General features: G+C 45.6%; 1 protein-coding gene across 1 annotated transcript; it reads right to left on the reverse strand.

Annotated features, from left to right (window-relative positions):
* Positions 1–13,215: 13,215 nt before the first annotated feature.
* On the reverse strand, positions 13,216–42,979 carry LOC149332263 (uncharacterized). The gene is made up of 2 exons (XM_089557496.1): positions 42,818–42,979; positions 13,216–15,742 (listed from the first exon to the last, which is right to left on the reverse strand). The coding sequence occupies exons 1-2, from the start codon at positions 42,977–42,979 to the stop codon at positions 14,447–14,449; spliced, it is 1,458 nt and encodes a 485-aa protein (XP_089413622.1). The 3' UTR covers positions 13,216–14,446.
* Positions 42,980–72,089: the final 29,110 nt, after the last annotated feature.

Genomic DNA, 72,089 nt, shown 5'->3' on the forward strand with positions numbered 1-72,089 from the left:
TTCCACCCGAAGGGACGAGAGTGATTCCCGGACAAGCAATATGGCGTTGCACTGACGTGACGAGCGAATAATGCTATCCGTTCAGACAAAGTTGAAACTGAAGAAGCCTTACTGGCTTGCTAATTAATTTTCACAGCACGGCGTTCACAGCATGGCGTCATTTGGAGTAGTATGGCGTCAGCTAACAGTGTGTTTAGCGCTTTGTGCAACACAGCGTGAACATCTGGCAATTTTGCTCCATAGTCACTTTTTAGAAACGGTTGTGTAAGGCATCTTACTCATTTTAAGCTGCTTTCCACTCTCGTATGTCTAAACTACGGCTTCACGTTGGTGGCGAGCCGATTTGCATAAAGAGGCGAATACAGTAAGCCCGCGGTGATTGATGAAAACAGGCTTTATTACCTTGCCAGGTTTCTGGGGTGTGCTGATGAAGAAAGGTTGCATGAAAAGAACGCATTATAAGTGAACATAAAATGAGATTAGACTTAAACTCTCGAACCTGAAACAGCAATTTGCTTGTCTGTTTTTTCTGTTCTGTTTGCCTCGAAGAGAACTTTTTGATGGATGACGGCAAGAACGAGGCCGTTGCAGTGAATGCACGCACAGGGTGACTAGCGTTACGACTTTATTTTGCTTTGAACTCGCCCGAAGTTCGACCTGCTAAAACTTTTCCTTCGGTGTCTCGTCAGTATAATTTACTGAACACGAGGCAGCTTATTCTTGCGATATGCAAAAGAGAAAGACCAAATTAGAATTTATGAGGAGGACTAAATAATGGTACAGGTTGCGAAACTATGTTGACAGGTTCACATTCGGACCCCGCACAGACACAATCTCTTGAGATTGCATACCTCCTGCGTAATATGCACGGACTGACTGATTCAGTTAGTGGACAGGGTTATGGAGATTTGAAAGGCTTGAACGAAGCACACAGACACTGGCAATACGAATAAAATTCTGGCATAAAATATAAATTCGGAACGCAAAAAGGTCATATAATGATACAATGAACAGAGAAAGAACGTGGGACGCCTTATAGCTTTCTTTTGCTTCCTGCAACCTCTCATCAGTAAAGCGACGCCTAATTATACATCCTTCCTCACAATTCACTTCGTCGACCTCACGATGGATCTTTAAGAAGCGAATTAAATCATGTTCGCCCTGGTCTCGGACGCGGTTAGAGACTGATTTCGCAGTATTGTCATTAGCACCGTTCAACAAAATAGGCAGGAGGTTTCGCTTAGCATGAAACGCCTTTAGTCGATAATTGCGAAGCTATGAGCAGGCATCGCGAGCCGCAAATAAAAATAACCAGAGTCAGGTTAGTTTCAACACTACGGCGACCTATTGGCTTCTTTGTCGTTCCTTCCTACATTGAAGAATTATCTTCTCCTTATAAGCAGAATGCTTGAGGTGAAGCGCGCTTGGGGGTGCTCAGCTGCGTCAGCATTTCTTGCTATTCCTTGTGTATCGAAAGCTACACTACTATAGCTCGGACGCATTTCGTCGTGAGTTTCCGAATGACCTTGAAGCGACCTTGAGATAATTCATGAATAGTGTTGCTATGCACAGGTACCTAACCAACCATGTGTGGTCCTCTTAGTGGACCGCCTTTGACCTTGGCAGACCTGCTCGCATGCGGGAGATGCGGGGCACCCATCGGTGATACAATTCTCCCCGGACCTAACCTTATACAAGCTTTCTCTCACCTGGCGCTCCACTTAATCAGGGTGGAATGCTTGGAAAATTGGTCTCTGCCCCCCCCCCCCTCTTTTGGCAAGCGAAAATACCTTGTGCCATGGCGCTCTTTGGCCGCAGATGCTCTTGCGCCATAAGAATTCACTATCATCATGAACTCTGACCTGCAACTTTGACCTTGACCTATGAACTTGACTGTTGATCTTGGCAACTGACCTTGAAATTTGGTGCTGAACTTTGAAATTTAATTTTGGCACTGAACTTTGACATTGAATTTTGACCTTGCACGTGGTCGGCAGAAGCAGTAAAAAAGCCACGTGGCAATCACGTTGTGTCACATGATTCAACTCACAGTTCTGACGTCACGTATGAGATATATATATATAACCAGAGCTGTGCGCTTGACATTGTCAGATGCTATGGAGGAAGGAGAGCGCGCTTAAGAATCCTTGTGCGTGTGAAACCATCCACGTTCCCTCCGTCAGGCTGTGGTAATGGCGTCAAGACCTTAGTGTTTGGCATTTGCCTGACCATCGACCACTCTTTGTCTCTATCAAGCCTATATATGCGGTCGAATAAGCGGCTGTGAAGTGAAGGGGGGGGGGGGGGGGGGAGTTAAGAAACAATAAAAGATGTGCCAAAGATAAACGATGTTCAATCACGCTTATGTATCTTTCGCTATGCTAAACTCAGTTCGGCAGAGTTGAACCGCTGCGATTTTTTGGCGCTAGTCAGTCTTGGTTTCTTTCTGTCTACGTTGTGTTTCTTCTTGCCTCATTTCCGCGCGCTTCGCTTTCGAGTGGAGTTTGAGTGGGCTGGCTAAAAGAAAAGGTTCGTTGGACATTACATATTTCTTGCTTTTTTCTCCTTTCTTGTAAGACGAAAAGAAAAAAAAAAACTCCTCAACCGGCTTCAAAGCCTGTCTGGGAACGAGTACGGGCCTTTGAGAGAGCAAAGTATCCGGCTGAGTGACGGCGTGTTCACTCTTCCTTGCTACGTAATCGCCTTAATGCATGTAGCTGTATGTATAGTGAAAGTCCTCGAGTAAGAAGCAATGAACTGCCACATAATAAGGGCAAGTAACTCAATTCCCGGGGGTAATACAAGGCGACTAAGAGCTTCTTTTAAGCCCCCAGGAAGTAGTAAGCTAGTTTTAGCGGAAGGCACTTAACGAAAGCTTTTCGGCGGCGGTAGTTTTTATTTACTTTCTTATGTTACTCAGCACAATCTCAGGTATCATTAGCACTTTCCCATTAAATATATCAGTAATAACTTCTAATCTGTATTGTTTCTTGTCGTCATAGCTTTCGAGCCAGTGGTCAGGGTTCAGCAATGATACTTAAAAATAATAGAAAAAGAAAAGCCGTGTATGTTGCTCGATATGCCCAAAAGAAAATTACTTAAAATTATCTTTCTAGGGCTCAGCAGTGCGTTCTTTCTGTTTTACTGTTAATGCTCCTACTCTCTCACACACAACGGTTCCAATGTTCATGCTTTACACATCAAACTGCAAGTCAGGGTGGCAGTGAAATGGAAAGAAATCAGTGCCACTTAATTCTGTGCAACTTTCGGACGACGAAGAAAGCGCTTTTTACATGGATGTGAACAAGTAGACGACTTGCTGAAATGTTACTGTCGAACTAATTGTAAGAAATATCTATAGACACGACCTCTCGCTAGTCACATTTTTGAACGTATTCCGCCATTTTTGCTAATTGGTTTGTTCATAGAAGGTAGCGGCCAAGCACTAAACCAGGGTGGCTAAATCCTGTTCTGGTGAGGAAGTGCGTTATCGGTTCTGGTCACCGAGATCAGGCCGCACTCCAGGCTTGTCTATACAATTCTATCGACACGCGCACTTTTTTTAACCCGGTGGAGAATTGCGCGGCACCGGGATTCGAACCCGGTCCTCTTGAATCCGAGGTGGATGCTCTACATCTACGCCATCACTGCCACGCTGGCCTCAACTGGCAAAGGACAGGGTGGATTAGAAAGACATGGGAGAGGCCTTTGCCCTGCAGTGGTAGTAGTCAGGCTGATGATGATGACGATGGCATTTTTGTGGGTGGTGGGGCATAGCAAAGGACTAAAGCTAATCAAGCGAAATATGGGCAGTAGTTGGCTATGGAAATCAAAATGTTCCTTAATCATTTGGCGTAGATCTACATCAACGCGATGCAAGTTCACGGTCTTGACAAAGGTTTTACATCTTGAACCGAGTTGTCATTGGCTCCTTCGCGTATTCATGTCCCCATTTTAACTTCGTGAATTTATTCCGTTGGTCAAGAAAAAAGTAACTAATGAAGAGGAAAAAAAGAAGGCAAGAAGGGCAGAATTGTTGAGATTATCGCCTTGTTTCGTCATTTTGTATGCGCCTGCAAATGAAAAACAAGTACCAAAATACGCATCAGCGGTTGGTGGGAGTCATAGCCTGCGGCTTCTTTGTGTTCCAAGTGAGGTCCAACCAGCATCGTCTAGCGCATGGACGATTCCCTCTTATGCACGGATTCTGAGTCCACGACGAAAATCGCAACGACCGCCTGCGAGTCTTGACATTCTTCTAATTGAAATCTTAGGCTTCGGTTATTTCTCGCATAAACTAGCTTGAAATGATAAGAAAACTAAACTCCTGTGGCATAATAGGAAATGAGAAAGACGCCGAAGAACAAGTATATCCGTATTTCTACGGAGAATAAGAAACTGCTCTTAAAACCCATTCATTGAAATATTTTAATGTAAGCGCCTGCGGAACACTAGTCAAAGCAGAACAAAAAGGTAGAGAAATGTGTTCTTGCAACTTAATTCTGCCTTCTAGCGGCACGAGCACAAAGCGAATAATTAATTAAACCGGCTTGCTACGCTGGGACAGTGGGCTGTAGGATTACTCCATTGTATTGAGCCATAGGTGCCACCTACATCAAAGAGCCTGTTTTTATCCATCTGCTGTGCATTTTTCATCAAAGCGTAAAGATGAAAATCGTACGCGTTGCTGGCTTTGTGAAGAAGAGGGCCTTAACGAGCTTAGCGGAAGGTACAACATTTCAGTAATATTAGATAACAATAGAACTAACGAAGTTAGGGCTTCTCTTTGAGGTACATGGGCTTGTAAAATGAAAGCCACACAAAAGCAAACAATATGAAACATCAGAAGAAAGTCTGAGCTCAGCTACATCACCAAACACAGTCACTGCCTGCCTAATTAGTGAACTCTATGAAATACTTTTCATAGCATGATGTCCGTTCGGGACATGGTTTAGCGTAAACTCAGCGGTGGACTGGAGGATACTACCAGACAAAGCCCGGCGGGAAGAAAAAAAAACCTTTTAGACGAGTGCAGCTGAGTGATTTAAAACTAAGTATGCCTTTAGAAATTGTCCATAACAGTAAAACTGACTTCTGCTTTTCGAGACAAGCACTGAAATCTTTCTCTTACAAAGCTTTATTTCAAATGAGAGGAAAGTGCCATGTTAAAATTCTAGTGCGTCCGAAATGAGGTGTCTAAAGAACCTTAACTCAAGGCAAGCGCGGTGAAAAGGCCAGGTTAGCGGACGGTGGTTCGCCAGTGATGGAGGAATGCTGAAGGGATTAGTTATATATTAAGGAGATTCGGGATTATCGTGGGGATTGGTTTTCGTTCTGCAGTCTTCGGACCAAAGTTTTCCACTGCCGACAGCGGATTCACAACGGAAGTAAACTTTAAACTGGCAACTTTCTGTTGCTGGAGACGACGGCTAGATTATCATCTTATTGAATGACCTGTCGTCCCCATCTGCCACTCTGATTTGTAAAAGACAACTGACGAGGTTTTCGATTTCGACGAGTTTAAAGAGGTTGACTTGGTCAAGTAGTCAGGTACAGCATACGAAGTCTTTGCGTGCTAGCATTTGGAATGGTGACGTAATCACCGAATAAAGCCACGTCGGCGTTGAGGCTTCTTTGCAGTGCACAGTGAAGGGCAGAGGCCGCAATGATGGAGTCACTTGCGACGGCGCTACGTTTCCCGCGTTGAGACGGTTGCTTCAAAGAAGAATGCGAACTGCACCGAGGGTGAAATCCACGAAGCATTGTTTGGCGGTATCGAACGACGCATGACAACATGTTGGCGAAGGCAGCGGACATAGGAAATTTAGGCAACAGTGTCGTCATAATGAATTTCTTAGCACTTCTCCAACGCAGTGAGGAGAAGGCCGAACATCGTCGTGGCTTTAATTGGCGATTGCGTAGCCATTTTAAAACTAGTTGCCATGCATTACCTCGAAGCTTCACAAGTTAGAATTCTGGAATCACCCCGAATTTCCAAAAACCTATTTCAACGTTCTTTTAAGTAGTGACTCCTCGCTGGCTTTGTGGTGGAACAACACGCCTGGTACGTTGCACACGAGCTTTACGCCGGCGCGGGGCTACGTGGTGTTATCGGTGTTCCGCCTGAATCCTTTGGTTTTAACGTCACATGGCGGGTAGTGTAGATTTCGAGTTTATATTTCCCGGTTAATGTTACTGCAGTTGTCATCTCTACTTTTTACATTCTTACTCAGTTCACTACTGCATTAATTTCTTGTTCTCCCCCTCCTTCATGGAGTGCGTGTCTTCACTCGGTCTCGGTCGGTTAACAGCGGGCCTTAGCGGAACAAAGGCTGTTTTTCATTGGGTTTTAGTGCTGGTCTCAAACAGAAATTTTCACTCCTCCTCCTCCTGTGTTTGCCGTACTATGTCTTCCTTGTCTCAATAGCCTCAATGTGCTTCTTGTTTTGTGATGTGCCGTCAGGTAAAGTGCACACTGCGTTGCTTCCTTCCGTTTTCATCCGATACGCTGCACTCTCCCTTCACTTTTTCTTCCTTCTGGAGAGGTTAAACGTTGACCACTCCACCTGGTGGCAGTTAGAGGCTCGCTCTTCTTTCTTTACCTTGTGATTCTCCGTGTTCATATACTCATAATAATTCCGGCCGATACTAAGTTGGTTCGCCAGCGACGCTGGTTTTTTTAGGACTTGTTCCCGGACTTCGTTCCGTTCTCGGTGACGAAGAAGTGTAGCAGTTGTCTTTATTCCAACTCCCTCCCTTGCTAACGTAGATTGCCCCATATGAGATGCACTGCGCAGCTACTGATAATATTCATCAGGGGACCAAACTGAGGCCCGAAGGCTACATGCGTATACAGATTTAATAGTTTTCGTTTGCCATTCTAGGAAGAGATCCGAAGACATGTAAGTCAGATGGGAAAAGGGAGGCTGCATTAACGCTCTGTCGCCACCGATTTTCTGTGTTCGAGAATTAAAAGCTGCGTTTATTTCTTGATTAATTGGTTGCATTGTGCCTTGTAGCTACAAACAGTGCTGATATGATACGGCGGTTGAAAAAGGATATAAGGAAAAAGGAAAAGCAAAGGAAAAAACGATGACAGGTTTCGATCAAAACTAGTGCTTGGGCCAGCTAGAAATTAATGACGGACGCTCCTAAAAGGAGCACTAGCGAGGGTTTTAAAAAAAAAAATGACTGTTTCGTGTTCATCGCGCTCTTTTGCGGTACATCCGTGATCGGTTCCCCGCAAGCTTCAGTACCATGGTGCGATTATTACAGAAATAAGGAAATTCTCAAAATATCGATCCCCAGTATAGCTTTCAACTCGCAAATTTGTGCCCAAGACTATTTCATGTACAGATGCCGAACAATTTTTTTGGAATCGGATGAAAGGTGGAGCCTTGAAAGAGGCGCTTTAATATTACGCTTATGCGATTCATGTATTCAGACGGGCGTTAAAAAGACACTCGGTCTTTTAGTTGATTTACAGCTTCAGCAGCCGCTAGCTGTCAGCCATGTTTTGAGGCGTAGGCGTCCGCGCCGTAAGCGGCTGGGCTGAATAGCCAACACGCAATGACGTCATGCATGACGTCACCGTGCACGCCATGGTAATGCGAAGAAAATGAAGAAAAAGGAGGAATAATTCGTCGCTTCTCCCGCGCGAGCTTGCGCTGAAAAATATTTTCTCTACTCACTCGTAACCATCTTGTAAATCTGTTTCTTATTTCAAGGCACAGCACGCTGTGAAGGCAGCGTGTTGTGCGTTGATTTGTTTTGCGCATGTCACTTATGTTTTTTTCTTCTCCCGCTCCTGCTTACAGCCTCACCTAGAGGCTAGCAGTACTGTGTCAATAAATAAATAAATAAATAAATAAATAAATAAATAAATAAATAAATAAATAAATAAATAAATAAATAAATAAATAAATAAATAAATAAATAAATAAATAAACGTGACAATCTCGTGACTGTGTCCAAAAGGGCTACGTCCTGATATTTCAGCTACTGAACGTTTTCTTTAATGTACCGTCTAGGCTAGAGTAAAAAATGAGGTACCACCTCGTGCAAAAATATTGAACCCTTGTGTTATGTGCCTCAGCTCTCTATATGCCGCTAGAGTTAACAGAGTATGTAAAATACTGTTCCTGTTTCGAAAAGGAAAAAGAAATTTCTGAAGGCAGACGGTGCCTACAATAGAGCAGTTAAAATAACACAAGCCTGTTGTGGCTTACCCTTAGCAATCGTTTTTCGTCCTCCGGAGGACATAAATATGTTCTCTCTTGAGCTGCTAATCGAATATTTATCGCTGCTAATCGAAAATCAATCTATTCTTGTTTTAGGATGCTAAAATGACATAGCAATGAACGTAGTTAGGATGCCAGCGGATTGTCAGCGACGCAGTGTGCTAGTTCACGCGTAGAAAACTTTCACCGGTTCATATTTGCTTGCGAGAGCAAAAATAGGAGTGCTTCGCGCACTTTGTCGCGCAGACTTATCGCATCTGTTTTTTCATTCCATGGGAAGTAGCAAAAAAAATGGAGGGAAGTGCGCACAGATGTTATTTGGGCGCCAAGAAATGCTACTTTTCCCTGCGCCAAAAGCCTGTCTATTGCAATCATTCTTTCCATTCTTTCGCTGTTTCACGTCTACGGTTTAGTAGCAGTGAAAATCTGCCTCATTGTTCTTCTTTCTTCGTGACCTCGTTCTTAGCTGACCCCAAGCGCGAGCTCCCGCCTAGAGAAAACTCGAGGCTCAAGCGGCAATAGGGGTAGCAAAAGGGTGACAGACGAAAACAAAAGGGCAACCGGGCTCACCCTGAACGTTACGTACGAAGCCTTCATTGGATCGGCCGACGTCGAACGAGGCTGACTTTGATTTATGGGCCTCGTCGCGGAAGTCGGAAACGCGGTTATCGCACCATCATCATTCTCTTTCACTACTGGGCCCGTCTCCTCTTCCTTCATGCCTTTACAGAACTCACGCTGTTTCCCCGCCTCCCAAACCCCTCCGCATTAGGGTTGTTTTTATCGCGTCGTTCTCTCCGAGCCGAAAGAGGCGCTGTGGTGAAGAAGCCGCAGAAAGAGAAAGAACCTGAAACGCCAACACACTGAGAAACAAATGGCGCGCGCAACAATCTACAACTGTCTCAAGGCAAAAAGTGTTTGAAAGTGCAGAACAAAGGAAATAGAGGAGCAGCGCTCTCTTTCTTGTCCAAACTGCAGTGCCGCTGCTGGGACGATTCTTCTTCCCCTTCGTCCTCCACCTCTATCCCCCTCCTCCCCCAAGCTTTGCGCACCAAGTACAGAAAGACATGGTGACCCCGTTTGCAATTGCTTATGTTTCGTGTTTCCCTCGCTGGGGTTCATCGCTCGCATTCAGTTCGCCACAAACAAACACGCTTCCAAGACACATGCCTAAAGCCCAACGTTCACAAACTTCGAAATCGGAAGTCTTACTGCAAAAGAAAGTAGGGGCAAAAGCGAAAAGTGAAATCTCGCGCAAATGCCCATTATATCAAGCAAAATTGGGGTCCTTAATAAGACTGATATTACAAGATAAACGCTCAAAATTCTCAAATTTGCTCTGTCAAACTCTACCTCGATATATCGTGAAATATAAATAGGTTGACAGTTGTCGCTGAATCTTGCATTACGCAATGGTAACCATCCTGTAACTTTCTTTTCGCACTGGGTTCGGTGTAGTGATAATGCAAGCATTTCTGCCGAGTAAATGAAACTCACAGAAGGTAGACATACTACGAATAAGCGGCGAGGAGGTTACGAGCAAAGCAAGACTGATACCCGTTTGAGTGGGCGCCTAAGTACGGCAAGGTTCGACTGGCACGAACGAATTCGCGGCACGCTTCATTCATTGGTGAACGGCACTTCCTTTAGGCAAGGGAAAAAGTGAACCACCGCCTTTTATGGCTGTCGAACGCGAAGGGAGCTCTTTGTCTACGTTTTCCCACTTTGGCCGCACGGCTCTCCAGAGTACCATACCGTCAGTGCGCACTCGCTTGGCGCGGCCAGAGTAGGAAGATTTATGAATCGACCATTCGATATTGCCTCCAGCGTTTGTCGCTGGCTGGCTGTATGAGAGGGGTTATTTTATTGCCAACCTTCTCCCTCCCAAGACACACTTTGTGTTTAAAGGGTCCGAAGGATGGAGCTCGGAAAACACGGCAATTCGCTCGGTTTGCCGTTGCGTCGGTTGATTTTAAAGGCGGAATAAAGCCGGGACGCCTGGATAGGGTAACACTAGGCCCTGAATAAATTGCGGAACGACTGTTTCTTTTTGTTGAAAGTACACGTGAAAATACTAAATAACAACAGCAATAGCGACATTCTGCGAAATTTTTTTATGAAAAAAATAAGAACTCACAGAAATCAAAAGGGAATGAACAGAAATTCTGGACAAAACTTTGCGGAATGTGGTTCAGCCTATTGATTACGCGTAGCCACAGAGGTTATTGACCTTTTTCAGAAAGGTCTCTGGGCTTACAGACACTCGGTAAACAGTCGGACTATACCAATACCTCCTAGGAGGTATTGACTATACCCCTGCTGCGCGCTTTATATTTGCTCTAAAAAGTTAGTTAGTTATATTGGTTTTAATGGCGCAAAAGCAACTGAGGCTATGATGCGCCAAACACAAGGTTGGAGGTTTTGTTAAAGGTGAAGCTTTTTATACTTAGAGTTTGTTTAAAACGCTGGCTTCCTCGAGAAACCTAAAAATACATGAGATGTCAACCAGTGCACGATCGCCTAAAAGTAGCATGGGATGTAATGGAAGTCTTTCCCTATAAAATGTTGTAAAATATTTCTTTCTTATTTCTTCTAGTTTGACACATGAAATTAAAATGTGGTTCACTGTGAGTTCAGCACCACACATTTCACAGAGAGGTGTGTTTTGTTTGGTTAGCAGAAAGTTGTGCGTGAGGTGGGTGTGTCCAATGCGGAGCCGACATAAAATAACTTCGGTAAAACGTTCTTGATGCCTACATGATTGCCATTCCCCTAAAATGGGCTTAACAGAATGTAATTTGTTGTTTGCGTGCTCTTCCCATGCTGCCTGCCACTTTTTTTGAGTTTACTGTATATAAATTTTAAACAATCCCTGTGCGGTATGTTCACTTGCTTTATTTGGCTATTCCGGGCTTGTGCAGCGCATACATCTGCTTTCTCATTACCTAAAATTCCAACATGGCTAGGAACCCAGCAGAATTTAATGTTATGCTTTTGTTTTGTGATTTTAACTATGCTATGTATGATGTTTCCTATTATAGGTTCAGCTGCATTTCTGGAGTGCAGTGCTTTAAGCATACTCAGGGAATCGGTGTAAATGATGCTATTTTTGATATTCTCTCTTACTATTTTTTCTACAGCTACAAAGATGGCATAACACTCAGCAGTAAAAACCGATGCGCATTCTGGTAGTCGCATTATCTGTTTATTTTTTCCCTGGATTACTGCACTTCCAACGTGACTTTCTGTTTTTGAGCCATCGGTATAAAATTCAATGTAGGTGTCATACTTTTCTTGTAGTGCAAAGAATTCCTGTAATATGTACTCATGTGGCGTTTGCTTTTTATCTAAATGTGTCATTGTGAAGTCACATGCTGAAGGCAGGCTGTACCATGGTGGCAAACATTCATTCCTTTGTGCAATATTTGGTAGGGCATCTAGCACTGTTAGCTCTTCGCATTTATCTTCAAAGCGCAGTAGTAATGGTCTGATAGAGTGTGGTTTGTTGATGAATAATCTTTTAGATGGGCACTTGGTGACAATTGGATGGCAGAGATGTTTCGGAAGAGAACGGATTTTTAAGACATATGAGCATGTAAGGGCAATTCTTCGATCCTCAAGAGCGGCTTCATTAGTTTCAACGTAAAGGCTAACTACTGGTGATGTTCTGTATGCTCCAGATGATAGGCGCAGACCAAGATTATGAATGGGGTCTAATCTTTTTAAGTAGGATGCTCTTGCCGAACCATATACTATGCACCCGTAGTCCAGCTTGGAGCGCACCAGAGAGCGATATATTTGTAAAAGGCTTGCTCTATCGGACCCCCACCGCTTCCGTGAGAGCACTTTTAAGATATTGAGGACTTGAGAAGCTTTCTTTTTTAGGTTGTTAATGTGTGGTAGAAATGTGAGTTTCTTGTCGAAAGTTAGGCCTAAAAATTTGTGTTCTTGTTTAATTGGTAGCGCAGTGTGATTCAGATATAGACTGGGATCGACCTGTAGGCCTCGTCGCAATGAGAAAAGAACAGCTACTGTTTTTTGAGGGGAAAATTTAAATCCATTTCTGTCTGCCCAAGAACCTAGTTTATTTAGTGTGATTTGTATTTGTCTCTCACAGGTTGATATACTGGAGGACGTGCATGCTATTTGTAGGTCATCTACATAAACTGAATACATTATGGACTTGGGTATTACTTTAGCTAAGGAATTCATTTTGACTATGAAGAGTGTCGTGCTTAGAATGCACCCCTGGGGTACGCCGTTCTCTTGGGTAAAAGTCATGGAGAGAGTTGCTCCTAGGCGGACTCGGAATGTGCGGTTAGCCAGGAAGTCGTTCAAGCAGTTCAACATCCTGCCGCGGATACCTAGCTCTGCTAGGTCACGGAGGATGCCGAACTTCCACGTAGTATCGTAGGCCTTCTCCAAGTCGAAGAAGACCCCAATACAGTGCTGCTTGTGGATGAACGCCTCCCGGATGATGTTTTCCAGGCGGACAAGGTGATCTGTGGTCGAGCATGTTTTCTTAAACCCACATTGGTGTTTATCTAGTAGTTGCCGAGATTCCAGTACGAAGGTTAGTCTAATGTTTATTACACTTTCGAAAGATTTAGCAATGCAGCTGGTGAGGGCTATTGGTCTATAACTGCTAGGACTTGTTGGTGGTTTTCCGGGTTTGAGAAAAGGTATTATGACTGCTTTTTTCCACTCGTCAGGTATATGTCCAGTTATCCAGATTTTATTAAAGAATTTTAACAGTGCCTGTACAGCAGCCTCGGAGAGATGTGCAAGCATAGCGTAATGCACGTTGTCTGGTCCTGGTGCTGTCTTTTTTCCAGAAGATAATACTATTTTTAATTCCTGTAGTGTGAGAGGCTGGTTGTAATCCTCATGTATACCTGCTCCGGATGGGAATCTTTGTTTCTCAGCTATTGCTTTGTGTTTCTGAAATGTGTTTGCGTAGTTCGATGAGCTTGAGATCTCAGCAAAATGCTCGCCCAAAATGTTGGCCTGTTCTTCTAAAGATGTTTGTGTCCCGGGTGCTGTCAAGAGAGGAAGTGTAAAAGGGGTATGGTCACCAGTAAATTTACGAAGTTTTTCCCACATTTTCTTTGATGTTGTTGAGCTGTTTATTGAGGAGACATATTTCTGCCAAGAGGTTTTCTCAGCATTCCTTCGCACATACCGCGCTCTGGCTTTTGCCTTCTTAAAGGTAAGTAAGTTCTCTGCAGTGGGATATCGACGCAGAGCGCTCCAGGCTTTGTTTTGTTGTTTTTTTGCTAATGTGCATTCTTTTGTCCACCACACTTTGTGCTTCTTTTGTGCAAGTCCTGTTGTTTGTGGTATAGCGAGTGTTGCGGCCGATATTATGCATTCAGTAAACTTCTCATTAATTTCATCTGTGCTGAGGTGGTCACAAAATTCATTTTCTAGTGTGGCACTTTTTGTAAAAAGTGACCAGTCGGCGAGGTGAATTTTCCAGCGCCGTGGTCTTGTGGGGATGATTGGAGTAGACGATGAGAGGCTGATGATGGTAGGTAAGTGATCGCTGCCCATGGGGTCATTTAAAACATCCCATTTAAAATCGTTAAAAAGTAATGGTGATGCGAAAGCTAAATCGAGAGAGCTCATTTTTGCTGAGCTTGGGCAGCAATATGTGGCTTTTCCCGTATTTAAAAGACAGACATTATTCGAAAGTATAAAATCTTCGATCGCTTGGCCTCTAGGGTCACAGCGTTCGCTTCCCCAAAACGGAGAGTGAGCGTTAAAATCGCCAACTACCAGAAATGGCTCCGGCAGTTCATCGATCAGGCCTTCTAGATCTTGGCATGTTAATGTGATGTGTGGGGGAAGATATACAGAACATATTGTTATGGTTTTGTAGCTGATGACGCTAACCGCAACCGCCTCAAGTTTTGTTTTCAGTTTGATTTCTTGAGCCGGGACGCCGCTTTGGATGACGATTGCGACGCCTCCCGAGAGTCTATTTGCATGTTCGCGATCACGCCTAAAAGTTGTATAATGTTTTAAGATATTTGAATGTTGTGGACCAAGATTGGTCTCCTGGAGACATAGAGCTAGAGGCATCACTGACCCTAGAATATGTGTTATATCACTGTAGTTCCTCAACATTCCTCTACAGTTCCATTGAACCACGAATGTCATGTTTTTTTTTGTTTTTTTTGGGGTGGGAATGGAACGGAAGAAGTTTACTGTTCTGGGCCCGTTACCGGGGTTCTATCTTTTCGTCGCTCGAGAGAGCCGGTCCGCCGCTGCAAAGCGGGCGGAGTGGGAGTTGTATCCATCACCTCACCAGAGGTGCTGGAGGACCGCGAAGCCGCGGATGTGTTGGTGTCGGGCCTACCCCGACGGGGGGAAGTCCTGCGGGGTGCCGACCAGTGAGCCGGCGCTCCCTGCTTTGGAGATGGCAGAGCAGCGTTCACCGTCTCTGCCTGGGGCGTTGATGGCACTGCCACAGGCTCCGTGAAGGTGGCCTGGGCAGATGCCGGAGTGCTGTGTGGTGCGCCGCCCCTGCGCACCACATCAGCAAAGTTTGTTTTTGTGGAAAAGTTGAAGCTGTTCTTTGCGTAAAACAGTCGTCGCGCTTCCTTAAATGTGATATTCTGTTTTGTTTTGATTGTAACAATTTCTTTTTCATTTTTCCACGATGGACATGACCTCGAATAGGCGGGATGATCGCCTTCACAGTTTGCGCAGCGAGGTGCTGCTCCTTCACAGTTGTCGGAAGCGTGTTCTTTTGATGCACATTTAGCGCAAGTTTCGCGGCCACGGCAGCTTTGAGACCCATGACCGTACCTTTGACATTTGAAGCACCTGCGTGGGTTTGGGATGTAATGTCTGACATTTATTTTGAGGTAGCCAGCTTCTATTGATTCGGGGAGTGTGCTTGAGTTGAAAGTCAGTACTAGGTGCTTTGTAGGTATCTCTTTGTTGTCTTTTCTTATTTTGATACGATACACACTTATGACATTCTGTTCTTTGAGGCCTTCAAGCATCTCTTCCTCGGTGAGGTGAATGAAATCTGCTTCGGATATCACACCACGGACGGTGTTCAGAGATCGGTGTGCTGTAACTGATACAGGGATTTCCCCGATGGACACTAGGCTGGAAAGTTTTGAGTATTGGGCAGTGTCTCTGAGTTCAAGCAGCAGGTCACCACTTGGCATTTTAGACAGTTTGTACCCGGGACCCAAGGCCTCAGTTAGACTTTTTGCAACTAAGAATGGAGACATGGTTCTTGCGGTTTTTTCAGTTTCTTCGCTATGAAGAACGTGAAATTTTGGAAATGGTTTCGGTTTTTCGAAAAACTCTGCAGTTGCCTCGTTCCGCCCTCTTTTATGAGGGCGATCTGGTTTGGAAAAGGGGGGAGCCATGAAAAATATGTGTTGTTCGGCCGTGGTGCCAGCCACCCACCATGGAGCCCAACGAGGGGACGGGACAGGAACTTGCAAGCAAGTCCTGCCCACGCCAGCTGTACACCTCAACTATAACCCAATATGACGCAACTCAGGTTAGTTGGCCACACAAGGTTAACCCTCGCCGCCAGGAAAAAGGGAAAAACCTAAGAAGAGAGGAGGATACAGGAAAGTTGTAAGGAAGGAAATAGGAAAGTCAAAGATAGAGGGAAGGACAGGAAAAGGCGACTGCCGATTTCCCCCGGTTGGGTCAGGCCGGAGGTGCCGTCTACAGGAAGCTGGGGCCAAAGTGGTGTGTTGCCTCCGCCGAGGGGCCTTAAGGGTCCAAACGCTCGGCATCGGCTCAACCACCAGGATCCCCTTTTCCCCGGACACGGCAATGCCACGCACGGCTAAGCGCGGATGCTCGGGTCCGTGGTGACGCATTGTTCACCATCATCCCCCTGAGGGGATGTCCCTGCGGATGCTCGGGTTAACCCCGTGGTGTCGCCACTCACCAACGTCTGCATGCTGCAGACGCCTCCCTGCGGGGATTGCTCTAAAAAGGGTGCGTGTGTCATGATAAAACAAAGACAATAAAATCGGGATGAATTCAATAAGGAAACAAGACGCCTGGGAGTGACAAGCCCTCAAAGTTCTAGCGGACATTGGAAAACCATCAAAGCGGTCACGGGTGATTAGCCTAAGGAAGCACTGCAAGAAACCGAGCAAAGGAGGCAGCCTTCTGCGGAGGAGTGGTAAAAAATTACCGACGATTACGTTACTTCCTAATGCGAAATTTGAGCGCAGCAAAAAGCTGTTTCACCTTTTCGATAGATTGAGGCAAAGAAATCGAGCAACACATGTATGCGCTATCACAGAGTTTTTTTTTTATTTTTCGCACGTATTCCTTTAACAAAGATTCCACTAACAGTTCTTGACAGTCATGAAGGAAGCTTTGTGGTCGGAGAAATAGGCTGATATATGTTCGACTTGGTACACCAATGCTTGATTCTCAAAGACGAGATCTATACAAGTGCCTCGCGAGGTTGTCACAGCCGTGGGACGCGTTACGAGCGAGAGGAACGGGATGTTCTCCCGCATAAGTGTTAGGAAATTGCTGTTTGTCTTTATGTCAACATTAAAGTCCCCCACTACTAACATCGGTGTGGATCGATGGACGGTTAATGCGAGTTGCAGGAAGTGCACGACGTCTTTCGTGAGTGCGGTAGGGGCGAAGTAGGCAGCTACTACCAGCAAGCCGTTGGGCAACTTTGCGGCGCACAGTTCGCCAAGTTCATGTGACGTGCCAAACATTTCGACTGGTATTGCAGAGAGACCTGTGCGCAAGTAGATAGCGACTCCCGCCACTCTGTTGTGGTCTCTGCGAGCACCACAGCAGTATAGGAAATCTATGATTTCGAGAGGCTCTTCGGGATCCATCCAGGTTTCAGCAAAGCAAAGTACAGAGGAATGGCGCAGAATGTGATCGTGGTGTACGTCCTTGGCATGTGCGGCAAGGGAGCGTACGTTAAGAATGTGGTTGTGAATGATGAATCAAGTGCTGCCAGCGAATGACGCGTCCATTGGCTGTCTGCGTGTGTTACTGATGTGTGGTTAACATTTAAGCTTCGCCTGTAAGAGTGGAACGCGACAGCGTCTTGCAACGCTGCCAGGGAGTCCACAGAACGCCATCGCCAATTCGGCTGTACGCCTTGCTGGACGGTAAATTTATTTTTTGAGGAAAGGAGATGTATCTCTCTCGCATATCTGGGTGGACACCTGCACCTCGCCGTAAGGGGAAGGGGGAAGATGGGAGTGAACGAAGACGCCGTATTAGCTAGACGCGCCTTTGTTCATTCCAAACCATTCAGCTGGCATTACGGAGTGGCTAGCGTGCTCGTATCGCACTCCGGAGACCCTGGTTCGATTCCCCAACTCGACCAATTTCGTTCTCGGTTTTATAGATTTATGCGGTCTAACTAGAAAGGTTAATTAGGCTATTTCATATTCACATTGTTGCATTTCTATCCATCGTGTTCTGTCATTAACCTGTCAATTGTTGGAACTGTCTAGGATGTTCGACACAACGTATATGAAACGAGCAACGTCTTACTGAGTGGGGAAGTGCGTGGTGGTGGAGGGAACGCGGCTTTGTACTTATCTGTTTTTTTTTTTCAGCAGCGTCTTCTTCCGCGGACGCTGTTGTCGCTGCGGCGCGCGTCTTTCTTTTCTTTTCTTCTGACCTCTTCATTCTCCTCTATATTAATTAGGCTAATTGATTAATTAAGCAATTAACTAAACTCAGTCCAACTTAGTTGCAGCATCACTATACGATCCCTTTGATTGGTTGCATGGTTACTAGCCAAAGTACAATTGGCCCCATTTGAAATTCGCGCACTGTGACGTCACGAGCATTTCGACCAATTGAAAAGCATGAAATTGGGGGCGGAGCTGGTTACGAGGCCGACGACGACGCGAAACCCAGGAACGGACGCCAAAGAGCTGCGCTCTAAAAAAATCTCTGCCTCTCCCGTAACCGAGAGTAGAGTAAGCATGAAATGTTTACGGGCCTAATGCGAAGCGTACGCGGACACGACGAGACGCAGGCCTGACAAGAATGTATATGCAGCGCGTTCGAAACTGTCCGAAGTGCGTAGAGGCGAAAGCGTTTTCAGCACCACTTTGCGTATGTGACACTGGTGATGTTACCACTGGATTACGTCACACATAATTCATGACGAAGTAATGACAAATTACTGATTAGTGTGTAATGACTGATTAACGACTAAATACTAATAAACTGCTAATTAATGACGCTTAAGCTTCGCCTTTAGGAGTGGAACGCGACAGCGTGTTGTAGCGCTGCCAGGCAGTCTGCGGAATGCCACCACCCGTTCGGCGTGATGCTTCGTCCTTTGAACGCGACGCTTTTTGAGGAAAGCAAATTACGCAGTAATTCTCTGCCATCTCGGTGGACACCCGAGCCGCACCTTACAGAAAGGTAGGAACGCCACCACCCGTTCGGCGCGATGCTTGCCCTTTGAACGCAACGTTTTTTGAGGACAGGAAATGGAGCAGTAATTCTCTGTCATCGCGGTGGACACCCGAACCGCACCGTACAGGAAGGGAGGAACGTCACCACCCGTTCGGCGCGATGCGTTGCCCTTTGAACGAAACGCTTTTTGAGGAAAGGAAATGGCGCAGTAATTCTGTCATCTCGGTGGACACCCGAACCGCACCATACAGGAAGGGAGGAACGCCACCACCCGTTCGGCGCGAAGCTACCGGCGCTTGTATGCCGGTCCTGTAGGAGGGCTTAGAGAGTCTCGTTAAATCTCGTACGGTGCCCGGATGTGGCATGTATGTGCTTTTCGCACGCGTTATTAGAAATCGGAAATTATAATTCCGTGCATTATCAAACGCACAGCCCGACTGATATCTTGATAAACATTGAGACGGCATTGGCAGCAGTTATTTTTTGTGACTCGTTTGGAGACCAACCGGCGCTTGCATGCCGGTCGCGTAGGAGGGCTTAGAGAGTCTCGTTAAATCCCGTTAAGTCTCGTAGGGTGCCCGGATGTTCTCGTTTCAGAGCCCGGATGATGGCTCTCTGTCTCGACGTGACGTCACCACACTGCCGACAACGGGAGCTAAAAGCATTTCATGCTTAAAAAAAAATGTCATTTGCGTACAATTACGTTAGTCGTCATTCGCCCGAGAGCTCACTGTTTCCTAGTGAGAGCCGTATAGTGAAGCCACATGCATACTAGAAACCGTGAAAAATTTTCCTCGCCCGATGAAGTCTTTCATTCACATCTCTGAATGACTATGTGGTCTGTTTTCTACTTGACAATGGCATCGAATAAATGTTACCGTACATGCATTTATTAGAGCGTTTTCGGTGATCTCTAGAATATTTTGCTGATCGCTTTACTTCGAACGTGTACCTCGACAAAACTTCGGAACCATGACATGCTTATAAACTTAACGCTGACGCGCAGGCGACAGAACTGCACCTTCAGTCCATCTGAGACGTTGGAATATAAGGAACTAGCCCTCATTTCCGCATTTTCCTATGATGTAGTTCTTCGCAGCACGCAGCGCGTTGGTTCTCATTCTTGAGTATAAGTTACGCTACCGAGAAAACCAGCATCCTGGAACATCTACTAGCGTGTAAAATCGCACGAAAGCAGCCACTTGGAGATCACTTTGGCACATACAGGGCGTTTCACCTACAACTTTGCACAGTTTTTAAATATAAGCTTTTTGAGTTAGAGGAACGATGTTTTCGGCATAGCATTGTAAGTGGTGTAGTACATCAGAATACAGCTCAGATGTGCTAGCTAGCGGGCTGGTAAATTAATATTGAATCGTTAACTTTTTAGCTATTACTATTAGTCTCCTTATTATTGAGAAGCGTGTAGCCCACCGTAAGTGATACCCTTAGAAGTTTTTAGAATCTCGAAAACGCGGTTAGCCTCGGTACTAAAGCCGAACAAATTTTTGCCGTTTTCACGAGTTACGTGCACTGTAGAGGTTGCTTTGCCGGCAAGCTTCTCGAAAGCGCGTGTATTTTCGCCGCGTTTGCTAGATCCTATAAACTGATATCGATATTACTTATGGAAGGCTACACGCTTCTCAATATTCAAGCAGCCTAACAGCAATAGTTAACCCTTTGAAGGTTTTTGCCGTATATGTACCGCGGCGGTTTTCTGTCCCGCAAGGTCTTTGCCGTACGGGTACGGTTTCGATCTTCCATTTGAAATTTTGCGCCAAAAGAACAATGCGTGCTCACTGGGGGGTGCTGCCACCTCTTAGGACTTACAAGAAGTGTTGGAATTTTGTGCTGCCTTCTTACGTAGATAAGCAGAACTTATGTGTAGCTTAAGCGCGGCGGCACAGACTGCGGCAACACCCCTTTTGTAGTTTTGGTTTCGCCGCGTGATCGCAACGGAGTCGCGCGAAATTTGAGTTTTCTTTTTGTCAGCACTATCTTGCAGGGGCTGCCGAAGTTGATTTCTATCTTTATTGGCGCTGCTCTTAGCTTGCTTATCACCGTTGCTCGCGAGGTATTCTCGCCCTCTGTGGCAACGCGCCTACGCGGTTTCGATTCCTCCGCGGTATCGCAACGGAGTCGCGCGAAATGTGTTTTCTCTTTGTGGGCACTGTTTTGCAGAGGCGGCGAAAGTTGATTTCTATCTTTATTGGTGCTGCTCTTAGCTTGCTTATCACCGTTGCTATTCTATTCTATGGAACATTTTCCAGTTGTGAGTGATGCGGTCACCAAAGTACTGTTCCTAACTTTTTTTACTATTTATTCTCGATTATGTACATTTTGTAGATTCAAGATCCACAATAAAGTAATTTGACCACCTGGTAAAGTTTTCTTCAAAATAATTCGACCCTCAAAGGGATAAAAAGTTTTCTATTCAATATTAATTAACCAGCCTGATAGCTAGCACATCTTAGCAGTATTCTGATGTACTGCTATGCCGAAAAAGCATTCCTCTAACTCAAAAAGCTTATTTTTTAAAAGTTGTGTAAAGTCATAGGTAAAACACCCTGTATAAAAATTATTTGCCTCTGTCCTTGTTGAATTGCCTTTGGCCTTCGTCCTTTTTGAATATAACTTATTTTCTTTTCTCGACTTTAGAAGAAAGCCATCGGCAATATATCTCCCGGCCCGACCTTCCCGGGTATAATACCATTCTCTGACATGCTTTGCATACTACATCTAGAAATGGAGTTTGTGCGAGGGCACCGGCAATATGCTGAAAGCGTCAGAAGAATGATAGCATTAGACTGGATAAACAACCAGCCAGTATAAAATGTCAAGAAAGCGTACAGCTTTGCAGCTCCAGCTGAGGTGAAGAGGAGCATCGTTGGCGCTATCGTGTGAAGCAACACAGAAAGTAAAAAAAAAAAATGGCTCACGCCGTCACAGGGTCACTAGTCTCCGAGAGCCGCATATATCATCCCGGCTGCCTGGTCGCCGGCGAAAAGTAATCTATTCCTTGGCTTGGGGGTCCAAGATGCATACTCCTTGCCGGAAACTGTCGCTGCCAAGGACGCGCTCTTGAAAGCTCCTTCAATTTTAGAGCAGGCACTTGTTCTGGGTCGATACGGTGCATGAAGAAATTCCGAACGGGCACGTATTTCAACAGGAAATAGTTTATGAGCGCAATTTTTTTTATGTATCGTTGCATTTCACTTTAACGACCTATATTTCAGAAAATCTCGTCTAGACAGGCCTGCATTTTTAAGGTATTAATGATTTCGCGACCTTTAAAAACGTACCCTGCTGGTTTCCTATGGTAGTCTTAACTACTCGATACGTGCGATGGACAAACTTTAAAAGAAATATTTTGCTACAAATCGGAATAATGAACCGCTACCTTCAATATTTCCATAATAGCGCCTTTCAATATTCCACTGTGGCCTCACAATTAAAACTGACGTCCAAGAACCTTGGACTTGCTAGACTGCCATAGTTCGCCCGGTTGCTTAGCTTCAAGCGGCTGGCTGGTGCAGTTAAGAATTTCGAGCGGCAGTAAGCAGCATGTAGAACTCTTTCGTTCTTTATTTCTCTCAATCCATGAAACTAACTGAACTTCGAAGTTCATTATATAGCGAAATGCATACGCGTGGTTGGTTTGTTTATATATTGACTGGTTTGTTTATATAAAGTGTTTATATCTTACAGAGGGAAACGTTTTCGAATAATTTTATGTCTACTGAAAATAAAAGGCCATGTATAAGAACCTATGAATGCCCGTGGGGTCTGGTCGAATGCTGTGGAATAGAAAATATCCAAAGAAATTCAATGGAGTCCAGGTAACACCTCTTACCCATACTAAGTAACTTAAGAACGTTAGCCTCGCATCGATGAGTGCTGTTTATGTGCTAACTTGGAAAGTCTTTCATGGATGCTCTTTGAAATCCGGGCTCAAGGCTAGTGCTATTCGCCAAGATACTTTAGTCTAGCTTCCCTTGTATGCAGCGTCTATCACCCTGAACAAGGGCACACGACATACCGTGATCGCATTCATCATCAGTCAGGCTAAGTCCTTTGCTTGACAAAGGCGTCCCACACCGACATCAAATTCGTCCGTTTCAACGTCAGTCGTATTAATGGAATCCTATCTATTTCCGCCATCTCCGCACTCCCTTCGAGTCAGTAGCATGCACAAACATTTCACACGCTGATTCACTGACAAGCAAGCTGCCTGTTTTTAGCACAGGCTCCTTAAAAAGTGAACGTTGGGAAATACCCGTTACTTGTTCTTTTTTTAGTTTACAGCGAGAGAGAGAGAGCAGCTAAGGGGATTCGGTAAGCTTAATTTTTTGCTTACTCACCCTCTAATGGATTCTTAGTTTGAACGTTGAGCCTCAAATAATTCTGAGACGTGTTATTTCTAAGGCTGCTTTATTTTTGTCCGTAGCGCCATGGTGCGGCTGGGTCAACAGGTGATTATAGGAAAGCGCGTTTTGGCTTCGCACATTTTCCACCTCAATGCCTGATTTTTTATCGAAATGGTCGCTTGAGCATTTTTGTGTCGTCCTCAACTCAAGCTGGAAAAAAGTTGGAGAATGGCAGGAACTGACTTCACGCTGTTCGGATCAAACTTCGCTCAAATTATATCGCGATTTAGTGCGCCTCCAGGCGAAATCAAAGCAATGACATGCAAGAGGACGGGCGTAAGGAAGGCGTTCAGAACTAATGCAAAGGAGGCAAAAAAAGAGAAGGCTAAGAATTCTTGGAATGAGGCAGATAGTTCAGCCATTACACTCCACTCAGCTAGGAACGAATGTTTCGATCGCGTTCTCTTAATGTGCGTGGCTGAGTCGCTGTGCCATTCCTGGACTCTTCGACAGCCGGCCCGGAAAGAAAGGCATCCTAAAGTAGAGGCAAATTGAACTTTGAAAGCTTTCCCTCTTACCATTCTGAATCGAGCTGTCAAGAATTTCTGAATGCAAGCGACTGTACAAGCAGGGCAGAGGAATACACGATTCAGGAAATACTAAAAAAATAGAAGCAGATAGCATCCCGATGAAAATGGGAGGAGCTGATATATGCGTTACAAAAAAAAACACAAAAAACAAAAACGAAGGTACTTACGCTTTAACTTTGTCGAAATAATTTCGTCAAAAGAGTTAAGCAGTATCCTGCGACCGAATTTTCAGCAGCAGAGGGAGCAGCAGCGGCAAGCTTCAATGGGGCGCTGCGAAAATAAGAGGAAATTATTTAGTTCTAATTTTCTTGCTTCTTTATTAGGCTCAGAAATTATTAAGAGTCCTGCGCAAGCTTTGTACTAAAACTCACAAATCTGCGCAATGATTTCATTGTTTGAATCGCAACACAAACGAGGTCAAGATATCAAAGAATGAAGAAGCATTAGGCACGGGCTTGCTATACTGTCTTTGTTTTTCGTGTTTCGTAAATTGGTGGCAGCAGCTCTTGATTTTTTTTTTGTCTTGATTAAATCTAAGAGACCTGCAGCTATAGAGAGCTGCAGGTCTCTTAGATTTAATTAGTTACATTATTGAAGAAAAGTTCACTTCTAAAGCAATCGTGACCCGGCAATATGCCGCAGTAGCACGTTAGGCTTGAGGACCACTGAGGTGTGAAGGTACAGTTAGCGCCGGCAGCGTGACATTAATTCCCGCACGCCCGGAAGTCCCTACATCACTGGCGATGAAGAAAATGGCGACACACGGACGCCTGCAGGAGCAACTCGTATCCAAAATGCGCTATGCGTTACGCTAAAATCGACCGTGCATGATCGCGCGGCCGGTCATTTGTCAACGACCGCTCTAATTGGGCAGTGCATGTCGCCTCCGCACGCCGCCGCTCTGCCCGCGTTCATGAACACCACACACGCCCAGGTCGCGATAGTTTAGTGGACCCGAAGTTAGAGGACAACAACCCATCCCCTGTCGAGGGGCTTTTGACTCTGCGCGATGCTTTCCATTCGCACTGCTATTTTCATTTAGTTTTCCTTCAGCAAACTTAATGAGACTAACTTAGGTGCAGATTCAGTCGTCAGCAGCAGTTTGGATATACCGGATTTCTTTGCTTTATAAGAAGGCTCGTTACACGTCCAATTTATCTTTTTTATGAGATGGGGCCGCTTCTGGGCAGTGCGCGAACATTTTAATGCTACAAAGAAAACTGCCTGAAAAAAAATGCACATAGGCAACGCGGGTTACATCCGATTTCACAAGGCGCCAACTACGCATGTGAAATAGTATTAGGAACTCATCGTTGTCGCTATCGATCGCTTGCAACTGTTGTCATCATGAGCTTAGCATGCGCAAACACTGGAGCTCCGGAGAGCGCTAAGATGTAGGAGTAGAGAGGCGTGGTGAAAAAGGCGAAACACACTAGCTGCTCAGCTGGGGATTCCTCCAGCTCCCGAGTGGCCGTAAGAGAGAAAAGACTCCAACTAAACCCACATTTCTATAACGTGAGCTTCATACCATGAACGAGGTATTTTGCCCATACCCCAGACCGGCCGTACAGGCATGCACACACACGAAAATTGCCCATCATGTGAAATCCTTCATTGTGTGCGAAATGAGTTGCTTTGTAAATATCTCTGCGTAATTCGGCTAAGAAGCAGTTCGTTAAACATGTCTCACTAGACAACTACTCTTTAGGAGATAAAGCACATTCATTCCATCTTTTTATTGCGCTATAATTTCAGCACCTTACTTTCGATGCCAGCAACAGGCCACTGAAGAACCGCATATGGAGGGCCGAAGTCGTGGATATCACAAAACAAAACAGTGGGCTCCTGGATTTATGAGTGGAAAGCTTCCATGGTTGACAACAACACGATGGGCAACACGGACTTGACGGAAAGAAAGACGGGATAAACGCTGAATTCAGCTGAACTTTATTGCCTAGAAGCCAGAATTTATACCTAAAGAACAAACTCTAAAAACAAACAAAAAGAATCGGCAACAAATGCGAATAACCATCGAGGCCGTGCACGCATCCAAAATACAACTACTTATCCACAACACGCACTGGCTTGAGGAAGCATTTACCCACCAAACAATATTATATCGCCTGAAACTATGACATGAACTGGCTAGTAAATTAAATTCGTTGTGAAATAATACACTTGATGGAAACTGAATCAAGCGCTCTTGGTGCTATGAATGTAAAATGCTTTCATAGTTTCTCCGGCCGGCTCGTCTTTGTCTGAAAATAATGACAGGGCATAAAGAAACAGGGGTGCATTTAAGGAGACCACAGTAAAAGGGTTTATTTCTGGACACATTAGTAGAAACAATACCTCATAAATTGAACTTTTCATTGGGTCTTACATTCACGCAGCGTTCTGTCTTTCCGGTGTGCACGGCCCCACAGAAGTGCGGTACATATACAGCACACCAACACTGCGTGGAATATAACTTGATTGGTGCTTGCTCGTATAACCGCCTTTCGTGCCTTTTGATCTTGTTACATATTTCTTCTGCGTCTGAGACCAAATAGTACCCAACTTATTAGGTGCCGAAAACAAAGCACTGATGCCACACCTTCCTCGTACGTTTTTCTACGGACTTTCGTTTATGCCCTTAAAGGGAGACTGAAGCACTTTTTTTGAAAATCAGGCTGGCAGCGGCGTCCTATAGTTTTTCATGCTGTATACTGGAATATCGCATCCAAATAAGGCAAAAACAAGCGCGAATTGCCTTTTTTAGCCGAAATATGCGGCCTGTGCCGCGGGGCACGCCGCGCGGCGCGCCGCCGCCCGTGATTGGTCAAGAGAGGTCGTGACGTCACTTTGAGGACTGGAGAAGCTGCCGATGCGGATCCGGCGCTGCGTTGAGTGCAGATCGCAGCTTTCCGTGTCGTTGTAAAAGCGAATACGGCGACTATTTTTTTTTACTGACCTCCGAAGAAAAGGATGCTACAGTTTGCTCATTCCACGTATCGCCTGAAACCAAAAAAGACACAAGCAAAAAATTCTACGTCTAGCACAAACATACGCCAACGTCAAAGACGCTATGCAGACCATGCATAAAAGGTGCCAGCACAACCTCGGCTCGTATTCTCGGAAAGGAAGGGGTGCGAACAATACTCAAGTCAATTACCACCACTGGACGCCTCCTGGCTCGCCCGGAAGAGTGTCACCCTAAAGAAAAGGCCAAAAGCACTGTGTACAAGAAATCCTGTTCTCAGTACCCGGCGTTGTAGGTTGGGGCAAGAAAGTATTTCAAGGAAACGATGAAGCAGCACAAAGTTGATGTCAAAATGAGCGAAGCGCAGTGGCCAAGAGCAGCGATGAATGTGACCACAGGATAGTGACGCAATCATTGTGCGCTGGAAACCAAGCCAAATATGCGCACAAGGCTGCTGCTTCACTCGTGGCGCGTTCAGCAGATGCCAGAAAATATTAATCGCTGCCTCGGAAACGTTCGCCCTTCCTAGATTTGCAGTTTAGGTTCAGTGAAGTAGTTGCCAACTATACCTGTGTTTAAAAGCCAAACTAGCTGCAACTCGCCCGCTGCCACAACTTGATGAAGAAACCGAGTAAGGTTGCGGTGTTTTTTTTGCAAAAACTCGGTTGGCATTCATTTCTCTCATAAATTTGCATCCGAAATCAACGTCGAACGCTTTAATTTTAATCGCTTAGCTACGATTAAACGAGATGCCGCATATGAAGAGCTTCGATGCTTGCTTGCTTGGACACGTCGAACCGAGTATAAAATCACTGACCGAGCCTTGCTGAGCACGACTCAGGTGGTCTGGCCGCACCTAAGTTGAGGAGAGCGACACATGCTTAAGCCTCTATAAGGTTTCTTCAGGGGTTGATTGTAAAACATTTTATTCGCCGGGAAGAGCTTGGCAAGAGGTCGCGTTAAGTGGTCGAGAGTACATAGCCCTCGACGACTTTGTCAGCCCACTCCACCGCCAAAACTTGCGTTCTGGGGTCAGAGCTAGCCAGCACGGTCTCCACCGCTCGAGAGAAAGAGCTTCAGGGGCTAAGTGAGCATGTTTCTACTTTTAAAAGAGGCGCTTCTTCGGAATGGTGACGCACCTCTCATGCGCGAGAAAATCGAAGGAACTGTGTCACGGTTCAGCCGCGCCTTTTCGACACAAGTCTCCAGGGGTCACATTAGGGACAAGCTCTGCATGTAGCCGCTCTTACGAAAGTGCTTCGCGCAGAGTAGGCTTGCTTTGGTCAGCTTGAATTCTTCGTCACAGCAGCGAGCGCTTGCGCTGCGAGCTTATGATCCTGCGAAAAACAGTGGAAGACGCCACAGTCTCGGCCGTATTTGTTCATGGACACGAACGCAGAGTAGCACCTCGTGTTGAATCTGATTCTCAAGGTCGGCTGACACGCTTTGTACGTCACAACGCACGCAGCACGAGAAACAACGCGCGCTGAAAGCTCTCTCGGGTGCGCCGAAGTATCCCCGGCTCCTCAACATGACGTCACGTTGGCCGACTGGACGAGGTTTCCCTCTCCGCTGTTCTCCTCTCCTCCGCTCGCGCGGGGCGCGGGAGATTTGAACATCGCGTTTTTAATTGGTCATTGCGCCACTGTTTTAGCCAAAATTGGAAAAATAATTTCGCAGACGTGATCAGCAATGACACAACTTCCACACCCTAAAAAATTAGCTGATTCGAAAACCGCCTCAGTATCCCTTTAAACACCCCAAAGCGGCTCAGGCTATGAGGGCGCCGTAGTGGCGGGCTCCAGAAATTTCTACCACCTAGAGTTCTTTAAATTGTACTGACAGCGCACAGTACACTGGCCTCAAGCATTTCGCCTCCTTCGAAATGCGACTGCCTCGGCCGGTACCGAACCAGCGTCTCTCGTGTCAGCAGCCGAACGCTATAGCCACTGAGCCACCGCGGCGGCTGTTCTACGCCATTACGGTGGAATCTACTGTAGCATGCCATTCAATGGGCAGCACGCCATTCAAAAGTTATCTTCATGCATGGGATCCAGGGTAGCACCTGAGCTGAGCAACCTCTTGTTTAGCTGCATTAATAGATCCAGCAATGATAATTCACATGGCTTGTTTCTCTGATTGTTATGCCGTTATATCGACGATTGCATAGTAGTCTTTCAGGCGTAGTATGTAAACCATGGCATTGGGAATATAATATATAAAGGCAGTTTCGGTTTCGGTTTATGGGGGTTTAACGTCCCAAAGCGATTCAGGCTATGAGGGACGCCGTAGCGAAGGGCTCCGGAAATTTCGATCACTGGGGTTCTTTAACCTCCATACAAATACAAATCCATACAATACATAAAAATTCGACCACCACGGCCGGGATCGAACCCACGTCTTTCAAGTCAGCAGCTGAGTGGCATAACTACTGAGCCACCATGGCGGCATATATAAAGTCGTCCAGGGAATGTAGTGAAGGCTTAACATCATCACGGAAGATCCAAAAAACGGGAAAATTCAGTACCGGAACCTTAGTAAACTTGTCCTCTCTGATTACTTGTTATGACAATACTGTCTGAGATCTGTCAAAGCATTACTAGATTACTACTCAGGCCACTGACAGGTAGTGACGCATATAGTTTCTCAGGAAAGGAGGTGTAGGTTGAGCCTTATTATGGAGCATCCAAGAAACGGGAGAATCCAGTATCTTGACCTCAACGATCTTCCTAATCCCTTGTGATGGGAGTACTGTTCGAAATCTGTCAAGTAATTACAAGATTACTATTCAGGCCACTTACAAGTAATCAAGCATAATATTAAAGCTCGGCAGCATAGATTTTTGGGTGTTTGTGCATGCACCAAGCCCAACATCATGCACCAACTAGCTAACAAGCAACGCTTCTGAACTTTATTTCTATTACATAGTGCTCATGCCGTTCGTCTTTGCTTGTGTTTTTTTAGTCTTCTTTAGGACTACAATTACTTATTCGGATAGTATTGTTCTGCATGTAACAGGTCGGTTGTATAGAATCAATGCGTTCACATGACCGATGACAGCTTCTCACAGCAAATACCAAAGGTGAATAATTGGTGAATAGCCAGCACAATAAGTGGACATCCAGGCTACCTTATAACCAAGAGATGTGAGAACGTCATGATATTATTGAAGAAGATGGCTGTTGTACCTCATGTATGTGCACAAAGTGTACCAGAGCTGAAGAGAGTAGAACGAGAGTGCGGCAACAGTGTTGTTTTTCCGCTCCTAAAGAAAAACAAACTTGGCAGTATTTGTTCACAGGTGCAGAAGAAATGTGTAAAAAGATCACGTAGTAGGAATGTTTGTTGTCCAATGAAGCGCCAATCGCAGTTTAATCCGTGCAGCGTAACCATGGTGTAGACGTCATTGATTTCTAGTGGGGCAGTACACACTAAACAGACTAGACGCTTCATGAATGCAAAGCTAAAAGAACTCTTCAAATCATTCAGTAGCGATTCAACAAATTCATTAAAAGATCTCGTCTTGCACTATCACTCGTGCAAATGGACATTTTTTTTTTTTTCAGGTACTGTAGGCCTTTTCAGACATAAAGTCCAATTGACCATTTCACATTTATATCAACAAAGACGTCTGCATCAGACACCCATACACTGCATTATCCCATAACAATTTAAAATGTTTAGGTAAAGCTTATCATTGCTTGCATTGACAGAAATGGTTTGAGGGTTGCAGGCTTCTCCGTGCCTGTGCTTGTTGCAGTAATTCGTCTTTTTCGCACAACAGCAGACCTTTGATAGTCGCCTTTATGCCCGGTTTATGATTTTTGTGTTTTAGAGTTACGCGTTATGCATAAATTTTGCTTTTCCCGTAATAAAGATCACATGAAGACAGCGGTTGTTCCGTATCTCTTCTCTTCAGGTCCGTGTTGTACACCGCGCTGTTGTTTAGTATCAATCTGTACACACTTGCCCAGCTTTCAATCAATAGTAAGTTTTCCGGTCATCGATTTTCATCTTACTGGTCAAGACTCCAAAAACTTAAACTATTCTGACCTCACTTTTTAATTGCATCTATCGAAAACTTTTTGGACTTGTGTGAATAAAGGAATTACTGAAGACGCGCAGAGCGTTGTAGCAGAAAATAAACAAGGTTTAAAATAAAAATAAACCCCTCCACAAGGAATGCAACAAATCGCCTTCCTGATGAATTCTTCATAAGACTTCCTGAAAAGGTCAGGCGCCTGTTTTAGATGCTTCTTGTTAAAGCACGCCGCCCTTTCCCGATTTTACTTGAACGCGATACCCTCCTGAAGGGCGTTTGATTGATTATTCCTAAAGAGGGGCCTCAAGTGTTTCCTCACAGAGTTCATGCTTGGCGTTTCCGGGTTGAATTAGTTCTCGGCAGGGCTCCGTGCAAAGTCCTTCGCGTCACCCTAATGCCTTCTAGTTTAAAATGCATCAATCAACGCCCCATTCTTGGAGGAAATGCAAGCTTCCATTACGTTAAGTTTTTTTTTTCCGTTTGTGTCGTTATTCTAAGTTTGCTAACGAAGCATAACTCTGTGCGACCAGCACATTTTTCATTAAGTTCGGAAGGTTATTCGCACCCATGCCACAAATATTTATTTATTTACTTATTTATTTATTCGTACTGCACACCCAGTGTTGGGATTTTAGCAGGGTAGGGAAAGAAAACTACGCAGTTCAACAAAACAGGCACAGGTAAACAACCAATAACAGTGCAAGTTGCAGCTGTGCAACACAGTGTCAAAAAAAAAAGAAAATTATATTTACATACCACGGAACAGTAAACAATAAGTGCATATAGCTAGTGTGTTAATGTGTGTAAGCTAGTGTGTAACTGCGTAAATGTTACACACAAACATTACACACAAACTGTGTAAATCTAGCTGACAACTTACAGTGGAAGAAAGCTTTTGCAGGTTTAACTGCGCCCATATTGACGTCCGCAGTGCATTGTAAGTCATTTGGACGTGTAGCGCATTTGTATTTCCTCAGTTCTCTGTAACAATGAATAGAGATGTCAGCCACATTGCGCCAGTTAACGAAATAAGGACGGAGTATTGTAGACACTCATGATCTCACTTTCAAGATTCGGTTGAGCAGATCGAAAATGCTCTGAATGCTCCTTTTTGCTTTCAATTTGTGAAAAATCGTTTTACATAATTTTGCAGTATTGTACTTGCTGATATAACCATTTTGTCAACCTTTCATGGTGATAAGGCACCGGTTCACATTTTTCTGGTTGTCACACTTGGCTCGAAAGCCAATAGTACTAAATTTAAATCTACTCTAGAAACCAGAGTGAAATTCGCCAGCTATTTTCTTTTCTTGCGTAAGCGGTGTACCGTTTAGGCACATTAAACCGCGTCCAAAATCCACGACGAAGGGTTTAATCACTTCAACATGTGTTAAGGAATTGGCCGTAATACGATGGCCGTAGCTGGTAAAGGACAGGTCTAATTTCAGAGACGTAGAAGAGGCCTCAGCGCTGCAGTTAGCATAGTCAAGCTCATGATGACTTCGATGATAATGATAATAACAAGCGAACATTTGCAGCCATGCATCCGGGAACTATGGAAGCACAGGCCATTGTTGTATATCTTCAACGATCATTCACAGAAGGACGCAACATTCGTTTGTAAACTGCCTTGCTGAGAATATTGACACGAAGAAGAAGAAGCTGGCAGTGGCGCAGGTCAGAGCGCTTGCTCTAGGCCAGGTGCCATGAAATCATTTCTTGTTCATCGTTCATCTCACCTCATTCTTCGGCTGGCCGCCATGTAACCATATATTTAACAGTTCTCACCATTTTCCGAACACGCGCGCCTCCTGTGTTCACTATGCGATCACATCTTCGTGGAAGATGGACTGAAGATGTCCAGAAGATGACCGAGTTAATTTATTGTTGAGCTTATGCGACGCACTCGAATATTACTTGGTTCAGCACTGCGCATTCCTTTAAGGTATGACGCCACCTTTGAAAAATCGTTTTTTTGTAAAAATGACATTTTTTCTTTTTTTATATTTCGCGAATCCCCAAACATTCAAAAATCTTTTGCAGCAAGAATAATGTTCGTATCTTATTTTGTTCAAAAGATATAGCCAACTTTCGAACAGGTGGTGAACAGTTCTGGAACCGAAACTGATGTGGTTTGGTAACAGAAAATGATAACTCAGCTTTAATCAGCGGCGTATATTGAAAATTTTCTGTTTTGTTTTAGTCTGATATGTAAAAGATTATTCAAAGGGAATTTGTATTGCTTCCTTTTTTTTAATCATAGCTTTAAATTTCCTCAAGGGGGATGCAAGACTCTACAAGTATGGCTACAAGCGTCTCAGTTGTTTACTTTGCGCGCACTTGACGCTATCGCTTTGAATGCTACCGGGTTCGTCCTTCAATGATGGCAGCAGAAGTACAGCAGATATTTTGAGGGAAGCAGGCATCGAATCTGGCCACCACACGCTCTAAGCATGTTGCACCAGTGACCATTACCGTGTGATGAAGGCCCAGCGTCAATCAACGGGCGAGGCAAAACAACTCGGCAAGAAAAGACGGGCAGCAACAAATGCCAAAAGAGAGCTCGTGTCAGCTAAGGAGGGCCCTAGCTATGAACCTGGAGGATTTTAACTTTCTAGGGCATGATAACGTGTTTCTACAAGGATTGAAAAACTTTATTCTTGTTTTTCTCAAAACTTTATTTCTCGCACTTTCGTGTTGCGCAAACAATGATAACTTCCAAATGAATACATATTTTTCAATGAAACTTTGCACGCTAGTTCCTTTGTTACTAGCCTGTGCAATGAACTAGGATAAATGAAATCAAATGGAGAGTTTTGATATAATCATGTTTTATGTCAAGGAAGGTAGGCAAAAATGGCACATTTTTTTGTTTTCTTTAGCATTTTTGCTATAACTTTTTTCTCAACTATCGGATGGCAAAGATCCTAGTTGGTTGCACAGTATGGTTAGTTGGCTAACTCTGTGCCAAAAAGTTTACATATCCTGCTCTTCATTGACTAGTTATGAGTGTTTGCATAACAGCCATATTTGGGCAATTTTTTGTGAATTATAATTGCCAGCATGGCTTTTTTCACTCTTATTTGCTTTTGAATATCATATAATGTGGTGCTTTATAAGGTAAATGTGAAATGAAAATTTAGTGGTCAAAATTTAAAAAAATTTTGAAAAAGGTGGCCTCACTCCTTAAGGTTGCAAGTGTATGGAAGTTTCAGCCTGAGCACCTTCTTCATGTTTTCAGACAGTGATTCTAAAGGCGCACGCTGACCTCTTTTCAACTGCTTGCAAGCCAGTTGTAACAACCAGACACGCTGCGTGATGCGCGTAGTTAGGAGCGAAACTTCGCTTTCTCCACAATTTGAATTTAAACTTTGCCGTGTACATTCGAGCCTTTTGAGGCCACTTTTTACAGGCTCCAGAAATCCGCCAGCCGCCACCATCGCACGCGCTTTTGAAAAAAGCAGTTTTTCACGGGGAGGCTGCCGGGTGCTTGGAAGCGAGATAATAAGTGGTACGGATTACTCTAGAAGAAAATATGATTGCGTAGCATGCATCTCGCGATGGCCAATACCCGTGCTGCGCTGTAGAGGAGTGAAAAGACGCGAACCGTTACAAGCACGTCATTGTTCGCCTAAACGCTAGCCATGAGCCCGTATCTGTCATGACAGGCAAAGCCTTCGCGCAGGTGCGCCTAGTACGATGCATGCGCGGATGTGATGGATTTTTGGTAGCGGAATCTTGCGTATAATTCGTGTGGGCTGTTTAACTCGGCGAACATGAAACAGTGCTGAAGTTGGAATCTGTAGGTTACCTTTCCATTTTATTTTTTTTGCAATGCACACAACATCAAAGCTATACCTGCACCGCTAGAACCATGAACAGCGGAAGCTCAAACAACGAGAATCGCCGCTTTAGTCTTTAGTTCGTGAGCGAAGATGTACAACTGCAACGAAACAATTAGGCTCAGCAATACGCGGAACATCAAAGCTAGAACTGCACTGCAAGGAGTGCAAGCGGCGGGGCTAAGTCAACACGAAGTTCAACTTTCGAATCGACCCTACGAACGAGTCCAACTGCAACCAAACTAACACACCATGCAATGCCCGCTAAAGTCGAAGCTAGACCTACATAGTCAGCAGCGTGATCGGCGGGGCTCAAACAACACTAAGAACGGCTTTCGCTTCCCGTGAGTGAACGAGACCAACTGCCACCATGCCGAACATTATTTACTCCAACGAGAGAGTACGTCGCTTGCTCTTTACACCAGGCCTTCCGAAAAAAACACGACTGACTGCTCAAGAACGGCCACTTACCTCACGAAGGCGCGGATCCAGCAGATTATCCAAGCTTGTCCCGGCTAATCCTTTGAAGCTAAATCTTCCGGCAACCCGCGTTGGTTTGGCCGAGTGGAATAACAAAAAGTCTGTTTCAGTTGCCTCGTCAGTTGTTGCACCCATAAACGCAACACAGCTCGGCATCGCCGCAGCAATTAAACGCCATCAACGCTGCCGAAACTCTTCCCACCAAAACTTCGCCGCACAAAACAAAAACAAACCAAAGCCTGCTTCCATACACGGGAATGGCACCGGCGTCTGCCATGCAGGAAATAAGCGCGCGCTAACAGGTGACCGCTGCGTCTCGGCCAATAGGAGGCTTGATCTTCACAGCATCATCAAAAAGTAAGATCTATCTTTGAGTTTTGATGACCTTGAGCGTTCTTTTTATTTCTTGCTGGCTTTTCGCGTCTGTTGTACGTATATCATTGACAGGCAAGTAATAAACAGTTTTAATCAGCGGTCGAGTTGCTCTCTTGTCTCGTCTTAGTTTTGCGCTGTTACAGAGTTAGAAGGCCTTCCCCCGGAATGAAATAATAATTTTGTTGGGGGTCTATTTACCGAAGGCACTTCGCCTTCTTGGAACTAACTACTTTAGTCTTAACACGTATCGTGACATGTGTAGCTGACCTTATGCAGCTATTCAGTTGTTATAGTTTGCGGACACGTTTCGTCTGTGATCTTCCGTCATTTCTTGCAGCAAACACAGCTGATGGAAGCAGAGGTGAAGTGATAATTTATTGAAATAAATAGTGAAGAAAGAGAGAAAGAAGAACTGAAAACAACGCGGATGACTGCCAAATAGCGCTGGTAAACTGCACTTCGTGTGGACAGAGATGGATGAAGACGGCGACATGAAGACTGTAAATCTGGTCGTCACACCAAACGTAAGGCGTGACATACAGTGTCCTCTATCAAGAAATGAGCATCGGACAGATCTAGCCGCTGAAAGAGAACAATGAACAAGGTTTCTGAGCGCTCATCGTAACTTCGGCCCTTAATAAATTGCATCTACTTCTTTCTAGAATGAGCCCAAATGGCCCTCCAAGCATCACTTAAGCGCTCGGCGAGGGAAGCTAGGAAAGTGATAGTTAGTCGTTATTGATGGGCCTGTCAGTAGAGAAGAAGCGTAGTGGCGGAAAAGCAAGCTGTCTAGCGTTGCTTTCCAGATAGTGGCTGCTATTGCCTAGCGAAAGGGTTGCAGACATAGCCCTGTCGCGAAGTTGGAAATGCAGTGGGAGCAGAGAACTAAAGCTCACACCGAACTCAGACCTTTTCGCCGTTCTTGAAGATTGTCACTGAGTCATTGCACGGACTGAGACGTGGATGGCAGACAGAAGGCTAACAGGAAACTGAACCTATTTGAATCACGCCAGTACAGAAACTTGGGACGCGTCGAAATGCCATTAAAATTAACAGAATGAACTGAGACAGGGAAAAACTGTTTGGTTTCACACACGGACGTGCGCTCGCTTTCAACTAAAAGTTATATCACTTGGATCACAGAAATAAATAGCATGGTTTATAACAACGAAAGTAAACCATGCTGACCTATCACACTCGAGCGTATACGCACAATCAAATTGATGATGGCGGCCAAAGTGGCGTCACTTTCCTGCAGCTAAGTAATCTAGTTCTTTTCTTGACACGATAACAGGGTTGTAAAAGCATGCATTCTTGAACAATGGGATTTCAGAGGCCTCGTTAATTTTGCGCCTTACCTTATTCCTGTTCCAACTTATCAGGTTTGGTTGCGTGAAGTGCGGCTTAAAGGACGCATGCATTCGCAGCCTATGCTTGACAATGCCAGTAAGTGAATAATGTATTTAGCTGGGGAGGAAATAACACCGCTGTCAACGCCATAATCAGATTGAATGTGGGCTTACGCTCCAGTCTGATTCTTTGCTACAATTTTACATTCGTCCTCTTGTGTCTTCCTTTTCATTCTCTCTCTCTCTCTCTCTCTCTCAATTCGCGCTGTTCATTTCAACCTATTTATTGGAGGCATTTCCACCCACAAATAGAAAAAAAAAACGGCGAAAGTGACAGCAGTAAGTCAGCGATCGTCGAAGACCAGAATTTCCGTCGTTATCGGCGGTTCTCAATTCACAGGTCCCCTCCTTCTTTCCAGATAAGGAGAACAAAACATCGAAAAGAATCTTGAACCTTCTAGAAAATGGTGCACACGGTTCCCATTGCTCTACTGAAATCTGGTCGCGTATCACCTGGCAAACAAAGTGATGCTGCTGCTGCTGCTGATGATGATGATGATAGATTTTTAAGACGCAATGTCATCTGTGGCAAAGAGTGACAGGAGACAAGGCATTTTTCTTCTGCGCAAGGTGGAGTCAAAGACCCGTTTCTCAGACATTTCACCCTAAATAAGCGAAGCACCAGACCAGGGGAAAGCTTGTACCCATTGTACTGGGGATCGAGCCCCACAGGGCACTGGGGATCGAGCCCCACAAGGCACTGGGGATCGAACCCCGCACCTCCCGCATGCAAGGCGGATGCTCAGAATACTAAGTCACAGCTGCGCTGGCAAAGTCCGCTGACCACTGGCGGCAAACAAACTATAACCAAAGAACATAGAAAAACAACGCTTCGCGGCAAAACGTGATGCCGCCTAATCTTGATAACTACCGCTCGCCCTTAATTCATCACAATAGTTGCTCCTCCCACGTGTTGATTAATCACAGAACCCATTTATTATGTGTCGACGGCTACTTCCGCCTTAATGGAGGACATGTCTTGAACGCAAGGATGCTTAAGCTCTTGTAATATTCATCGCAGTACTCGGACCGTCTCCCTTGTGCAATCAATAACGATATGTCGCTCTCCTGTTTTTGGTCTGTGTACAGGTCGAGGATTAATGAGACCCTGCTTCGACGACGAACTCTTCTCTACTGGACAAGCATATACATCTGTAAGACACCAACTGAGAAAGTCCTGTTTTTGTGAAGCCGGCGTTTGTAGTTGCGGTGGCTACCGAATGACCGCCTTCTGGCCCGTTGAAAATATATTTCGGCTGCAGCAATTTGATGCCATGAGCTTCAGCAAAAGTTAAAAAAAAAACATCGTAAGAGCCTGTGAAAAAAGAGTTTGGAGAATGAACATTTTGACAGAAATCTGTCTGGTCAGGAGGCGAACTATAAAAAAAAAAAGGAACACAAAACTTTACCCAAAGGCAACAAGAACAGAAACCCGATATTTCGGGGTCGTCTTAGACTCCTCTTTAGCGGTGACTGAATGGCGATGAGAGGAGTGCTTTAGTTAGAGCACAACAGTTTTCCGCTTTTTCTGGTATTACGTCGTAAGCGGAGAAATAGCCATATAAATAGAACATTCATAATTTCCACCTTTGAAATCTGGAGAAAAAAAGCCACCCGCTGTGTAGCAGGAAAAGAGAGAAATTCCTTTCAATGGCGCTTATTGATCGATGTATGACGTAATTACAGAGTTTCGAAATTTCACAACAGCTCATTCCAGTTACTCCAACGTCGCGCACACATGGCTATCTAGACACTGAAGTGATGCGTAATAGTACGCGCTTATGGTGGCTGCCTCCCATGCTTGCTCGTTAGCGCCACTCCTCAGCTCTGTGCTGCCCATCGATATTGTCTTGCAATCTGTGTACGCGACCTGACATGCAGCGGTCATTGTCCTCTCGTGCCCCCCCACACACACACAAAGACAATCTGTTGCATTGGAGATCGCACTCAAGGAATAATTAATGTAACGAACGTATGACGGACGCTTCTCGAGGAAGCTCAGAAATCTCCGCGGAGATTAGGAGCTGGAGCATTGTACGCACTATCATGGTAGCATGCTGTGATTGCTTCCTAAGTTATTCAGCAGGTGTTGCATCAGTGTTATTCCATAAAGCTTGGCGCTGTAGGCCGCCACGGCGGCTCTTGTCCTGAGTACGTTATCAACAGTGGACGTCTGAGGCAGGGTGCGCAAGCGATGTCTACATACGCAAAACATCACCGCCTTTATTTCTGGCAGGCAGCAGCCTTGGATGCTTTTTAATGAAGTAGACACAGCCACGAGATGGGAGCTCGAGATAGATTATCTAAACAGCAGCGCCTTCTATCCAAAAGCACTCAGGACAGAATACATATAACGGTAGGCCAGGGCTCCCGGTAAGTATGACCCATGGCCAACGTTTGTTAACGGGTGATGGTACCTTAAAATCCGGCCAATTGAAGCGTAAGACGCTTGGAAAGTGCCCTCGCTAGCTGGCGGCACTGAGCTCTCCTCACATGAAGTGTCTTGAGCCGGTCACTGCCGAGTTACCGCGTCATATAGAAGCTGCCGTAAAAAAAACAACAAAAAAACAGGACGTGCGGAATAATCAACAAGAGCGTTACTAACAATTGAATGTCTACTGCAAGCGGAGAACTAAACAAAAATCATTCAGAACACACAAAAACAACAAAGAGGAAGACATCAGATAGCTGAAGTAAACGCAATGAATACCTTGGTTAAGCTAGCTATCTATGTAAGCAATCTCCTTCGCTATTAAGTAGACAGGGGGTGGGCTGACTCAAGCTGCATACATGACAGGCATGGTTTTTCATTACTCCGTCTCTCTCTCTTCAGCGGTATGAGCAGGCAAGCGGGGAGGTTTGCAATGGTTTGCAAAATGCTGTGCTGCCGTTTGCAAATGAATTCTTGCGTCATCATCCAGCAATGAACTTCAGTGATTCCTTATTAATCCAAAAACGAGCTTCCAACTTTCAGAACGTGTTGTATTTGTTTACTAATGCGACTGGGAGAATGTCTGACACGTGAAAAACTCGAAAGTGGAGCGCGGTTTCTCACAGGAAGTGTTTCGCGGGATCTGAACGCGTACATGAATACTCTTCGTGCTAGTATCCTTACCTCTCATTCTTAATTATTCGTCGTTAATGATTTGGCCATTTGTTGCTCCATAATGCACCGAAAGTTTTGAAGCGGTTTCTTCACTATTTTACTTTCTGACTGGCTTTGCACACAAGGAACATCTTGGAAAAGAAGTTCCGTGTGTATTCACGTTATATGCGCAAAAGAATTCGCACCGCTCTCACATTCCGCTTTCGTAAAGTATAATGAGCCTGATGGCTTGAGAAAACCGCGCGCACTGTACAAATGATATTGAGCGAAGTTATTACTAGCGGTCGTCGTTTGTAACAATGCGATACAAGTATAAGCATACTATCATTTGCTACCAGCGCGCCTTGTACACGGCGGCAGCATTATAAAACTTCCACGAGAAAATACACCGAGAAACACCTTTCATCCCGTCTTCATACCAAACATCTGAAATAAAGAAAAAAGTTAAGGAGGGTGTTGCGATGATCGCTGCAAAGTTATCACCTTCCCGGCAACAAATTAAGGAACGTATCCTTTTCTTTACGTGCGGCTGTTCAGGGCAAGAAAGAACAAAACGGCAGCTTGTGAGATTCGCGAAAACTAAAGCAAGGAAGCTGGCGAAGCATGTCTTCTTGATGGTGTTCATTCCAAACTGTTAGCCGCGTTGCTAGCTTCGGTTCTTCTCACATTCTTTGGACCTGTCGAGTTTTTTTTTTTTATGTTTTCTGCCGGTAGCACCGCAGCCGCTGGCTGGGAGCTCTGCGCGCCGACTGCATCAAAGAGAATGCAAATGACCGCAGGATCGTTAGAGGCGCCCGTTAACTCCTCAAACCATCCCTGCGCGGCCATTAGGAATCGTTGCCGGGCTCATTACGAATTCATCGTCGTATCTCTGTGTGCCACCGTTTCATGAAAACAAGTAACAAAAAAAGAAACGTTATTCACTGTATTTCAGCGCATTTTATTTTTTCTTTCAACTGCTGCTCTACTTGAGCGCTACGCGTTTTGTTCTTGAAATTACTTTTTTTTCCTTCACGCTGGCATTTAGCACCGTGCTTTTCACTTCACTACCTGAGTTCTGAGCCCAAGCAAATTACTCTCAGCCGGCAATCATCCCAAGCGTAATTTGGAGAATGGATTTCGGTGGGGCTTTCTTTCACGGCGTCAACGCTTCGCTAATCTGGCATCTTTACTTTTTTTTTTGGTACGAAACTGCTGCCGATTGCCCTGTTATGCTTGTTATTTTTATACATTCTCCTTACGCCTGTGGCGTGGCGTTGGAATGCAGGCGTCAGTGCTCATCTGAGAGTTCTCTTCAACCTGAATGGCGGCTGTTCATAGAAAAGGCAGAGATACAGCTCGCATTCATTTGGAAGGGCATGCGTGGTACGAAGCGAGCTCTCAACAGCCACTCTCACATCATTCCTTTTGCTCAACACCTTCCTGCGTTCATTCGCATTTTCTTTCTTCACAACTTGGTTCCCTTGTCTTTTCAACCGTACGTCATTTTTTTAACGAGACAAAAATTTAACGCGACTATATAAAAAAAAAGTAACAAGGTCATGGAAGGTGCGGGAAGAGGACATAAAGACTAAGGAAGGAACCACACCCTGTCAATGAAACTATTTGTGCGCAGGCCACTGAGTACGTACCGATGATACAAGGGGTGTGCAAGAAGGCAGGAATGAGGCAATGATTTTATTTCTGAGGGTTGGTCGGGCTGCGACAGCATTGTAATACAAGGAGCTCTGAGAATCGATAGTTGCCTTCAAAGTCGCAAGGTGTCTGCCCTGAGCTCTTGAATCAATGGCCTCTAGCGGTTTTATAACATGAACTGGTGGGCCTTGGCCTTGTGCCGTTGCGCTGCTTCACTAGATATAGCGGTTTTATGTTTGGGGATGCTGCCCGAGTTTGGTGCTGCGGCCGCACCAGAGTGTGTAAAAGTTTACATTTCTGGTTGCGCAATATCTTCTCCTCTGTTCCTTAATTTTTGGTGCGTTTTGTTCCACTTAGTGCAACGACGTCATCGCATTCACGTCGTCGGTTAGCGGAACTTCTGCGTACTGTACGTTTGGTTCTTTAATTTGTAGGGGTTTAACGTCCTAAAGCGAATCAGGCTATGAGGGTAGCCTTAGTGAAGGTCTCCGGAAATTTAAACCACCTGGGGTTCTTCAACGTGCACTGACAGCGCACAGTACACGGGAGTCTAGAATTTGACCTCCACCGAAATTCGACTACCGTGGCCGGGATCGAACCCGCGTCTTTCAGGTCAGCAGCCGAGCGCCATAACCATTAAGCCACCGCTGCGGCTCTGCGGATTGTAGAACAACTTCGGCTTGCGAATTTGAAGTGCGTCTTCTAGGACACTGTTTTTTCACTGACGATTGTGAGAGCGCTGTTGTTAAGCTGCTGCTAAAACTAGCATCACTTGCTTTAGTGGAGGGTAGTGACGTTGTCACGAAAACTGAAAAGAGAATCAAAGAATGCAGGAGTGAGTACAAGAGGATGCGTAAGAAGACTGACATAGAAAATAACTTACTGCTCATCAAACAAGCAATGTCCGCAGTCTTGGATTTTGCATGCGTGCGTACCTCTACGCGTGTGTTATGTGTGCGTGGTTGCGTGTGGATGTGCTTGTATTTGTGTGTGTTTGCGCATGCGTACCGGTTGAAGACAGCGTTGGAAACAAATGGCCGTAATCAACAAGAGCATGTCGTACAGCTATATCGACGCTTCCCACATGGCACTCTATCTACTAGTGCGGAAAGAGAAGGCACCGCCTACCAAAATGGCCTTCTCAAAATGGCCTTTACGGTGTGAGCAGCCTGCGAAAGCGGTCAAGTGAACTGCGTCTGCCGTAGCATCCCTTTCTTAAAAGAAAAAAAAATGTACAGTGGCACGATGAACTGCACAAATGGCGCCCTGCGCTGTCTATCGACCACCAACGACGACTGTCGTAGTTTCGCTTCCCGCATACTTCCAGGCGCCCAGCGCCGAAAAGCGTCATAAACGTACCAGTGCGCGCCGTATAGTGTCGACACACTCGGGACCCGCATACACCAGGCCTCTGGCTAGTATGAAGCCACGGGTAAAAAACGGCGTCTCCACAAAGGAGGCTGTCTTCGCATCTGCGGTGCAGTCCAGCTCGCCAAGTGGCCATTTGCGGCAACGGGCCATCTTACTCACAGGAGAACCGCGTCCCACTCAACCACTGCAGAAACGACTGTTGTGGCGAGGCTGCCATTTATCCGAGGGGTATTCCAAGCGGCAGCGTGGGTGCAGCCTTTTGACTTGCTCTGTTTCTGTTTTTTTTTCTGACCAAGTTTCGTTTCCTTTGTCTAAGTTACGGCCATTACCTTCCGGTCAGAAGTCACCGACAGCTCTCTGTTGGGATATGAGCTATCGCGGGTGAGGCACCGTTCGAACTTCGTTTTATCGATATTTCTACGTATCAGCTAGGCTACCGAGGGACCGGTGTGATTTGTGATGCCATCCTCGTTGCTCTCCTGATGAGCACATGTGTCAAACAGCATGTGTCGCAGTAGCAACAGCAGGAGGAAGGTAACACGTGCGAAGAATCATATTGTAATCGTTCCATTAGCCGCTTCACGCGTTTACTGATCAGCCGGTTACGCGCCGATGTCGCGCAACGCACGTTGAAGTTTTCTGCTGCATTTAGGCATGGCAATACAAAATGAAAAAGAAGCCAAGCAACTGTAAAGGATGTGCCTGTTCTTGATAGAGGAAGTCCACAGTGAAAAGAAAGCTAGCTAGAACATCAACAGGAAGAAGTGCAGCTGAAAGTTAAAATTAAGGCAGCTATGGCCGTAGAGACTAGCAGTTTGAGCAACACGCCAAATTGACATCTAGCAAAGACATCTCATAAGATGGTAGCGCGAGCGGTGAATCGCCTGCCCCTAATTCCCTGCGGAACTGGTACTGCGAGGCAAAGATCAGCTTGAAATGAGAAGATGACGTGTCACAGATGATACGCCAACGGACTCGTAGCTCGTATGGCGACTGCCTACACAGAGCACAGTAGTAGTGCTAGACGAACTCCTTCTTCAGGTGATCCTGCTATGCTTTATTGTTTTTTTTTGTTTTCGTGCGAATTTTGTAGCGGCTCCTAGAACTAGTGGCACATGTCACAGCTTTCAGAGTTGCGAAAACAATGAAAACGATCGAATGTACGCTGCTCTGATCAGTCAAGAATTAATGGTCACGTGACCTAGTGTACTCTGCACAACTTTACTGTCTTCCTGTGCTCGATGCAGACCTTGAGTTTGTCCCCTCTGCCAGTAGTTTCATTCGTTCCTCTTCTGAGGTGCTGACTCTGATGATTTCTATTCCAACGCGCAGTTTCCTCTATTCCCTGATTCAAGATGTGCGTGAAAGGTATTCGGAGGCCGTGTTATTGAATGCATTCGTGCCGAAAACAGCAAGAAACTCAAACGCGTGAACGTACCAAGGTACGCTGAAATTAAAATAAAAGCGAACCAATATGCATGCAGTAAAAAAATAAAAAAAATAACTCAAAGTGCGCTATTCGAACATATTGCCATGGTCAGACGCAGAACGAAGACAAGAACCAACACTGTTCAGCTGCTCGCGCTGCTTGCTGCTAGGTGTTCGTTTGTTGCCATCTCTGTTCTGTTTGTAATTATTTTGAAATATTAAAAAAAACGCAGCATCAATGGTTACCTTCGCTGGTCAGACTGCGCGACTTACGGGCGTGCTTTATCGAAGTGAAATTCGAGTTTTTGAAGTCCAACAATTAAGGGATGCCTTCGAATTTATCCTCTTTTTCCCAAGTCGACTTCTGTCGGTATTTCATTACAGATTAGGTACACGCATTCGCAGAGAAGACAAAAGTCAGAGAAGCAAAGCACTTGCTTCTGACCGAATGTTGTCTGCTACTGCACGTTGAAAAACATTTTAAATGTTCAAAGGTGAGGTGGGGCACAGCGATGAAACTGATAAAAAAAAATGGAGGGGACACTTAGGCTCCGCCCTGAGGGTATGACGGGGCAGCGTAATGGGTTGCTTGAAATTGTTAGGCGCAGAACTGGTCATTTTCTACATTCATAGATCCGAGCCCGCGTGCCACTCCTAGCGCAGTGGTGCAGCGGTGAAGCGATGCGCCACTGCCCTGCGATGGCAGGTGCTGCCAGCGGTGGACCTTGTGAAACCCAGGTTGCTCTTCCTGAGTTACCAATCATTAATTTAATTGCCACCTGCCAGGGTGGGCAGTTCACTCACAGTCCGGGGGCCGGTTGTGATGACGTCACAAGATCACGTGACCTAGGTGGCGCACCTGCTTTCTAGGTTTCATCTCTGGAGATTTTTCGTCGATTTTTGACTCATGGCCAACGACGCAGACGACGTCGAAGCCGACGCCAGATTTTCTGCGACACGATCTAGTTAATGATATCTCACTAATAGTAGCGCAGTGATGAACCAACGCTTTTTGCTTCCTTTATTGTCGCTTCATATTGTGACGACTACAGGAAAATCCTCAACGGAATGGAAAAAGAGCGCCTAAAACGAAACGATGGTTATGAAGCAGGTAAGCATTTTTCTTGTAGCCAATATTTATTTTTAATTTTCGTTTGGTCAAGCACAGGCTGTGGATGTACTATTGTTCAAGAAGAAAAGCAGATAAATGAAAAACAAATAAGCAAAAGAGTTTTTGTTTCTTATGGTGGGATGTTTTCACGTAGTGAGGTGCAACAGGTTTAAGTTATTTTGAAATCGAAAATCGGTGTAGAAAAGAAGAAATGGCTGAAATTCTTTGGAGTGTTGCAGCTTTAAAGGATGGTTAATATGATATAGAAGCTCCACCGTGAATCCCAATGTTTTACTTTAGAGCCCGACTTATCGAGCGCGAAGCATGTAAACAACTCGAAAAGAAGAAGCAGTGTGCGTGTCACTAGCGTTCAGCAAGGTTGACCATTTTCCAGTTTCTTGTGGTGCTGTTAGAAAATTATTCTGTACAGAAATCTACTGCTCGGCAGCGTGTAGCTCATGGAAAGAGTACAACATTTTGAAGTTTCGAAAGCACTCGAGACCGTATGATAAAGATGAGAAGCAGCAGTCCGCGACCGTAACCATCATGCATTCGCGGGGGAAGGTATAAAACCATGGCCTGCCAAGAAGAACAAACTGAAAGGCTGAGAACGAGTTTCTATAGTAGGTATTCACTCAAGCCATAGTGGTTGCAATTTTGGCGTCTTTGCGGCACGGCGAATAGCTAATCGGGCTTATCCCCACTTCCTCCGGCCTACACCACTGAAGCTGGGCGCTGAACACCAAAATGGCGTCCGTGAGGTCACGGCCGTATAACTCCTACACAGGGTGCCTTAAATTATTCGACACCAATCTCCTTTTAAATGGTGAAAAAATTGCGCCGATGTGGGCTGTGCATGATTTTACTTCAAGGCGAACATTATATGGAGATGAACGGCAGATAAGAGACGGCTAATTTTTAGAATTAATTAGTCATACTCTGAATTTTCCATTTTTGAGAAAAAGTATAAATTGGGACTTAGAGGTTAGTCAGCACTGAAAGTGAGCCAACGTTTTAAAGCTTGCTATTCGGCAATGTGGTTCGAGATACCGAACGCGAGAACGATGTCTTCGAAAGCTCCTCAAGTTGAATGTTGCATGTTTCGCATTCATCAAATAGCGTCGCAGCACATTGTGTCCTCACGCAAAACAGCGTCATAATCTTCTACATGAACACATGAAACACATGATCTGCTCAAGTATTTCCAGCATTAAATTTTCAAGTGACGTCATTTGATTAGTGTGCAGCGTGCGAAGGCGAATCTAACGAGTTTTCAAAAGCTTGTTTTTTACTTTCTATACCTCGAACCACAATGCCGCTTCCGACATTCCAGAAACTTAGCTTCCATTTTGTATGGATAGTGTTCAATTTCCCCAAGCCGCCGCGGTGGCTAAGCGGTTATGGTGCTCGGCTGCTGACCCGAAAGACGCGGGTTCGATCCCGGCCGCGGCGGCTAGAATTTCTTTGGAGGAGAAATTCTAGAGGCCCGTGTACTGTGCGATGTCAGTGCACGTTAAAGAACCCCAGGTGGTCGAAATTTCCGGAGCCCTCCACTACGGCGTCTCTCATAGCCTTAGTCGCTTTGGGACGTTAAACCCCATAAAACCAAAACTAAACCAATTTCCCCAAATAATCTTGCGCCATAAAACCACTACTTGGAAAGCTGTTTCGTTAATTAGGTTTTTATTCGCCTCTTTCTGGTACTCCATTTCGCAAAGAATTTACGCCCTGCCGCACAATCCACAAGCGCAGACCACATCGGCGTAACTTTCACGGCTTTCAAAAGAAAATTGTTATCGAATAATTTGAAACGCCCGGTGGGTTGTAGGAGATACGTTAACTGTTGAACGGTAAAAGAGTGACAATTAAACTTCACTTAGGCAACTTTAAAGATTGAAGCCAAGTTGGCTTACTTTCGAGCTACTCCGAAAGGCGGATCTACTATGAAGTGCTGGCCGCACTCTCTCAAGTTGACCCGCTTGTCGATGACAGCGCAGGGATGGTTGCTCCTCAGTTTTTTTCGTGCCGAATGGCCCGCAAACTTTCCGTAAACAAGGCCGTTAAGTGAGGAGGTGTGCGAAAAACCTGCGAGCGAGATTCGGGATTGAGGTCAGCGGTGGGAGCGCGGAGGGAGTTTGGAATGAGGAACGGTGGAATTAGTTTCTTTGGAACTGTCGAGGCTCGTGTGGCTCCGAGGAGAAGGTTAGGGACGTATTGAATACGTCCCGGGTTTTCCTCGTTCTCGCTTTACAGCAACAAGGAGGAGGTGCGCGACCTCCAGCGGAACTTCGCCGCTTAGGTGGAACGCTCTGGAATGGGACTGGTGGCATACAAGTGCGGCAAAAGAAAGTTGGGAAAGGAGGGAGGCCCTATAGAAAGCAGGTAATGGGCGCGGCAGACTGAAATTTATTTGCACCAATAGATCGAGGGGGGGGGGGGGGGGCTGCTTAGGTTGTGAAAAACTCCGCCCACAATTCAACTGGTGCCGAAAGCAATCGGAAATAGCGTTCAACCTGAGTTCTAAAACAAGGTGGGCCTTTTCTATGCCACCACCGGTAGAACTCGTCGGAAGACATATTAGGCAAAGTGATGATGAGATAGTGCAAAAAAAGGAGCACTGAGAAGGGCAGTGTCCACTGTAATGCTTTGAGGGGATGCTATTAGTTCGAACATAGATATGAACGACAATCTAACAAAAAAGGTCTAGGGCCATTTATACAGTAGAAGCAATGTGTTATCATGGACGCATTAACACGCAGCTACAGATTAGAAAAGTGTTACTGCAGTATTTTGGCTGGCTGCTGCATCAGCAAGGAGGAAGGGGGGGGGGGGGGTTGCCTAATAAAATTGCTAGTTTCGAAGAAAAATGATTGAAAAAAAGAAAGTTACGTGCAAAACCAATGCCCGATGGCATGAAAATCGCTGAAAAATCGACATGGGCCACGTAGCATAGTGACATCACAACCTCCCCTGATTAGTCGAGAGAGGTCGCGGGAACTTGTTTCGCCATCACCACGTTTCCTGATAGGCCACCCTGATTGGCTAAGAACTCAGTGCCCTTTGACGACATTACAATCGGCCCACCATGGTAGGTGGCAACCTGGAGTTGCCACACCAAAACCCCACCGATGTTCGATGTCACGAAATTCACTGATTCGTCCAGAAAAGCCACGCGACTTTGTGACGTCATCACAACTTGTACACCGTTTCTGGTAACAATTAATGATTGATCGACAGAGGTCACGTGACACAGCTACGTCATCACAACCTGCCCTCTGGGTTGTGAGCAACCTAGTTTCTAAACAGCAACATAGACAGAGATTAAAAATCAAAAGTCAGAAAAAAATTTGATATATGCAAGCGTGGGCAAAGCCACAGAATAGCAGATACTTGCTACTGCAGCTAGGAGTCGGTATCTGTCGGTTGATGCAGCAACAACTGCAAATAAACAGACGCAAGCACACACGGAAGTCGGAACAGAAGCTGCGAAAAATTTGAAATCTAATGCTACCTCAGTGCACTCTAAAGGTAACTGAAGCGTCCCCATAGTTTTCCCGGCGCGGTGTATCAGTGGTTATGGGGCTCGGCTGCTGATCAGAAGGATGCGGGTTCGATCCCAGCCGCGGCGGTCGCATTTCGGTGGAGGCAAAAGGCTAGAGGCCCGTGTACTGTGCGAAGTCAGTGCGCGTTAAAGAACCCCAGGTGGTCGAAATTTACGGAGCACTCCACTGCGGCGTCCCTCATAGCCTGAGTCCCTTTGGGACGTTAAGCCCTATGAAGCATAAACCCATGAACACTAAGCCCGTAGTTTTTAAGGCTGGAATCAGAATTGCGTTTCGAGCAGCATTAGAAGACTAGTTTATACTTTACCAGCAGAGGATTTTGTAGAAAAAGAGCGTTCGCCATCACATTCTGCCAAGCTGCGGCTGTGTATATCATAGGGTTTCAAAAAAGTATTTAAAGTTATCAACACGGTTAATTTTTTTACTTTCTAGATGTTTCATTCTAAGTACCAGCAAAATATTAAAACTTAAAATTCGTTCGCCCCGATACGAATCTGTCTAATTTATTAATGCGCATGGGAAGGGTCTGGGCAGGTAGAAATGGCGACCGCCGTAACCCGTGATGCGATGTGAACCCTGTGACGTCATCACAACCTGCCCACCACATTGTGAGCAAAGGCCCACCATGGCAGGTGGCAATGCGAGAGGTCACTCGTGAAGAGAAACCTGACAAGCCCCACAGTTGGCTGTGTTTGAAAGAGCCAGCCACCGGGGCAGTAGTGCGTCGTCGCTTAACCGTTGCACTCCTGAGCCAGGAATGGTATGAGCATTGCCCTCGATCTATGAATGTAAAAGTACAGAACGAAGAATTCCGCATGTATCAAGATTAACTCTATCATGTCACACCCTTAAGGCGGAGCTACTAAAGAATCAGCGGTAACAGAAAATGTTAAAGCATTTAAACGATCCGCCAAGAATTAAATAAGTGTTTTTTTTTATTGCGAAGCAATACTACTTTAGCTACCACCTCAGCCCGTTCCAGCGCGAGGCAGTGGTAGGCACCACTTGACCTTTGGCATTACCTTTGGCATGACGTCATACCATCTGCGTAAAAACTGGGCCCCATCTCGCGCCTTCGTAGCGCGAGGCTGGTAGGCACAAACGGCGGCCTAACTCCCGCTCCTCTCACCAGGGGCGCCACGCGCGGAGTGACGTCATACCATCTGTGTAAGAAAAAACGGGGCCCCATCTCACGCCGTCGCAGCGCGAGGCTGGTAGGCACCAATGGCGCCCTAACTCCCGCTCCTCTCACCAGGGGCGCCACGCGCGGAGTGACGTCATACCATCTGTGTAAAAACGGGGCCCCATCTCGCGCCGTCGCAGCGCGAGGCTGGTAGGCACCAATGGCGCCCTAACTCCCGCTCCTCTCACCAGGGGCGCCACGCGCGGAGTGACGTCATACCATCTGTGTAAAAAAAAATGGCTTGGTTAAGCCTGGAGAATGCGAAGCATCATCGTGTCGCGTAATTTGGAGGCGCACAACCACAGCGACGGCGCGAGGTGGGCCCCCGTTTCTCCACTGTCGTGTCGTCATCGTGTCACGTGGTGTGACGTCATGTATCACGTGATTTGGAGGCGCACAACCACAGCGACGGCGCGAGGTGGGCCTCCGTTTCTCCACTGTCGTGACGTCATCGTGTCACGTGGTGTGACGTCATGTACCACGGTGAAGGGCTGAAGTGGTAGCTAAAGTAGTATGCTTCGCATAAAAACGGGGCCCCATCTCGCGCCTACACAGTGCGAGGCTGGTAGGCACCAACGCCGGTTCGCTCCTCTCGTCAAGCCTGTCAGATGCCGCCTCAAGCAAGCATCAGAAGAAGCTTCGGCAGAATGCAAAGAGGAAGCATCAGCGAGCTACGGAGACGGCAGAAGAACGAGAAGAACGACTTTCCAAGCGGCGTGCTCAATATGCAGCCCGACGAAAACGGTCAACGTCTATGCGTCATTACCCGTGTCAGTACATGGGAAACCAATAAAACAGCGGAACCTATCGTATTGCTTCGCAATTACCAGGCTTAACCAAGCTAAGCCACAGTCAGTTTTTTAATATTTCTGAAAGCTTGCAGCTTCCTTTCAAGCTTCCTGCAAGAGTGCCTTTTCGTTGACAAAATAGCACAAGTCTAAAGGCAATTTTAAACTAGCAGTTCCAGTGGCAAGACTTGGACACTCCGTTGCCCGTCGGCGTGGAAACTTGGCTTCAGCGGTGCAAAAAAAAGTGGTAGTAGAGAGGGGGGAATATGTTCATTGAAATACGAAGTAATCTTTATACATTCTTTTCATCTCTTTTAAGAAAGAGCTTTTCGCTACCAGCGGAGGGTAGCGGAGTGCAAGACAAGAGAACGGGCCGGAGTGGAGATTGTAAGCGTCGAGTACGGCCCACTCAAAAGCATTTTCAACGCTTCAGCCCGACTGACTCTTACCGACCGGGCGCCGCCTTGCTTCGTTTCAGCACCGACAGCGGGTTCGCTTGAAGGTGTAGAGCCCTCTCCGCGTCCTCTGCTCTCGCTGTCTTGTCAGCAAAGTTTTTAATTTTTTTTATAGATATTTCTTTTCTATGATGGGGCTGCACTCAGCGGCCATTGCAGCTCTCTCGACGAATTTGACGGTCGCGGCACTGCTTACTATTCGTTGCGTTGTACTTTACAACCGCTTTTCTTCCTTGTTTCGGCTAGGCAGGACTCTTCAGCTTCTTTGCGCACTGTCGTGTCCATTCTCCTGAACTGAGCTCGAACGGCACTTGACGCAGTCTACCAAGAAAGTCCCGCTTCGTAACGTGGTAACAACTGCTGAGTAAAGACAGAGTAAGTGCTGCAAAACGAGAGCTGAAGAGTAGCAACAAGCAGTCTAAAGTGAGAGGCGGCAATGGGAACGCTGCCAAAATGGCACCATGGCACCATCATCCTTTCGATAATTGATGACGCGTTGCTCCAGTTTTTGACTGGGCTTCTTGACGACCCTGACGCAACTCATTCTTCTTCATGCCCTGTCACTCGCAAGTTGCCGGCGTAACTTGAGGAACCGACTGACCGTGAAGATGGCATTAGAACTGGGAATAAAGTAAAAAGAGAATAAACTGTCCTCTGGCGCACTGGCTTGTGTAAATGAGTGCGATAGAGGTCATTTTACTTCGTTCTCGCTCCCATATAGGCGTTATCCTGTTTAGAGTGCAATCAAGAAAGGAGAGAGGCAAAACAAGGACGGAAACGCAGAACACTTTAAGGAGATACCTTAGTGTTTGGGTCGCTTGAAAGTTCATTACAGCTGTTCAGGAGGTGTTGAACTGACGAGAATGAAACTAGGGCAATATTTGCTGAAAGCTCAGACAAGGGAATTGTAAAAATTGAAGATGGAGGCAATTTAAATGTAAGATATAAGTGATCAAAGAATGAGAGGGCAGGTGAAGAAACATGTTGAAATTTCAATAAAGTAAGCAGACAGGAACCGAAGGGTCCAACGGGAGCACTGAATCAGAAAAGAAAAGCAAAGAAGGAGGTCAGGTAGATTTCGTTGACGCTGCGCAGTTAATGGATGTTGATTCGCGCTCAATTAGCTGCTCGAATGAGCTTTGGGTTGGGATTTTTTTTCAGTCTTAAATTTAGCTCCAGCACACACACTGCTTTCCTATCTCCGATAAACTGCTTTTGCCGGAAGGACTTTAAACTATTTAATCTGTATTTTTGTCATTAATATATTCCAACTTTGTTCACATCAATTGATTCAGAGAGTGCATCTTGGATCGCAAATCAGTTACGACATTGCTAGAGAGGAGCAATAGGAACGAGGTGTGAGGACACTTGGAGAGAAAAAGGAATTAGAAAAGAACACAACAACAACCGCAACAACGACAAGATCAACAACAACAAGAATGACAACGACGAGTGCACGAGAAAGTGAAAGAGAGGCGTAGATGTAACTGATGTTAGCTGTTGGAGAAAACCTCGAGCATTGAATAAACATTTGTGCATGCCTTTGACTTACATAAGTGCTGGTGCCGCAAAGTGGCGACCTTGTGTAGCAAATAGCAGCCTCTTTTTGACGATGAAGTAGACCACAATCCTCAGAATTATTCTTCTCATGGTTTATGGGGTTTAACATCCCGAAGAAACTCTGGCAGTGAGGGACGCTAATCTTCTCAACATATTCTGGACGTGTAAAAAGTGCCGGTTCAACCAAGTGCTCTTTTAGAATTAGAAGAGAGTAAAGCGTAGCATGCACGCACCTCTTAAGATTCGGTGTTAATTTTAGAGAGTTAGCTCTTACTCATCACGTTTCGAGATTTCGTGGGGTCTGCTACCACCCTGAGATCCCAGCGCCGTCTGTGGCAGCAACTACTCATCACGTTTAGAGATTTCGTGGGGTCTGCTACCACCCTGAGATCCCAGCGCCATCTGTGGCAGCAACTGTTCATCACGTTTCGAGATTTCGTGTGGTCTGCTACCACCCTGAGATCCCAGCGCCGTCTGTGGCAGCAACTACTCATCACGTTTCGAGATTTCGTGGGGTCTGCTACCACCCTGAGATCCCAGCGCCATCTGTGGCAGCAACTACTCATCACGTTTAGAGATTTCGTGGGGTCTGCTACCACCCTGAGATCCCAGCGCCGTCCGTGGCAGCAACTACTCATCACGTTTCGAGATTTCGTGGGGTCTGCTACCACCCTGAGATCCCAGCGCCGTCCGTGGCAGCAACTACTCATCACGTTTCGAGATTTCGTGGGGTCTGCTACCACCCTGAGATCCCAGCGCCGTCCGTGGCAGCAACTACTCATCACGTTTCGAGATTTCGTGGGGTCTGCTACCACCCTGAGATCCCAGCGCCGTCTGTGGCAGCAACTACTCATCACGTTTAGAGATTTCGTGGGGTCTGCTACCACCCTGAGATCACAGCGCCATCTGTGGCAGCAACTAGAATACAGCACATCTCGCATTGAGACTTGTAGCGCCATCTACAACCACCTGTTGCGTGCCAATGATGTACAAATTCGCATTTACATTGGTGTACCTCCCTTTAAGCTCATTCATATCAATTCTAGTAAACCAAACAGCTAACGGTCGTTACTTCAACATCTTCCAGACGGTGGCGGACTCTTTTTGCCTGTTTTAGTATCCCACTAAAACGTAAGGAAGGCGTTGCTTTTGTATATGAATGCCTGAGCTATACATTAACCCTCGAACACAGTTTCAGCACCTGCAATCCGCCAAGCGTGAGGCTATAGAACCGTCCTTCGGCTAAGCGGATTTATTCAACAGCGCGTTGCTGTTTTTCGCTAAGGGCAGACAGTTCCCCAGACTTGGGACGTGTCGACGAAAATGGATGTGCGAATGCATTCCGATAAGCTTTCCTAATAGAACTAACCAGTACGACGTTATAATAAAGGCCACACAAAAAATATACGTCAAAAGAAACAGTCATTTGAAGTTTAGAGAAGAGTCAGCAGAGTGCATTAGTGACATGTAGGAGGTAATGGTCGTGCCAAGACGGCGTGACGAAAAAAAATGAATCTCTCTTTTTCCGCAAGGTCAGAACCGCAAAAAAAAAAAAGCAGAAATGTAGCAGATTAAATAAGGCATCACCCGAAGCGAAGAAACAGCGGTACGCGACTGTCGTTAACTTGAAACCAGCTACAGAACGGCGGAAATGGTATAGGAAATGACTCAGCATGACAGCCGCGGGTTTCTCCAAGTCGCCTCTGATGAAGAGTAGTCGTCCGCCGCTGCTGGACGCGGCAATAAATCTTCCAACTCGTATCTTCCGTGTGCATCCATTCGGCTCGTGCCTTGAGCCTACTCTCAGTAGACCACGAGCGCCCAAGAGATTGTCGGGCGTACTGTGTAGACACGGAGGTTGGTGTTTTCTTTCTCTATTTTTGGCATGAAAAGTTTTGTCGGAACATATGTGATACAGCGCATACCCAGCTAAACTAGACACGTTGTTCACCTTCTTGATCGCCGCTGCTGCTGCCTGCGTAAGAAACTGCGCTAGCCCGAACGCGTTAGTGACACTTGGTGAGACAAACTGCCACAATGGTTCGGGACTTAATGACAAAGTTTAGTCGTCACAACTGAAGTCGTAGACTTTTAAAAGGCTCATAGCACTCAGTCGTAAACCGTATTAGAAGTACACATAGAATTAGATGCACTCTTTACAATGGTACGCAAACGCACACAGTAAACAATAAACGGTAACAGAATGAAAGGCGTGACAGAATGTTCTACGTGTAGATTTCATGCTTATGCCCACTTTTTACTATGAGATAGACTTTCGGTAATTTGTGTATTTTTTATTAGTGGGATTTTTCTCCCGCAAACGCTTGAGCAGAGTAACTGTGTGCCCACCGTCGTAATTGCAGTAACATTTCCGCTTCGTACTCTAGACATATACAACCGCGCTCGGAATCTCCTACCGAAGAAGCTCAACAAGCACCAAAAAGATAACCCCCCTGCCTCAACTCTATCCTTAATACCTTCCTCTTTTAAGCGTTAACTGCTCTCTCAAGGATGGATGTTAGGATTCTGATGACATATGGAAAGCTCATGCTCAGTGTCCCTACAATGAAATCCCCCTTTTAGACGATGCATTTAAGACAGTTGAATATAAGTAAGTGGCGTTTTCGAACACCGTAAATTGAAGAACATAGCAAGCACATATGCTCATCAGGATTTCAAAGTGGCAGGCGGAAGTTTTCATTTCTTTCTCAAATCATCCGAGACTGCAACCTGCTACCCAATGATGCTGTCACCGGCTCATCGTCATATGCTTTTTTGTACGGCTTGTGAAACCTAAGTTGGGAGTAAGTGTAGTGATTTGGACTTGTTTCCTTTTGTTACTTTTTGTATGAATGAACTTCTCGCGACGATGCCTTTTCTTTAACACAAGCTAGTTTGTAGCTCGAAGTTTTCTTTGCATCATTTCGCCCACAGTAACCAGACCATACGCATATTTTAGGTCCTTTTCGTGCAACAGCCTCATTCATCAGGCTAGAAGTGTGCTGTATACAAACTATAATAAAAAATAACTACACAATGCATTCGCATTAAAAAAAGAAAACCAAGGAGGGCGGTCGTTATAAAGCGATAATGTCGTCCGCTATTCACGAAGTACACTGCACCCACGCCGTATGCATCGCGTGGGGATGAATACCGGTTATAAATGATTCAAATCCTGTCACAGACTGAAAGCCTATCGACTAGAGCAAAAAAGAATTCAACTCCAAGTATGTCTGGCTTTGGCGGAAGCTTTTAACAGAGATGGTTCTGCCATCAGAAGATTTTTTCGCTGGGAATTCGTTTGGAAATGGATAAAACAAAATGGGATGCCGCAGCCCCTGATATAGAAATGATTCAAGCTCCGCAATGACCAAGTTGAAAGCTCTTTATAGAATTTGGATTTTGTGTACTTGTGCAGTGCTTCTCCCGTCGGCTGCACTGCAGTCTGCCGGCCACGATTAAGTTTTATTGCATATTATTTCAGAGAAATATATTCAGGAAGTGCCAGTACGCTGTTTCGCGGTCCACGTTAGTTATTTACCCAGGAAGGAATAGTGAGCTGAACTGAGCATTCAGGAACCTATCGAAAGACAAGCGGATTATGCCGATTATGTCTCAGTGAGACAGCATTTGCTAAAAATATAATGGTAGCGTCCTTTCCTGCGGTATACGCTCATATCCATCTTATCGTTTTTCTTGTACTTGTGCATGTTTGCGGTAGTGTGCAAATATTCTTATTAGCGGAGTAATTAGGAAAAAAGGGGGACGGGGTAGCTGAGCATGAGAAAGACAGACATGAGAGACTTGACATGCTAATCCTGATGCGGACAGGGCTGTGGTCGATGCTGCAGTACGTGAGGGTTTCATGGATTTAGGTCTTCCTTCGGATCAGATTTAATACGAACAAGGATGGTTCGTTTAGGTTTTAAAACATAGGTTTCTGCCTTTATACGTTAGGTATTCTAGTTCAGACATTTTGCTTTGCATGTGTAGAGCTCTCACATTGTTCTTTTAAACAATGAATGGCTTCTTTGAGTATGGTAAATTAGTTCGAAAATGAATAGCTGGCAAAACGAAAAGAGTGCCTGAATGCTGCCGCTTTATTTGGTTTTCTTTTCTTCAGTTCCCTCTTGCAATTATACAGATATAGACTAGAAGCGGCTAAAGTTAAAACCATGGAAGGAAAGGAAGTTGCTGTTAAAAGTGCCTCAGAGGTTTGCATTAGCAGCCTCTTTTAGAAGCACGTAATTTTCTGGTGCAGAACTGCCATTAGAGAACTGTACGATCTGTGTAGCATAATGAAAATAACAAATGGGCGCAAAAGGCCTTAAAAAGGTGGAAGGGTGTTTTTTGGTCGTTCGAAAGTGCGTTCATATAATCCTTCTGGAAAAACTAAATAAGCACAATAAACTTCAATTACGCATCGAAGCCACAGCAGTTTCTGCGGGGGCATTTGGAAGCAGCTGCGCTACAGTATAGCAGGCACGTATTTTTGCGGCTCTGCTTCTCACTATTCAGGGAGCCAGGAAAAGTTCAAAGCGCCTTCATTCTTCGTCACGGGTCCGCGAAATTCTCCTTTATTTTCGCGTCCTGTGAAGATTAATACCATCCAGTTGCGCGGTTGTATATGAGTTTCAAGGATAATTACATTACGTATAGGACACACCTTCATTGCAGCTTTTTCACAGTCGCTTTTGCTGGAGCCCGGCGCAGCATATTCCTCATGCTACGCAGCGAGGCGTGGTCGCATTTGTAAGTCACGTTCGACGGGACACGGACTCGCGGATCATATAGCGTCCGCCCACATCTGTACAATACACAGCGTTGCGGGAAACGTGCAGTACTGCGGAGCTAAAGGCGACAGAAGAAAAAAAGAAACAAGAGGACTTGTCGGTGATAAATGTAAGTCAGTACACATTAGGAGGTGAAAAAAAGCACCTAGACAGTGAAAGGTACGCAAAAGGGTGAAAGAAATTAGGCTGCGCGAGAGATTCGGTGGCGCCATGCATGATCTAAATGATATCTGGGTCAACTATGCTTTTTTGGCCGTGGCGTCGCTCCGTGTTCGCGATGAGATTCGAGCCACTTGGCAAACACTGTAGCGGAAAAGAAGTGCTTGGATTTATTCCGCTGACTTTGCGGCGGCGCGCAGAGAAACAAATTGTCCCTGTTTGTTTGCATCGTGATGAGTAACAGTGTTTTGGGCCAGGTTGTCTTTTTTTTTTTGTGATGGAAATGCAAAACACACGAAACCACATATAGCTTCATGAATATTTCGTTCTTTTTATCGACTACAACAATGCGATGTAAATTTCTGTAACTTTTTTAGGTGTGCAGTATATGTAAAGACTCGTCCGGCCCTGAGGCCTGTAGAGCGATTTATGTTGTCTTGAAAGAGGCACCCGTCACGGTCGTCGGCTGGATACATATCGTGTGAATACATAGGTTTACCTAACTTCTGTACATATTCCCTAAGCGTCTTCAATAAGTATCATGCAAGAAGAACGTCCTGCTGGCCATATGAGTTGTGCTGTGCGGTTTCGTATAGTAGCTGCACTTTTTTAAAATCACACTGTCTGGAACAAAAAACCATGGTAGTAACTTTTCGGTAGGAATTTAAGTGCTGAGTATAACCTTTTACAAATTAATAATAATACGCTTGAATGATAAGGCAATGACATGGCGCGTTTTGCAGGTTATTATCTTGCATACGTCTGTCCTTGCCATTCAGCATCATGGTTCTACGTTCTATGAACCTCCATTAAGGTGACGCCCAGTCAACTTGTATTAGTCTTCAAACTTACCAATGACAATGTGAGTCTGCTTGGGACGAAAAGCAAAGGGGTCATTTGGTACAACGTAAGTACACAACTTATGTGCACATCCTTTTCTATGTCTCTTAAACCAAGTTCTTCACGCTGCCCTGCACTTAATGCTCTTCATTTGCTCATCCATATCAGAGACTTTCTTCCGCATATTAGTTTCTGCCTTTTACGCAACTCACTCTCCAGAGACACTGCGCTTGGAAGGCAAGTTGCTGCGTATCTTGTGCTCGTAATTACGATCATGAAAAAAAAATGTAGGCATTAAAAAATCTAAATCGGCGTGTAACTTGGGCACCAAACTCGCATAAACACGAATGGAAATCTCGCATTCGTGACATGAAATTTTTCTTAATTTTTGATATTTTGTCAAGAATGTTTAGAGTTCAGATGCCTTCCTCACAACTCTGTTTCAGTGGAAGAGAAAAGTTTTCAATGCACAACTTTTTCATCGAGGCCTACTTTTGACTCTTTGTGCGCCACCATATCTTCTTGCTGTCAATTTTTTATATTTTTCATGCACAAGATTTGTTTATTTTGTTTCAGAACTGGCGCCGCTTCTGGCTGGTGAAACAACACATCCGTTTTGTTCTGACGTCCATTCACCTCGACTTTGATGAAGACGAGGAGCATATGATTTCCCCGGCTTGTTGCGTCTTCTTTCTTTCCTTTTTCACGTTTACTACCGTTTATAATTGAACTGCGTCCTCTCTGCCACCGAATACTATAAATGCCTTTCTCTTTCGGCTTTCTCCCATTGCAGTAATCAACATTCAAGAGTCGAAGGGATGGCAGCATGGTAGTTTAGGCTTTTGTCGGTCTGGCGAACAGTGATCGGGCATTCATTGGCTGTTTCTGAAGTTGTTGTGTTTCCTTTCTAAAATTGTGCTTGTTCCCCGAACGCCTCTGCCCAAAAGAACAATTGGCTGGTTGAACTTACTTATGCGCTCTGTAACCAAGCACAGCTCTTAAAAGAAGTGCCGACTAATGAGTGCAAAGAAAAAAAAAGTTGTTTCTTATTTCAGGCGAGGAAAAAGGGGAAATAAATAAAGCAGTGAGAAAGGAGTTTTTTCCGTCTGCATGTAAAACTAGCTTCTTGCATTTTAATATGTTTTCAGGAGAAGTTTAATAAGAAGACACAAAATTTAGGCGAGATAAAATCTTTTCATTAGCAGCTGCCCCTTCAGCACCTCATAAAGGTATTTTTGCGCAATACGAATTCTGGCTTAACAGACTTCAGAGCATAAACCAGCGTGGAGAGCAAAATAAAAAAAAAATTACCACAGCTTTTACATTGCAGAGAAGAGCACTAAGTTTCAGACTTTAGTTAACCGAGGATAAAGCTTGAAACCCTAAAAGTAGCTGAAAGAGACAGCGTGAATTCGAGCGAGACCTGCAGCGGCAGTTTGAGCTACGTTTCCTTAGTACTTAGCGACAATCAGAGCCAGAACCCTTTCCTGGATAAAATATTTTTGTTGACAGCGAGGTCTCAAAGCGTGCGAAGTTCCTTGCTGGGCTCATATTTCGCAGGCTAGTGCGCTTAAACCCGTTTTCACAAGAGCCGAAAATACAACACAAGCTACCTCTTCCTAATGCACGCGACAAGGCATTTAAATAGGCCGAATACGCAGCAAACTTAACCTATTTGACCCTCCGAGTAGAAACACTTCATTCTACTGCACCTCACAGCATCTCTGACGTTCCACGTTTTTCAGTACTTAAGTGTGCGCTAGTGGAAACTCTCCCTCAAAACACTTCTCCTTAGTTCTACTTCTAGTACTTCAACTCAGCTTCCCGTGGCTAACAAGCTTAAGTTTCAGATGGTGACGAATGATCTTCACGTCGAGAAATCACATTAGCGTTCACAGAAAGCGCTCAAAATAAGGTTACACGTATCGCCTCCCCTTCTTCTCAGAACTTAAGCTCCACAAGTGCTGAAATATCTGTTCAGCGCGCACTTTTTCCACACTTTCTGTTGCTCTGAAGCCCTAATAGTGTCGACACGGGAAGTGTTAAGTGCTTCTGGGCGAAATGAATTTCAAGCTTCTCGCTACAGATGGTGTCGTGAAAGAACCGTTGGGAATGGCTTGCGCTTAAAATAGACTCAGGCTTTGCTTCCCTGAGAAAGAGGCCCAGGGCAGCGTGATGGAAACTAAATCACTTCATTTTTAGTGAGTAGCAAGTGGGCTTCGTCTTAGGCGAGGACCTCCGCTAGGCCTCTGTATGATGGCGGCTGGCTCCCCTTCAAAAGCTCCCCCCCATTTTCCCGGCTTTGGCTTTTAGCCGCTCCGTCGCGGCCTTGATCATGGCGTCCATGCTGCCTTACTAGCTTGGATGTTCGACGCCAAAATGTGCTTTAAAGCGCAGTGCCTTCAAAGTATCGATCTGAAGCAGCAGCGATAGGCGCGCTAAAGAATCTGCGAAGCGGAGTTTATTGCAGCAGTGATGTAGAAATAAGTGAGTGCAGACAAAGTGGTAGAAGGCTTTTAGAGTGCGGAGGAGGACATGTAGAACGTGAACCAAATTACAGTCCACTAGGCATGGCGGAGGCTTTTGCCCTGCAGTGGGCGTAGTCAGGGTGATGATGATGATGCAATAGCTGGACGGGAGATGAAATGGGCGCGATTGTGGATGTAGCTGCCTTTCGCTGGCGGAAAACGATGGCCATTGAAAGAAGGACATGAAGAAGCGAAAACGTTTTTTTTTTTTTTCCAGGAAGAAGATTTTAACTAGAAAGAACGGAATAAATAGTAAGCCTGGTGGGCGGTTCAAGAAAAGGGCTCTCTTGCGAAAGCTGCAGCACTATGCTCCATATTCTATTGCACGTTGTCTTGCCGTCTTAGAAAGTTTAGGAAAAGGGGAGGGGGGGTCTTTCACAGTACACTGTTTGCGCTTCACTTTACCGGGAGAAGGTTATAAGCCGAAGAAAGGGGCATGAATTCCTACAGTGCACTGTCGAGTGTCGTAGCTTACAATATGTATCCCGAAATAGTGTTATACCCCGCACTTAGACAATAAAGGAGCTTTGATAAAGGTGATGCCAATTAAAATTAAAACAGATTAGCGCGACACTCGCCACTAGATTAATTAGCAACTAGGCCGGGGAATTCTCGGTGTTGTTTTAATGAGTGCATTTCACGTATATCCTGAAATCTGGGCTTCTAGATGTAATATATATGCATTTGTTCAGTTCGCAAGATTGAACGCGGCTCTTAAGAGTGTAGTTTACTAAACGTCCACCCACAGCCGCCTTCTTGTGGTAATCTGTACTACTGTTATCTTTCATGTTTGGTCTTATGTTTACAAGAGAACTGCTCTTGAATATGCATCTATAAACTAACATTTCCCACCAACTATTAAAGGAACGGTGAGCAAAGAAATATAAGCGAGTGTGTATGCAGCGCCGTGTTTTTTTGTTTGCGTTTATTTTTATGTACTATTTATTTTTACGCAATGCAGGCTGAGATATTAGGCTGTCTATTCGATGAGTGGTCGGCGGATTATCGGCCTTTTCTTTTTTCTTACTTTTTCTTGGTCTATTTCCTTGCTGCTTTTTGTCTTTTTTCCTTCCCATTTGATCTTTCTTTCATTGCTTATAGAAACTGAAATATAGATGCAACGAGACACGAACCAAACGTGCGTAGAACAATTTATTTCGTCAAGTATTGAGAAGTGGGCTGAATGGTTTCTTGACCCGAAAACAAAAAGCTGCACGTAAGGGATGTAGAACTAGACCTGCCCAAAACTCTAGTTGAGATCAAGTCTTGCAGCGCGACATGATGAGAAAAAAATTGAAGCTACCAAAATACCCCTGCAACTTGTGCTTATAAAGTAGTTAGCGCAATGAAGTTTCGTGCAGTAAGCGCTGCGTCCTAGCGGAATATAGTGACATTATTTTTCATCACTTTTACAAACTCACTTTTACAGCCATTTTTCTGAATGCTATGGGCCTGGAAACGTTTCAACTTGAGGGTGCTAACATCTTAGGGCTTTGAATGAGATTGAAAGACTTTAAAAATCGCTGACATTTTCAGGAGCTTCGTTTCTCCGATTGACGATTATGTCTAAGAATTTCCCAACGGCGCTCCGCAGAGCACCGCGTAATTGCAGTTTTTTAAATGCTTTTCTCTGCTGTATTCGTTGTAGAGGAAGCCATGAGAAACAAGCGTTGGCGACCAGGCATTCCGCCCGGCGTCTGGCCGCCAGTCGGCGCTCGGCTGAAGTGTGCCCAGCTGGCTCGGTTCACACTAGCAGACTTCGACTTGCGCACAAGCGCAGAGCAATCTGGGCGGCGTGACTCTACAGATGCTGACGGGCGCATTTCATATGCACGCATGGGGCAGTACCATGGCAACGTCGAAGCTCGCAAACTTCAACTGCGCCGAAATTTCCAACTCCTTTCTCGGCTCGCGTCGAACTTTTCTTTCACATTCGCATTTCAACACACCCTCCCTGCGAAAGAATTGCTCGACAAACGAGTTAGCGTGATGTAGCCAACACGGTGCACCACCTTTCCAGCCTTCAGTTTTTGGCGCTCTTGGTTTCTAGCTTCAAATCGTTCATTTCCTTCCACTTTTCGTGACCAGGCCGCAGGCGGTGCTGTTGCGTGTGCGTAATCCAGTTTTAGGCGCCGATTCTTTTTCCTTTCTCGCTGGAGAAAAGTTTATGCTTCGGAGACTCTTGTTTTCTCCGATTATGGGGAGTGGTTAGTGGATGAGTCAGGCGTGAGGAAAGAACGTCTGGTCATGTTCAATTTTCGAGGCCTGTCTTGACGAAAATCGGTGCCGTGCTGGAAAAATATGTTCCTTTCTTTTTCCACGCTCCCCGCTATTCGCTAACCCTTTCTTTCTTTTCACCACAATATTTCTGCAGCCCGTGAGCATCTGCGTATAGATCCCCCGATGGCTGTCGAACAAGGCGGTAGAACAGTCGATAGGCTCTCAGCGGATAGCAAAGAGCGCAGAAAAAGATGTTATTGCACAGTAGTCGACTGAGCTTTTTTCGAGAGGTTTGTAGCCTACCGGTTCCGGCCTGCTATCATTTTGAGCCTCCGAGTGCGGCTGAGCAATTTACCATTTAACTTTCACGCTGGCATAATTGTCGGTATCGTCGGCTGATGCGAGTAAGCAATTATCAGCCGGCCGGGACAGGGTCATTTATGAACCCATTGCTCTGCTGCTCCGCAGGACTCGCGTTCTACTTTCTACGCACGTGCATTCCTTCGTGGATGAACGGTGAAGCCACTTTCAGCTACCGTAAATACTTCTGCATAGCTCGCGAGCCATGCGTGTTTGATTATTGAAATTTTGGGTTTTCCGGGCTATTTATACAACACAGTAGTGAAGTATGAGAGGCCACCTATTTTCTGCAAATGTGAGGCGGATCAAAGGAACCAAAGAGAGGGAGAGGGAGGGGGGAGGCGACAGCGCAAGGAGAAACCTGTCGGTCATGGCATCTATTATTCACAAGAAAATCTTCCAAATATGAGTCACTTGTCTTAAATAACACCTTCTTACTTGATAATCGTGTTCGGTGCTTTGTCTGGCTAATCGCGGTCTTGGTTGTTCTCCTTGACTTCGGTTCCAGATATTAAGTTGGAGCTCCGTTTTCGGCATTAACGTTCACGATTTTTGTTAAAGCCATAGCTGTTAAAAGCCCTTTATCCACTTCTCTGGAGTTTGACTTAATTCCTCGCCATAGCAACGCGCCACGCTGAGTTGCTTGACACCACGCCTGATTATTAAACCGCATAATGTGACGTAACGCATGATGTTACCGCGATGCAACAAGGCAATGTGCTACGCTGAGCGGTTCAAACAATAACGTCACGCATGGTAGTACAGTGACGTCAAGCGCACTCATCCAGAGAGAAGAAATAATAGTGAACAGACGATATCTTTTTAACCGTCGCGATCTACTGCCACTAAATCTCTCAGTACACAGTGGTAACTCTCCTGAGGGCTTTTTTTTACATGACCAAAATAGCAAAAGCTGTTTCGCCTCAGAAGCCTGGCCTTAAAGAGCAACTGCAGCACTTTTTTGAGAATTTAGCGATATTCAAGGATTCAAAGGCTATATAAGTTGTAGGTAAAGTATGCCGAGTGTTTTCGCACTAGCATTTAAAATAGTGACGTAATCGACGATTGATTTTTGCGCTTCTCCTCAATGCACCAGAGGAGTGCAGGGAAACTCAGCGTGACGTCACGTAAGGTAAGATTTCAAACTACCGCTGTCGTCAGCCAAACCCTGCCCTGACTCGTTAGACGATGTCAAACAACTCTCGGCAGGGTTCGCCTTCGGTGGCGCTGGTTTTTTTCCTTCAAAGTAGGCGTTTGTGTGTTGGAAATGTACCGATACCTTCGATGACGTCATCATGCGCTCCCCCCCCCCCCCCCCCCCCCCTTGGCGTTGTGTGCTGCGGAGAAGCTTGAAGGGCGTCCGGATTTTAGTCGGCGATTACTTAACTATTTCAAGTGCTAGCCCCAAAAGACTTCGCATGCTTTACCTGCAGGTTTCACACAATCGACCCTCTTAAGCTCGTTGATTTCTAAACCCTATGCAGTTTCCCTTTAAATTATCCTTGTTAGCCTAAACAGATACGTAATGCAAGAATTTCCGCGTCTAGGTTCAGAACTGCTGGCGGCGCGAACAGATCAGTTTCGCTGTCTTCTGCATAAGGACGCTACGCTATCGCCACAGCCGATCACGCCTCGTGTTAAACTGCAACACACACAACACTGCACATCGTTGCCTTCATCAACCTCCATCTGTGCACAAGTCACGAATGGAAAGGAAACGGCGTCTCTCATAGCCTGAGTCGCATTGGGACGTTAAATCTCCAAAACCAAACCAAACCAACCAAAGGAAACGCCCTTACAAACGCATTTTCAGGCACGTGGTGTTAATGTCCACCTGTTAATACCTGATGTCATTCAAAATTTCGTGGTTGACAATGCTATACCGCCAGCAATAATTTTTTGCATTATTTTGTTAAATTTTTCCTCCGTTCTGTTTTATCATGTGTTCCTCGTTGTAGTGCGATGTTTGAGGCGAACTTTTGTTTACTAAATGCCTCAGAAGGAAGTGATGATATCAGTATGGCGGGGATTCTAACCGACTCCTACCTGCTGTTGATTCTAATTGACAGCTGTAAGAAGTAGCCGTATGTTATTGCTGCTCGGGCTTCATGTTATTTAACCGCAGTGTCCTTCAATGTTGCGTTTTCGGGGTGTTATTTTTTCTCTGTTAAAAACCAGCCATATATATGTTAAAAAATAAGCGCCAAGACTTCTCTGTACTTATCTAAAAAGGAAGCGCAAAGAAAAACTATTGCAGCTCGGAACTTTCAAACGACGGTCGTTATATTGAGAGGATAAAGACAGGCTGCTCAAGGAGCATTAGCGGATAACGATTGCGAAAAGGGAACGCAGGCACTGTGGCTGACGGATGTCTGCAACACGCTTCTCTAATGGGGAAATAAGGAGCTTAGTGTGACGTTGACGGCACGATTGCGCAATCTTGTTGTCGTTGTAGCCCCGAGGGGCCTGATTGCAGTAGTAACATAGAAATGTCAAAAAAAAAAATGGGTGGACAAAAACAAAAGACACGAGACTGTTAAGAAAACCAGATCACTAAAAAAAGGGATTCGGGATCAGGAATCCTAGTTAGGAGCAAAAGAAGCAGCGAGGAAATAAGTTGGTCGAGAAAAGGAAACATGCTATCTGCAAAACGACCTTTGAGCCCGCAGGTCAACTCGCCATTTAGGAGCCGGTTAAGGGCTTAATTCAGAGCAAATTCTTTTCCTTTTTTTCATTACTCTCTTTCATCGCTCGATAAGCTTATAGCATTGCGCGACGCGTTGCTTTCTTGAAGCACTTGTTTTTGAGACATTTTCGTTTCATTCTTCAGTACTTCTTAAGACGTTAAAAGCTTCGTACAACTTGCTTAAACACATTCGCTTCAAATGGTGCACACCGAAATTCGAAAATATAGGTGCAACTCATTTCGACTTGTTCAGCGATTAACGACTTTAAAACAAAATTATATCGATGAAGACGCCTGTAGTGATGTTCAAGATTATCTTCGTTGTCGGTCCAATCACTCATGAGTGCGGCTTCCAAGGTTATCTCATATAGCACAATACAAAGGGAGTACTGCATAGCATGACTGATGTATTCTATGCATGCTTGTACGAGAAATAAAAGTGTAAAGTTTTTGCAGTATGTTGCAGGGTAACGGATTTGGCCGCGCACGGCACAGTTGAGGCCCGCAATCCAACTGCGCACGACTGCCCGTAAATACGCGGAACCTTCGAGCGGCAGTGGGTGCTTCAAAATTTCAACCGCGCACAGCCGCTGCTGCATCCGTTCAAATTAAACGACTCTCACCCCCGGACCTCAGTTAAGCGCGCGGTCCGGCTTCACCCTGCTTATAAAAGCAGTTGCATGTTATTTTTTTACACTTCCGGCGGTGGCACTCTCATCTGGCTCCACCGGCGCATCGCCCACCCATGCCGAGCCCATGCTAAAGCCCCCCAGGACAAGACATGGCGATTCATGGATAACTACTGAGCTGCGGAAAAGCTGGGAGTGATCGGGCCTCAGGACGCCGCTGTTAGAGCTAGACTGATTTTCAAACGACTGCGAGGGCTGGGCGCCATGGTTCGGGCTAGCGCGATAATAATCGCAAGTGGCAGAGGTAATCGGCCCGATATTGGAAATGTATCGGCGAGGGTCGGTCCCAAAAAGAACCACTGTGAAACCATTCATTTCTAATATTATGCTGGTTACTTGTGCTGCTCGGGATCCCAGTTCCCTAGTGCCACCGTCACCACTCCTAATATTTTGTCTTCTGCTGATTATTCGGATAGTGCAAAACATCTCAAAAGGTAACAAGTTATGTCAGCGTCGAAATTGCAATATTATTTGACGTTAAACTGCAAAACGAGCTCTCCGAGACTCGTGTACACAGCCACCAGCCACGCGCAATGCTTTTTAATGGTCTAGACGCAATTTTAAGCGTAATCATTTCTCTGCGTAGCCTTATTGAGAAAGCGCGTTAACAAAGGAATTCAAGCAGCACCTGCAGAACCTATCTTTCCAAGTGAAAATTTTTTGGTCTCATGTTTGAGGCAGTTCTACAAAGCGCCATTGAGGAATGGAAAGTACGAGCCCCTGCCCAGGAATGTAAATGAAACGACGCTCGCATCAACGGGCATGTGGAAGATTCCTTCTCGAAAGTTTCGTCCCATCAAAACAGTACGCACCTGAACAACCTGCTGTCTTTTCCTTTTTCAGTATTTGGGTTCATTCCTTTGAAACGTGTAAACAAAAAGAAAAAGCTGCAGGGAAGTTCTAAGATTGATAGCAGTTTAAGACCTGCGAAGTTACATTTTTCTTGGCGTTTCTATAGTCTGAATGGAGAGGGCTGAACTTTTTCTCGTCATGGAAATCGTGACGAAACCTCATTCTTTAGAGTGTTTTACTCTGCAGTAACTCGAGAAAAACGCTCTTCTTCGCGCAGGGTGATACATCACCTCGTGAACGTCGGATGGGTGCTTTTACCCGAGGACAGGTCGGAGATAGCCTCGGGCACTGGCTTCCAGGTTGAAAGGCGTATGCAAAGTGCGACGCGCAGCGGTTTACTGGTGCACTGGTTGTCATTTCATCCACCCGCCCACTCACTCACTCACGAGCGCACCTTCGCGAACCTGCCAAACAAGAGACGTTTGGGGTGCTACGAACCAGAAAGCCTCATCGGCCACCAAACTTAAATTTCAAGACTTGCTCAGTGGTTTCATTGTATTTCTACGGGCGGCAGCCAAGAACGTCCACATAAACTACTGAGATTGCCGACAGCCTTTTTGCGATCGAGAAACCCGCTGCGTTGTGCTCTAGATCGCCTGGATCTTCGCCGATTAACAGAGGATAAGGTCCTCGGACCGTGGCTACAGCTGTAGACTGCCCTCATGGCTGACTACGCCATTCATCAGAGCGACTGCCTTGAATGACAAACTTTGACTGTGCTCCTTACCCCTTATCTCTTTCTCTTTTCAATCCCCTCACCTCTCCTCCCAGCCCGGGGGTAGCCAACTGGAACACTCTTCTGATTATCATCTCTGTCTTCCTTCTGAAGACATAAAACTACGTAGGAGACAGGACACAGAAAAGCCTCCTGCGTAGTTTTATGTCTTCAGAATGCCTCACCAACTAGCCTCTCATCACACACTTCCTTCTTCCTTTATCTCTCTCTCTCTCTTCGTTGACATAGTGATTTGTCTTTCATGATGTTTCCCTTTTTATAGGTGTGGGCACCGAACAGGTGACTGAGAATCACAAAGTAGGTAGAAGAAAAATGCACATGAAAACAAAGAAATTGGCGGGAGTGGGACACACACGAAAAAAAATGGAGAGTGCGCAGAACAGGTACTCAGTAGGAAAATACAATGTCCAGATGCGGTCTCTGCTTATATATATCTAAAACGAGGTTTTTTGGAGTACAATAAACGGCACGCCCACGTGACTAGCACACAGTGACGTCACCGTGAGCATGCAGCTGGCCAAGCGCGCTCCGCGGTCCAGATCTCGTGCGAAGTCGAAGCTTCTGACTGGTTTAACTATGAGCGCCACACTAATGTTGACTAAATTGGCGAAGCGAATACGAAGGTGGCGTGAGGCTTTGATACAGGAAGGTTGCGAAGTGATTACACGGCGAGGTGAGGCTGCACTCCGTTGGGCTCCTGGTGGCAGCTTTCGTTGTGAATACACCCGGTTGACGTCTTCCTAAGCGCATGCGCCTGTGGTTGCGCGAGTGACGAGCCTGACGCTCGCTGAGTGCTGAAGGACCAGTAAGGGCCCTTTGTAGCTCTCGAAGCCTTCATCTCTTCCAAGAAGCCACGGAGCCGCTGTCTTTCCGATATCTAGCTGCAACTCTGCCTCCTGATAGGACTGCCTTTATCATCGTTCAGCTGTTCTTCGCACATTTAACAGAAGCGTGTTCTACAGACATTTCTTGGTATTTTAGAACCGCGAACAGCTTTCACCGCTGCGTCTTACAAACTGTGAGCTGGATCCCTCCCAAAATCAAAAGGTCTCTGACCCCGGATAGAAGATCCACAAGGGCGACCACGCTCCGCTAATAGAAAAAAATTACGAAAGCGGTTGCGGAGAAAGTGTGCGCAGGGGAGGTGGAGTTGGGGGAGTCAAGAGGGGGTGCACTGCGATATAGCAGCAGCAAGAAAGTGAAGTCTAATCAAGCTGTGCCCAATCTCTAATGTAATGACCCCGGGAATCCCCATAATACCAAGTTTTGCGAGGCTATTAATCTTCCGCGGACGTCAACGCGCGAAGAGAAAGTAGAGAACCTTTTCCCCCCCGGCGAGACGTTCTTTATCTCTTCGGCAAGTCTTACTCAGCGCTCCTCCGTGTTGTCTGGGCCTGAGAAGAAGAAACAGCTGCCTGGCTGGCTGCAGTCGAGTCGCCTAGCTCGCCGCCCACGCCTCTTGCATTGTTGCGCCATCTATATGGACGTGGGGAATACTTTGCCAAGATCCTGATGTTTTATTACGGGACGTCGTTGATGCTTGAAACACTGTTGTTGTGACGGACTGCATCTCTTACAACTACTACGAAAACAACATATAGAATAACAAGCAGTCAAAGAACAAGGATAACAAGCGCAGCAATACATAACGGAAGCCGTGCGTGTCATAACGAGCACATATCTTTTCTTTCACTTGTATGCTTAAGATTAGCAGTAGAATATAGTCATATTAAATATGAGGCGGAGCCTCGCCAACAATTGCGCAATGTGCGGAACCATACTGGAGACGAAAAGACGGCGGTGACGAGGAGAGCGAAATAAATCCCCAACGCTTTTTGCCAATTTTCTTCCAGCAGCAGAAAGCGATAGGCGGAGCTTTGATTAGCCTTACTAGGCCTTCAGCACGTCCACCCGTGTTTCCATTCAAATTGATTCCGTGCGCTTGCTCGTTATCCTAGGTCGAATGTGCTCTGCAAAGCGCACGAAGTGGGAAGAAAGAAAAACAGTGAGAGCGGAGATGGGGAGAATTCAGTGCAGCGGACCGTCAGCAAAACAGGGAAGATTCCCTCTCCCTAGGTAATGGGGTTCAACCCTGTATAGCCCATTAGTTGCACTCTGAAGGGCGCATCCAATTTTCGAACGGGTGGGAAAGTTATGGGAAGGATCGAAAGCGGCTTTAGGGGAAAGATAGGTGCCGCAGCTCCTGGTCGCCTATCGGCTCCCCACGTACCCTGTAGCATATGCTTGATAATGGTGCCCTGTCGTCATTGAGAGTGAGCTTAAATTATTGTCCCTACGCTGAGAAGGCAGTGAGATTCCTTTTTTTCTGCCGGTTCCTTTCTTAGATCTCTTTGGATCTTTGTGCATGATACGGACCCTCGAAAAGTCAAAACTTGTGGGCGCAAAAGAGAAACAAAGGCGAAGCTTGGCTATTGCTTTTCTCTTCTTTCACAAGAGAATTTTCACGTAAGCTTCAACTCCGCTCATTAGGCAATCTTGTCAATCTACTGTTCTGTGTTATGGCATCTGCACAAAGTTTTTTTCTTCTTACTAGCTATTAGACGGGTGCGTGCCTCAGTAGCAGTTTTAATGAAGAGCCATAAAGGCCCTTGACCGATAAAACCTTCTCGGTAGCTTCACAGTAACGGCAGCTTCTCTCTTCTAATTTCTGAGTATTCGTCGTACTTTGCGGAAGAAAGTCAGGGGCGTAAACAATAAGTCTGAGTGCACTGCCCAACCCTCCTTTTTCTGATGATAGTTTCAGGCAAGCGCAATTATTTCATCTACATCCCATCGTTTTGATCAACTGGGCCTGAGTCGCATATTTGGGGAAGGCCTCATACAACGGCGATAACAACCTTCTTGCTAACTCAGTTCTAAAGTACAAAGCAAACTGCTGCGTCCAAGTCACTAGTGTAAAGCAGTCAAAATTAAGTGTTAATTACAGGCGCTTGAAGACGCTACTACATGAAGAATAATTCGCGTATGAAAACTGCGCACCTTTAAAGGAGTTTTACAGCGCGATCTAATCAAGCGAAGTTGCCCCGTCGCGCCTGAAAACCGCGTACTTTTAAAGGAGTTATACAGCACTATCTAATCAGGCGAAGTTTCCCCGCCTCAGTCCTGAGCGTCAGTGTCGAGGCCAGAGAACCCGCTATCCCGTGTACTCACTGGCACATCGCCCGTGCCTCACACCTCATCGTAACTTCGTTCTCAGTAAGTGGTGATGATGGAAACAACTTTATTAGGAGAAAGAAAAGGTAGCCTAGGTGGAATCACGTAAGGCCCGGTCTACTAGTCATTCCTGGC

The sequence above is a fragment of the Amblyomma mixtum genome, chromosome 8 (genome assembly GCF_055824585.1).
Source record: "Amblyomma mixtum isolate Tamu chromosome 8, ASM5582458v1, whole genome shotgun sequence".
In the NCBI taxonomy this organism is placed as follows: Eukaryota; Metazoa; Arthropoda; class Arachnida; order Ixodida; family Ixodidae; genus Amblyomma; species Amblyomma mixtum.

What these genes read in the sequence shown, in the direction of transcription:
- LOC149332263 (XM_089557496.1), bottom strand. Translation starts at nt 42,979, where the DNA reads ATGGCCCGTTGCCGCAAATGGCCACTTGGCGAGCTGGACTGCACCGCA. An exon ending in ACACTATACGGCGCGCACTG is followed by an intron (nt 15,743 to 42,817) that starts GTACGTTTATGA and finishes ATTGGGTTATAG; the next exon opens with TTGAGGTGTACAGCTGGCGT.